Source organism: Haemaphysalis longicornis, unplaced genomic scaffold (genome assembly GCF_048455015.1).
Source record: "Haemaphysalis longicornis isolate Haplotype H1 unplaced genomic scaffold, Haemaphysalis longicornis Haplotype H1 scaffold_8, whole genome shotgun sequence".
Taxonomy (NCBI): domain Eukaryota; kingdom Metazoa; phylum Arthropoda; class Arachnida; order Ixodida; family Ixodidae; genus Haemaphysalis; species Haemaphysalis longicornis.
In genome coordinates, this window is record NW_027526445.1 from 185,671,021 (window position 1) to 185,738,255 (window position 67,235).

Here is a 67,235-nt window from a genome sequence, read left to right on the forward strand (position 1 = left end):
TTAATTCTGATTTCCAATATCTTGTTCATAAATGGTACAACGACCACTCTGCTTTTTCGCCTGTTACCCTCCTCATGCTGCTGTAAATTTCGAGCATCTTTCTTAATTTTTTTGTGAATGAATTCTGCAACTGACGTGATGAACTCTGCTGGATAACCAGCTGACCGCAGGCGCTGTGTTTGCTGGTGAAAGCTATCATTCCTAGCATGAACACACGATTTTGTAAAAGAGTTCAACAAGGAATTCTGTGAAATGCTCACTTTTGCCACCATTGAATGCGCCGAGGCCAACGGCAGTAGCGGTTTCTGGCTGCATGGATCATCCTTCCAACCGAGATAGCTTTCTCTGAGCTGAAGTCTCAGGTCAATAAACCTAATCTCACAGTTCTCTGGGACTACGTGGGTCAACAACAAGGGAGCCAATTTTTTAAGGTGGTCAGTGTGTGGTCGAAGTGTTTGCAGAAGCCTTCACCTGTGCATTGCAGCACAACAAGGTACTCGTCAACGAACCTGATGGGTCTCGTAACGCCACGATCACATCGCTGAGCGGCCACGAGCCGGTCAAAATGCGCCAGATACAGCTCACTCAGAACAGGCGCAATGAAAGAACCAATTCAGATGTCTTGTTTTTGAATAAGGGCCTGATTTTTTCATTCAACAGCAGTGGAGCTGAGATACAAGCGGAGAAGTTCCAAAAACAGAAATGCTGACACCAGTCTTCTTTTGAAATGGAATGGCTTCAAAGTTATCTATCGCCTGTTAAACACAACTAAGAACGGTGTCATGCGGGTTGAGCAGTGCAAATGTTTGATGTCTGTTGGAAAACACCAACAACTCCCAGTGCATTCGTCGCTCTAAAAATGAACGACAGCGTCACAATTTTTCACAAGAGGGTTATCCACTACAAGGAGCCCAAGGTCCTTCTGCAAAAACAGACCTAAAGTTTCTGGCAACGTGCTCCGTTCTGAAACTACCCTTCGTAACGGCATATTTGGCTTGTGAAAAGTTTGTCTGAGAGAAACGTTTTAAAAGAAAGCTTGTCATTCTTAATGATCTGCTTGTACAGCTTATCAAGTTGAACCTTCTTACACGGTTGTATGGCTTTTGCCCACTGCAAAGATTGTAAAGGTTTTGCTTGCGATCCGGTGTTTGACAAATGCATGGTGACCTTGAACTCGAGGGACCAGTGCGCTAGGGAGATATTAGAAGCAGCAAATAATCAGAGTGCGCATGACAGCTGCATCAGCGTGCCATCTTTGCACCTCCCGGCCAGAGAAATTGAGTTTCTTGGGTTTGCTAGCGCGCGGGTTGATGACGGTTGGGCCTGAGCCTTAAAATATCATCTCATGTGACCTCTCTTTTGCTCTTTCCATTTTCGTTGTTCTTTTTGTGTTTTTGTACGGTTTTATCTGTTCATAGCGTGTTTACAAAGGCAGCGTCTGTGTAATAAACTTAAGTTGTAGTAGTGCATTTGTGTCGTGTCCTTTTTCCAGTGCCTGTCTATTCTTGGAGCTTACCTGTTCAGAAACATGGAATAGCAACCAGGACAATCGATCGCGATGCGAGAACGTTTAAGGGCGACTCGCCTTATCACCCTCCATCATCATCAACAGCCTACTGAGGCCCACTGCAGGGCAAAGGACTCTTCCATTGACTTCCAACAGCTCCTGTCCTGCGCTACTCGAGTGCACTGTTGTCCACCGAATGTCCGTATTTCGTCCCTCCATTGTGTCATTGGCCCTCCCCTTCTTTTAGACCCATCTCTTGGTATCCACTCTGTTATTCTAATTGTCTACCCTCCATGGGACTTAATAAATTATGACCCACGGTATTAAAAATCGCCATGCACCAATAGGAGAAGTTTTACAGACCAGTCAAAATGTTCCTAGCGGCCAAGTTTGCTTATTTTTAGGATAAACCACTTCTGTTTCGAAATTTTGTCTAGTCTGCACTATACTGCGATCGCCGTCTCCCACGCGAGAGTTCAGTTTTTGTATTAAACAGATCATGTTTTTTTTTTTTTTACATAATCAAACTTGGCCGTTAGGAATATTTTCATTGGTCTGCAAAACTTTTCGCTTCATGCACAATTGTTTTTAAGCCCAAGGATCATGAAATACCGATTCTAATAGAAATTTGATCAGATGAGTGGGGGCATCTCTTGCACCCTGCTGGCGGAACACGGAGGCAGTTCACGGCTTGTCTGCAGGCCCGAATCAGCACATTGGAAATGTAGTTAGGCGCGGTTCCAGTGGGCTCATTCCTGGGGATTCCGACAGTGCGATAGACCTCATCTCCACATTCGCAATATGCACGCAGTATACCGCGTATATTGCAACGCAATATACACGGACATTTTTTGCACCGCCTATTAAAGGAAATTTGTTGTGTAGTGGGCAAGATTCATGTGTTCGAACCCTCTAGTCACTGGTTAGAATCTCAGTTCCGTCAATTTTCGTTCAGAGCTAGTAGTTGACCTCTGCAAATGTACGATTTATATAGGCAAAGCATTCCTATGCGGACTAAAAAGTGAAACACGTGTTTTGCTCGGTAACGCTTTCGATGCTCAAGAAAATGTTGTGTTAATAAGAATAACCTAATGTTTGTAGTCCAATAGCGTATATGATTTCAGGAAGCTCGCCAATGCGCATCTTGGAACCATTATGCCACTTGGGATTCCTGGCACTGCTTCTTAATTGCACAGCGCTCTTTGTTTTATCCATGTTTTTGTTTACCTTAAGTTTTTTGCGGGGAGTTAAGGTTATTTTTACATCATCACCACTTCTACATATTTTCGTTCCATTACACGAAAAGTTTGCTATGCTGGGTCGACACTGCGTCAACGCGACCATCTTAAGATTCCGATATTCCCGGCTTTCCCATGCTAACTTTTTTCCGAGGCTTGTGGTTCCCTCAGCACAAATATTTGATAGCAGTTGCCTATCTCCCGGTAAATCGGCTAAAAGAATAACCGCCCTGTGTAAGTAGCGTTACCGAAAATGATGACTATCAACTATCTTTACCGGGTGTGCGTTATTTGAACCCTTAACTCCTGGTTATTTCCTGCTCCGAACCGAAAATCAAAAGCTTTTTTTACAATGTGCAGTGTAATGGCTGACTCGTTGCTCAAATTGATTAATCCAGTGAAAAATGGGCTGGCGATTACGATACTCCCTAATGCGATATTTGGGCGCAGCAGCAGTGCGCTGAGGCAGCACTCACTCGTGGGTTCTCTCGACGGCAGTGATGCTGAGCCTCTGCGTCGGCGGCGCGAAGTGCGTCTCAGGAAGGGACCGCGTCCCGCGTCTTAGGCAGAACGCACACCATCGTCACGGGCACGCCCGCCTCTCGTTTTCGCCAGCGTCGCGCAAACAAGCGTCTCGTGCGAGCACAGAATACTGTTCCACCCCCTCCCCCACCGCACACTTTGGGAGAGCTCTCGCGCCGCCACAGCGAACCGCCCTCCCCTCACAATTTCGCGACTCTCCTCCTTTGCTTTCTTTCACTATTCGGTCTTGCCATCGTTCACTCAATTACGACGCCGACGCGGCTCAGCCCAGAGACGGCCGCCAAAGGGCTGCGCCCTAAAAAATGACACCTAAGAATTTGTGATGATATGTGGATGCGACAGTATTAATGCCGATTTGAACGTCGCTGAGTGCTCCTTCCGGTTTTGCGCTCTGAGTAATTTTGACTGTTGTGCCGCTGTGTGAGGTCATCGGATTAGTACTTTATATGACTTCCCGCAGCCACCGAACACCACAATCGCAGTCACGGCTGCACTCGCCCCTTTCCACATGGCATTACGCAGGCCCAGTCGTTGCTTACCAGCACAATCCCTTACTTGTGTTTTCACAGCGGAGCTGTATGGGGCTAAGCTTTCATACATTTTCACAGGTTCTCCAACGCCTCGCGGAACTGAAATTTTTTCCACGTTTCTGTCATGAAGTGAGAAGTTCGTTTGTCAGCGTTTGTTTATTGTTTTTTTCTATGTATGCTTTTGCTTGTTTATACGCCGCTAAAACTGCCGAGTTCCAAACGTGCATTTGAAGGGTGACACTTATTGCAGATCGGCGCTTTTCACAGTACGCGTTTCATTTTTTTTTTTTCACTTTCGTTTCGTTTACCGGACTCGACCCCGATATTTAAAGCCGCGTTTTTATGGCAATAATTCTATAGCTTTCGAAAAAATAACTCTTTAATATTTAAACGCAGCTAAAGTTTATGAATCTCTATCGGTTAGTTCTCTGGTATCCACCGCAATTATTCGTAGCTTTGGATTTGTTAAACCCTCTTATTAGTGGGACACCCGTATCGTTTGGGTTGCTGGTGATAACGGTTCATGGCTTAATGCAGTGACTGAATCCTTGTCGCGATCCTTGTTAGGTGGCATCCGGTTGACCTATGCCCTGGTTCATATATAATGGCGGGATCAAGGTACTACACGTGTCAACGTCTAGCAACAATGCTAGACGTTGAAAGAAAAGGTTATCAACTGTTTTGAAGACTATACACACATCTGAAACATGCTTGGCATTCACGCCTCTGGTAATCTCGTACATGCGAGGTTACTTTAACCAGCTTAAGGTGTAAAACTCCCCAGCTAAACATTCATACGGCGGCCGATGGTCTCCTCCCCCGGTCTTTGTGCTGTTTGCAGTGAATACGAAATAATATATCATTGTTCTTGTATTGCCGCGTTTTTCTTTTATCCGACGATAGTACCTTGCCGTTTCCATACAGCAACTTGAACTTGCTCGTTAGATGCCGGTCCTACTTTTCTTGGGGCCACGTTCCTGGTTGGGATTCTGTCACAGATGTGTGGTTGCAGCCATTCACCCATACCTTTCTGAGACGAGGCACGTAGCATGCCAGTGTTTACGCCTGAACATATTTTTACCTGTGAAAAAAATTGTTTTTTCTCTTGCAACCTCTGCTTTGTTTTTTTTTATCAATTCACCCTTGTGATTACGAGTTCTTTTTTTTTTCTTTTCTAATGTATGGTTTCCGGAAGACGGAACATTAGCCTCTAATCACGAAACCAACTCCCGATTCCTGGTGAATCATCGACGTAGATATGGGCCTCGTAGTAAAGAGCTGCAACCACCACCACAACACCAAATAACAGCTGTTTTAAGCGAAGCGATATTCGTTATGAGAGAGGAACAAACCACACAATTCTGATTGGATGCAGGAGGTAATTAAACGTGTTGATATGCCGCGGCCATCCCCCAAATCGACCTAAAAGATACCAGACACCCCGTATTTACAAAAAAAATGCCTTGAAATGAACCAAAAAACATCTTACAATAAAAAAATTACGGATCTCGCAAACATTTTGCCGTTGTTTGGCCTCGAACCCAAGTAGTTCGCGCCAAAAGGCGTAATTGTACTCATAGGCTGCTCAGGCTGAACAGTGGGGCGCTTTGAATAGTTGCTCAAAATAATAGAAGGAGTGTTCGAGGCAAACCAATAGAAGACGCTTGGTGCAAAGAGGAAGTGACAGGCTTTCACCCACAACGGAATGGAACATTGCTCAAGCGACAGAAAACGGGCAGCGGCGCAACGCGTTTGAGACAGAAAAAATCAGTTCAAAAGCGCACAACCGAAGCAGATCGCAACCAGTCTCAAGCGGCAAGACGACGAAGCCCTTCGAGAACGCTGGGCGGGAGAAAAGCGCCTCATATCTTCAAGTGGACAATACTGCTTCCGCATTCGGAATCCTTAGGAGGGCTTAGGCGCCCTCAGACTGTCCTAGAAAAGCAGTGTACGTAGTTGGAAGGGCACCATTCCTGAAGTCGCTGTCGGGGTGATTGTACACGTTTCCGGTTGGAGACATTTAGCCCTTTCAGTCACTAATTATTACATTCACTGCAGAAAAATTCCATACTTGGAGGTTTAGCAGTGTCAAGTGTCTAGAGGTAAGAAAAAAAAGTTCAGTCTCTCTAGAATACTTATTACGCAGATGGTGTCGCGTCCTCATACGGAGACACCATTACTCAATACTGCTTTTCCCTATAAAAAATAATAAATATCCTGAGGCAGTTTACAAACAAGGAGGTGAAATAATAATTTCTGTACATGAAACAGGTGTTTTCAGCCTTTATAAATGATTTAGGCCGCAGTAAAAGAGAACTTACGACGGCAACACACCGGAGCTCCCACAAAACTTGGTGGCGTCCATTTTGAAACGATGTTTATGAGTGCGGTTCCGCCGTTCCACATCACAAGGTGCTACCTTCCACTTTAGTAGAATTCGAACATCAACTGCACCGCTCTGCAGCATGAACGCTTTTCGTTTTCACGAGGAAAACTACGAAGAAAGTTGCGTCTCCATATGGAGACACGGTGACTGAAAGGGTTAGATTGCGATGCCACTACCATATGTCCCAACCGATCCTCCGGCTGCTTACGTGCATCTATTTGACATTATCCAAGAATGTGTGTGCAGTCGTGAGAATGCTTATCAACGTATATCATAGCGACAAGAGAACCACCGTGACCATCTTTAGTAAATTACAACGATTTTATGGCTACGCTGACCATCCACATTCTCAGGTCAAAATGGCCCTATTGCGAAACCCGTGCATTGTAACGCTTCGCAGTTGCGTAGTTGAAAGCCGTTGCTGGGCTTCACACGCCAACATTGACATCGGCATTTTCTCCCAGTGGGCGACTTATCTTTTTCATTAAAAACATTTATTGGATGTAATAATGCATGCTTTCTTAGTTCAGAAAGCCGTAAAGCTGAAAACAAAGCCAACGCATTTTGGAGATTTTTCTACTTATATAAGTAGGCAATCTTTGCAACTATTTTAGGATGGTTAGTCTCACTGGGGGCGGAATTCTCAGTCTTGTCCGCTTCATGTCCGTTTCAAAGTACCCGTTTAGAGCGTGCCCTGATTGGCTGAAATCAGTGCAACCACGTAAAGACTGAAACGGACTCAAAGTGGACATTTTGGGAAACGGTACACCTCACGGTTCCGCCCCAGGACTATTTCTCGTGTTTCGGGACGTAGCTCCGCGCTCGCGCTGTCTCGCTGGGAGCTAGTAGCGGCCATTGCTCTACCCGAATTTGATGTAGGGATATGAATATGGGTGAATAACACTTCAATTTTGTCAAAAAATGGGGTAAGGGATGGTGGGTTATTGGTTACAAGGGGTGGCACAAAGCCATGTTTCCCAGCGATTTCCGGTTCCCTTGCACGGCCAGACCTTGCCTCGACGGTAGGGGCAGGACATCCTGGCTACCCACTGCATGGAGTTAAACAATTTCAGATGTATAGGAGGATGATCCTCGGGCCAGCCAAACAATATTAAACCAAAGCTTTATTAAGCTCGTCGAGATGTTTGGCCGTCGCAGTAAAATTGACCTTCATTTCACCGCAGCTGCGCCGTATACCCTTAGCATTGCATCACGTGACTCGCCGGACCGAGCTCCACCCACAGCCGCGTCGCCCAATACAAAAGAAAAATGACCGCGTCCGCCACTGCCGCCGCCGCTCCCGGCTTGGCGCATGCGCTCTCTGTAGGTGGTTCACGCATGACGAAGTTTCGCGCCGCGCGCATGCGATCTTGGCCATAAGAGAGCGAGGCCGGGCCGTCCCTTCTTAGCGTTAATGCGGGAGCTGGAGGCTTTGAGCCGCCACGGCAAGCGGTGCCTCGCACTTCGGTTCGGAAAATGCAGGATGCGGGAACACAACCGCAGACAAAGGCAGGCTTTGAACCAATATTGAAATAATTCAAGCTACATCACAGGTTTCCCATTAAAACCAAGGTTTAACCACGATAAGTCAAGCTTACATGCCCTGCTCACACCCATTTCTTCTTAATTTCTACTAATATGTCCTTAACACGTGTTTGTTGCCTAACCCACTCCGCTCTCTTGTCACTTAACGTTACACCTATCATCTTCATGTCATAATACATTTTATGCGTTCCCTGGCCAATCTGAAGGAGAACAGCATGAGGGGTAAATTAAATGTTGCCTCCGCTTCCACGGGGTACGATTAGGCTATGGGGCTCCATCAGCCCGTGTATCGATCTGGAGCCTCAGGGATAGATTTTTCTGGCTCAGAGTCGCATTTCGTTGGATAAGGATAGTTCTTTGGATAAGGATAGTTTGGATAAGGATAAGGATAGTTTTTGACATTGTTGGGGGAGGGGCATAAGAAGCGGCGAGGTGGTTTTGATGAACTCGCATGAGGTGGTGCTCGAGTACCTCACCTCGTGCTCTGGGGCTGGTGTTATCCAAGCTTGCGTGTTTCCGCTCAAAATTTCGCTAGTGGAAGAGGAGTGGTGTGGGGTCTCCAGGGGTACCGCCCGCGCAGGTTAGGGGGCGTGGCTGCTTGACCATCGTTGATCGACCCTGACTCTGGGTATTTGGGGATTACCTGGGCGCATACGGGCGGTCATTTGTGGGTCGTTGGAAGCATCGGGAACATCCTAGGGGCCCGTAACGTGAGAGCCCTTGCGCACCATTCAATGGCCAATGCACTGGGGAAGTTCGGAAGTATCACGGGGCCGCAGCGGGAGCCCTGTTCTCTTCGTTGCGAAGACTGCGCACTGCAGAAAACTTCTATTTCTCAATTTACCTGTCCTTTTAGTTACATTTGCATGGCGCCTAATCATTTTAACAAATACTAACCATAAAGCCTTTATTTTGGGAATATCAAAGCATCAGAGCTTACATACACCTCTTGAAGCAACTTTGGCATAGAAGTGTCTGTTTTCGTTGCACATTTTTGTTTCAAATTTGCTTTACTATTTTTAAACGAAAAGTGTCTGCGCTCTTTCATCTAAATATGACCACTTTGGAATTTTGAAAGAAAGCACGGAAACTTTGTATGTGTTTATTTTTCTGGTATAACTGTATCGCTTTATATTTTCTCTTTCTTTTATAGGCGACTCCTCCTCTGGCGGGAAGAAAAAGAAGAAAAAGGGCCTTAAAAAAATTAAAAAGAAAGTTGTTTCTGCCTTTAAAAAGGAAAAGTAATGAAGGTGATGTCTTTGTCCGGGATAATAAATTGTGTAAAGATCTAAGCCCGTTCTGTTGCTGCGTGGCTTTGATGCAGATCTCTTGTTGCCAACTTTATTATGACGATTTTGCAGAAAGACGCACACCGGAGAGCAATGATGAGGCTAAACGAAAAGACAGCGGAGGATTTCATAAAGTACATAAACTGAATACGGCGAACTTTACGACCGTAATGAGAGAAATGTAGGCACTTCACAGCCCCATAAAAGCCGCACACTGTAGTTGCTTCATTTGGTACACAAGAGTCGCTCAGTGCTCAGTTTTTATTTCATGTCATCTGCGCAGAAATGCAAGACTTTTGTGCCCAAGAACTGGAAACGCATTACTTGCAATAATGCACTGCGAGTCACTTCAACGTTTATCATCTCAAGCATGACCTTGAACACCTGCACGGGGCTTAACTAGTTAAATATATAATGAGAAATTAAGCCGCTGGGTTGATAAAAGTTAGGTTTCTTGGCTAGCTTCGCTACCGAATAATGCAATTCTATAAAAGCGAGTCGTAGTTTTACTATCGAGCACAATTGTTTCTCTAGAGCTTGCTTTTCTACCAGAACGCACAAATGCGTAAAGTTCCTGACTACCGTTGGTGTGACAACTCTGCCAGGGTACGCCATCATGAGGTGAACTTCAGATACAACGGAACCTCCTGATAGAAGGTAGGTATAACCAGTGTATAACTGAGGTCATGGGAGGCGGCTTTGCGGTCAGTAAAGTCGCAGGTTTTAGCACCAACGACGCGACAATTTTAAGCCTAGCGTCTTACTTCCTGCACGGACGAGTACTGCCTATAGCTTCTGCTGCAGCAACTTTTAATCTGCTTAGAAATTAGGCGAATGGGCAACATTCTTAGAGAAACACAACAGAATCGCACATGGTACCGAGAAATTTTGGGAGAATTTGTTCCACACCCCCTTACATTTGTAATGGTTAAAACAAAAAAAATGCTACGTAATTCAGTTCCCGTGGGTGATGGTCAGGGCTTAGGGAGGGCGGAGGGGGGCTATGAGGCTTTAGCCACCCAACCCCCGAAATTTTATCGCGCTGTCATGTACGGTGACCAAGGAAACCACCTGCGCCGGAAACTACCCCAGGATTTTGTCTAGAACCACAGGAATCCTCAGCGGAAAGCGTACCTACCGCATTTACTCGCGTAACGAACGCACATTTTTTTCCCGTAAAACAGAAGCAAAGTTTGGGGTGCGTTCATTATGCGGGCTAATTTTCCGGAAACTTTGAGTGACGGAAGAAGGCCGCGACGCAAAAAATAGTGCATTAGATAACCTACCTTTTGCATTAAATATACGCGTACACAATTGGCAAACAAATAGCGTTTTTAATGAACCTCATTCGTATTCGTTTGTCACGGTTTCACTTCATAAATTCGGAAATGACTGCCGGTAGCACGATTCCCGTGCTCAACTGCGTACTCCACAGCCTTTAACCTAAATCTGGCCGTGTAACTGACATCTACTCGTCGCTGACTGCAAAGTGCAAGCCGAGCAGAAAAGCAAGCAACTAACAACACTACAACGGAAAAAAGTAGGGCTGGACGCTGAGCCGAATGAGCGTCATTGTGACTGGCTGTTGCACAAGTTCGTTTTTAGACCTAGAGATGGCTCTAGGTTGCATGCGCTATCATCATCAGCGGGAGCGAGTGAAGTGGGAAAGCTACAGTACGACCACTCGTGGGACTGCAGGGTGGATAAGTTGGGGGTGCGTTTATTACACAGGGAAAAAAAGAAACCTAATTTTGACGACTAAAGTTGGGGATGCGTTCATTATGCGAGTGCGTTCGTTACGCGTGTAAATACGGTACTCTTCCTTGGTGGCCTTTTTCTCTTCTGGCCTGACTAACTCCTGTGCAAGGCCTTTATGGGGGGTTGTTCTGCGAGCACATTGGTGTTATCACGTTTTCTTTTCAACATGGCGATGATAGGCCTCTCTGAGATCCTTAATAGAATTTAGAACCTCAACCACACCATATATGCGGATTATCTCACACTATTGGTGGCAGGAGGCAGCAAGGCGAACATACAGAGCAGAAGCAGATTACAAGAAGCCATAAACAAGGTTGTGGCGTTCTTATCTTCTAGAGGCCTGGAATGCTCCCCCGAGAAATGAAGCATACATAATATCAAAAAATTATCAAGCATACAAGCATACATAATATCAAAAAATGCGTACATGACTCCCTTTCTCAAACTGCAAATAGAAGAAAAACCAATGTAAACAACCTGAATAAAAGAGCGTATAAACGGGTCATAGGAATACCAATCAGCACCTCAAATGAGAAGCTGGAGGCCCTTGGGCTACACAATACGCTGGATGGGATAATCGAAGCACAACAACTAGCGCTGCACGAGAAACTCTCAAGGAGCAAATCAGGCAGATACATTCTAGAGAAACTAAACACCAGAACCAGAACACAGCAGGAGGGACCCAAACAAGAAGTGTACACAAGAATCAGAGAAACGTTCATCATAGCCAGCATCCCAAGGAACATACACCAAACTTACAACCAAAAAAGAAGAAAGGAGAAAGCGAAGGCTCTCCACAAGAAATATGGTAAACTGGAAGGCACCCTATACACAGATACGGCTCTACAACAAGAACCTAAAAGAAAATCGGTGATTTGTCTACTCGTGGGCAATACTGAATCTATTGTTACCAAATACCCGCACATCGGAGACGACGCGGCAACACCTCTTGCCATTACCACCAGAAAGCCAAAGAGAATAATTGGCGATTCGAAAACACCAATCTTGAACTTCTCACGAGGATCTCGACAACTGCATACAATATTATTGGAGACATAAAGTGAGACCCCAAAATGTCTGGCAATGGAGTCGCCCATGAGGCTGCTCGAGCTCTAGTCTACCGAGCCCCCCAACCCCACTGCTGGACACACTGCCAGGTGAAACAGCGGATGACAGAGACCCACTCACAACGTATAGAGAAATCTTATACAACTATAGATGCAGCAAGAAAACGTATCCAGAGGCACACGACAATCTGAATAGATCCCAGGCCATCGCTGGGCGACAAATACCGAGAGGACTTTTCCCTAACCCACTTCTGTATAGCTACTACTACCACGGGACAGTCAGCGATCTCTGAAAAACATGCGGCCAAAGGGCAGATCTCAAACACATAATCTGGGCATGCACAGAAAAGCAAAAAAGACACACAAATAATAAATATGCTTAATCAGGAGGCATGCGAGACGCGCTGCTCAGCTCTGAAGAACAACTACAGCAACTACTGATCCAAAAAGCTGAAGCCGCCAGAGGTCAAGGACTCCTGGCCGACGACTGAAAAGAAGAGCAGGGCAATCTCACTCCTTGCCCTTCTGGCTTTCTGGGATTTGTTTCTCTCTCTCTCTCTCTCTCTCTCTCTCTCTCTCTCTCTCTCTCTCTCTCTCTCTCTCTCTCTCTCTCTCTCTCTCTCTCTCTCTCTCTCTCTCTCTCTCTCTCTCTGTCTGCGAGCTCGCGCTCCACGACGCAACTGGGAGTCGCTGCTTAGAACAAGCTATAGCAGGGGAAATTCGCGGTCGAAACCGTAGGCCTGGCTGCTTCACCACCGCCGGAACCAGTGCGCTAAACTCTTCAGTCTTTGTCTCGCCCCTCCACCCTTGTCTGCATTGCAAATTTACCTGCGAATTCGCTGCAGCGGCACCGTTCGTGCGGTGAAACGATCTATTGTCACAGCTGCAACAATGGGTCGTTTTGCCGCAATGGCCACGACGCCACAGCGAAATGGCGGGTAACTTCGCACCAACAGAACGGGCTTTTTGTATGAATGTACACTTTGTTGCCAGTGACACGTTTGTTGCCCTGATCAAAATATATTCTCGCTTTTTTTCATCACAAGTGCACATTTTGACGTATTTTTTGTGTGAACTCCGGCGCAATTATCCGCAGTACGGAACGGTTGACAACCGTCACAAATATTTTCACACAGTATATTGGCATTAAAGACTGCGGTATTAGGATGTGTCGCTAACCAACGCGTGTGTGCAAAAATGAAAAAAAGACTCTTGGATGACAAAGCGACATTAAAATAAAACGCCCACCCACAAGTTGTTTGCTTCGTGCTTTCCACGTTTATAATATCAGCTCCCGCTTTGGTAGTTTTAAATGAAATAGTTCTTTACTTCCAAGATTTTTGCTTCCATGTTTGTTAAGCCTATATGTTTATTTTTGTTCTACATTTCCATATTTCTGGAAGCGTTTTTTCTTCTTATGTAGACAAAACCGAAAATTGGAAGTAGTGATAACGATTCTGCCAGAAGTTTCAGAACATGCGAATAATGCGAATATCAGTAGCTTCTTGGCGTAGTTTGAATGAGTCAAGGATATAAGGCGCGTTCGTAGCATTTGATTCTGTCTCGGTTTTGTGGCGCAGTGGGAAGAGCACCGTGTACCTCGCGTTCAGCCCACAGGGTCGTGGGATCGAAACCGGGCGCCGCTAACTATTATTTTTTTTATAGTGTAGGAGAAGGGGTGTGGACAGACAACGCCGTATGGAGGGACAAGGCGAGTGAATGAGATGCAGTCGCATCTAAAAGTGGAGTGGAGTGGATAAACTTTACGTAGGCGAGCTTCAGGCGCTGATGGTTGGACGCCCGCCCGGTGGGGGGCCTCCTCTAGTCCGGGGAGCCCTGGTCCGCGCTGGCTGCCCTGGCCCTCTCCACCAGGATACGCTGGACTGAGAGGTCGGAGCAGGCCAGCTGGCCCGCCCACTGCTGTACGTTGGGCGAGGATTTGGGGTAAGAGATGGGGTTTTCTGACACTCCCAAACCATGTGGTACAGGGTACCGGGACGGGGACAGAAATTACACGTAGAGTAGTAGAGGTTGGGGTACATGGCATGGAGGATAGTGGGGTGCGGATAAGAATTTGTCTGAAGTCGGCGAAAGGCAGTCGCCTCTGCTCTGGATAAATGGGGATGTGGTGGCGGGAAGCGTCGTCGTTCGTGGCGGTAATGGGCGAGGATGTCCGTGTATGAATTAAGAGTAGCAGGCTTGGGACAGCATTCATACACACCGGTTGTAAGAAATATATGCGCCCTTTGGAATCTACACGAGACAAAAAAAGAAACATCCCCCTCGCGAGGGGCACGATCAAATGCAGAGCATTTACGCGGGGGGCGCGCCTGCAAGTCGTATGGATTACGTATTGGTTGTTGTTGTAATTGTTGTCTTACAGCGTAGACATTGTCGATGAAGTCGATGGTGAAACGTGAAACGTGCCGTGAACCCCCTGCCGCGGCTATGACGCAACGTGGAGCGGCTATGACGCAACACAATCCAACACAATCCACTTTAATCCAATCCAATCCAAATCCAAACCAATCCAAGCCAAGCCAAGCCAAGCCAATTCAATCGAATCCAATTCAATGCCCCTCGCGAGAGAGTGTTATAGCGCCGAAATCGCGCCACCACACGAACGCGTGATGTTGACGTCACGATCACGCCACAGATGTTAGCGACCGGAGCGCGCGCAAACGAGATATGTGGTTTAAGCGCGAACCGACCACGGCGAGAGAGCGTGATGCGAGCGCCCCCACCTGTTCTTGCGCGCGAACCGGCTGTTGCTCAGCGCGAACCCAACGCGGCGAGAGAGGGTGTTGCACACGTCCCCACCTGTTGTGCGCCCGAACCGAACGCGGCGAAAGAGGGTGTTGCGAGCGGAGAGAAGGCGAGGAGGACGCGGGGGAGAGGGCGCACCTGTGGCCGACGGTTGAATGAGTCAAGGATATAAGGCGCGTTCGTAAGCTTACATTCTGTGTTTCTTCCATTAGTGTCTGGGGGTGCTGGGCTGATACATTTGTTTGTACACCAGCTTGTATCTCGGTTTTTCTTCTATAAGGTGACGCATCATCCACTTCTGCTCAACGTTATTCAACAGCGCATAAGTTTTCATTTACCGTTTTTGCTTGTCTCCACTGGTGAAGTCAGTACGAAGCCGCCATGGGGGTTTTTAAAGGAGGTGGTCGACACCTTCAATTTCCTTACTGCGAGGTTTTCCCTGCAATATCTGTTTACCCTTTCCAGGAAGGCTTTGACGAACACTTTATTAGAGAGTCTGTTCCCAGTGCCGGTTTATCGCCAGCCTTACATTGGCCACCATAAGGACAGTGTTTTCAAGCGGGTCACACGTATGTGTCTTCCTCCAAATGCAAAAACGTTTTTCTTTAAGCTGCATACATCAACACTCCCAGTGAAAACATGGTTGCGCGAGAAAGGAATGTCTATTCCTCGGTCTGACAATTGCCGTTTATGCAATCGACCTGAAACCATTGATCATTGTTTTGTTTTGTGCCGGGATGCGGTGTTTTTCTGGGATGTGTTGCAACGAACTCTTAAAAAGGACATGGACATTACCCCTTATACAAGTCGGTTCTTGCCTTTTAGAGATGTTACTGGAGTGCCCTATGATATGTTTGTTTTGATCGGATTGTATAGCTTGTGGAAGTGCCGCATGACGGACAGGCACGCGGAACCCCCTCACCCAACGAAGTTCATTTTTCGGGAGCAAACTGCGTTGGTGCGGAGCATTTATGCGGCGCAAAGTGACCCACCAGAATGGCTGCATCTGTTGGACGCGTGCGTCTGCTTGCCAGAGTTTTAACGGACGGCTTATTTTAGCTGCAGTGATGTGCATTTTCTTGGATGACTCCTAACTTTTGTAGGCTGTATTAAGGGCAGTTTTCCATGCAGTAAAGAAAAAAAAGTCGGCTTTGTGGCGCAGTGGGTAGAGAACCATGTACCTTGCTTTTTGCCCGCATAGTCGTGGGATCGAAACCTGGCGCCGGTAAGTATTATTTTTTTATATAGTGTAGGGGGAGCGATGCGGACTACGGACGTCAACGCGGGTGACATCGTGAGTTACTGAAATGCTCTGCATTTAAAAAAGTGGCTCCAATCCACGCTGTGAAGATGGTTGGAAAGCAACGCTTTAAACGACACTCTTAATTTCGCGCACCTCACTTAATTAATTAATACCGCCCAGCAACTAGGTATCTTTCGGTAGACAGAGCGTGTGTACCTGTATTGTGTTCGTTTTCCTCTCAGCCGAGCTGACTTGGGCGCGAGGGGCGTAAGGAGAAACCGCGGAGGCTTCTTTGTTATTCGCCACACTTTTGTGGCCACCCGACGAACGGGCCCGGAGATGACGCATACAAACGCGTCGGTCAACCCATAATAGTTCAAAGCGATGTCAGCTTTTGAAGGTGAATTTCTTTGCGTTTGTTTGGGAAACCAGCGGAGGGAAACCGCTGACGTTTTCCCGACCGCGATTACCGTGATGAGAATTCCCGAACCGGACAGGAGCTGGAGGTCAGTCAAGGGGTCAAACATAGGAAGAGGTCACCAGACGTTCTGTCTACGGCAGATGCACTGCTCAAAGCTACTGGGCGAAGTTCCCGTTCGTCACACGTCTAAACCTGGCGACTCGGCGGCTGGAAAGCGTCATTAGGTAGGCGACCAGGCTTTGTTAGGCGCTCCACGTGTCTACAAAGGACAGGAATTCTTGCGGTGCGGAGCACAAACATAGGAGTGCACGGCTCCGGTCTTTTCGGTACAGGTACAGGGCGTATCGGTAGGGTCTCTTCGGTGCACGGACCTTTCGGGACACGGGTGTTTCAGTGCAAAGACGAATTCTGGCGAACGGTTTAGGCAGCGCGCGTTATGTTCTTGTTCGCAGTTGTGCGTTATTGTAGGAAAGGGGATGGTTATACGGCCTTGCCAGAAAAAACGTCGGTTTATGTGTTAAATACTAGCTGATATATTTGTAGCATTTATAAAACCTTATTGTTCATTATTTTGTTTATCAGCGACTTATTATCATCAGTATTTTATATAACAAATCAGTGACAGTATCGTGTTTTTCACTCGTTTTTTTGACGACTTATTATCAATTGCTTTTTTTTGAAAATCACTGAGAGTAACTTTTCTTTTTGCACTTTGTGGAGTCCATACGATAACGGCTGCGTAAATGAGTGCTACCTCACCGGGAAAGGAACCTGTGATTTTATAAATGACGATTGTATAAATGACGAAGAGGTTGCAATTTCTTGACATTCTGCATTTGTGTGCATTGCTTTCTTCTGGTAGCGCAAGTACTTGAGGCGTTATCAGCAATGATTACGGAAGTTGCCTATTGTAACTTGCCGCACGCTTCCGTCCCGACTTATTTGTGGTTAGCAGACACTGCGGCGGGTTTATTGCATTTGTGAATCAAAAGTTGGAAATGATGTGTAACGACGTTGAAAGCACTCTGCAATGTTTTCTGCAAAATACTTAGAGTTATTCACCTTCGCAAGGACTGCTCATCTGTAATTCTTGGCGTTATGCCGTAGAGCATAATTCCCATAATATGGTCGTGATCTCAGACCAATGTCACCTGCTGCTTCCCATCACCAGTACTTTTTTGAGCCGCACACCAGTAAAATAATGCTCGCAGAAGCAGGTGTCGGCGCGACATTACACATGGTGTATAAAAAAAGTGCCTACTGCAACAGGCATGCTGCAGGTTAAAATGAGCCGCTGCAAGTCAAATCGCGTGGGATGATGTAAGTGAAAAATTCAGTGTAAAACTTTAGCGCTACTATTTCGACTGACAATTTGTTTCTGGCTTCCCTGTTAACTATTTTATTATTATATAAAATATAGGTGTTTACTTAGTTTAACATCACGGGAGAGCGCTTAGTGCGTTAGGAATGTTTTCCGCAGCAATCATGCCCATAAAAGCAGCGTCCCCGAATAGGACCGACGTTTGATCGCGGCTCATTGGCACCTCTAGAGTTCACATTCGGTACTTTTGTGAAAAAGAACTTCGCTGCTCCGAAAAAAATAAAGAATGTCTAAGTAATTAAATAATCAATTCAAAGAACATTTATGCGAAAAGTAAATCAATGAAAGGGGATCGAGGAACTATCCTCAATAAATATTTACAGGAGAAATCGCTTGAAACGTATGCGGATTCATAATCACAAATAAGAGCACAGATGCCGTCTTTAAAAAAATAGATCCTAAAGATTCTGTCTAAAGGCAAATCAAAACAAAAACAAATTGATACGTTCGCACACTGGAAACTCCTTAAAACGCGTGAATTGTTTATTCTGGACCGAGATTTTGAACCGAAGGGGCTGCTGAGTCCGGATGGACGTTCGCCCTGGGGGTCAGCCAGCTGTCTTTAATGAGCCCAAGCCACCTGGAGCGTTTAATGAGCCAAAGAAAGACTATCGTCTTTAAAAAAATACTGGCGGTGGGGAGCTGCAGGTGCCATGTATCTCTGATAGGAATAAAACGCGACCAAATTATCACAAGTATAATTTCGGGCAGAACCGTCTGAAAATCACAAGCGACCAGTCTTTTCAAGAAATATATCTATGTAGGTTGCAGAAAACATTGCAGATAGCTTTGAATATTATACAAGAGCCTTTTCAACTTCCAATTCACAAAAAAAAACAGTAAACCCAGTATATTAACTGCTAACGACGATAAGGCCGGGATGGAAGCTTGCGACAATGTACAACAGGTCCCTTCGGTAATGAATTGATAATGACTCGGTATGTGCATTGCGTTATCAGGAGAAAACAAAGCCAACAAATACGGAATGCCAATATCTTGTAAAATCTTCGTCATTACGTTGGAAAGATACAGGTTCTATTAGCCCTGCGGTGGAGCTTAATTACGCAGCTGTTATTGTAGTTTCTGGAAAGTGCAAAAAATAGTTACTGTCCCTGATTACTGATAAAATGAGCGAGAAAAAATACCTGATGATACTGTCGCTAAAGAGACGAAGTAATGAACGAGCTGTACGTTTTCTGGCTAGTGTTACGCAAATAGATAGGCATTTTTTCGCATGGCCACAAATTTTACTGGCCTAATTATGAGCAACAACCGTTTTACTGGCCTAAATATGAGCAACAACCGTTATAATACACAGGTTCGATTTGCGTGCTTGCAACTCCCATGTTAAAAACGCACGCGAATTTTGCTGCCTCAAACGCTCGCTCAAATTCGTTTTCATACAGAAACGCCCTGTACCGAACCACCCTGTACCGAAAAGACCTAGACCCAGGCGTGCAGGGTATGGACAATACATTAAGACGTGCCGCCCGAGAGCCGATTCCCGTCGTTAGGTCTGCTTTCAGTTGGTTTTCATTTCTGTTATATTTGTGTTTTGCGGAATACCTTTGGTTTCTGTATTAGAGTGAGGGAGGTGGGTCGCGTGACTATTTCGAACGCACCTAGCTTTGTTTGTCACGGTGGCCAATCAGTGGCCTAGTGTGGGCTAATCAATGAGCCATCCTCACTCTCAAGTTGTGACGTCCCTTTTGTGGGCGGGGTTCAGTTGGTAAAACCGAGGAGTTTGAGGTTCTTTGGGGGAGGACGGAACAGAGAGAATAGGAGAGCGGCGAGCACCGCTCGACGTGGGCCTTGGCCGACCTCTTGTATGCGATCATGAGCCTTCAAAGTTGTAAATACGTGATGTAAATAAAGTGTACTTATTGTACATTTTGAGTTTACTTGGAGTAGACCGTCGTCGGCTATATGCCATTGGCGAACGAGCCAACGAGTCGTCGCTTGACCGTTTCATCGGATCATCGCTTCGATCATCGACTTCGGCGACCGATCCACTTTGAATTTAACTGACACCCACAACAATTGCCCAAGAGACGTCACTTGAATTCACACACGTGGCTCTACAAAGACTGAAACCAGAGATTCTGCCAGCCGTTATCTGGAATTCACGGGGGCGGAGTCGCGAACGCAGCAGCAGCGTCGGCCACGGCCGGGCTAGAGCGGCGAATGCCGCCGTATAGCCCGGCCGTGAGTCTGGAGAAAGAAAACGTATGGGAGCGTCTTTCGAAGGGTGAGACAGCGAAACCTATCCATCCTTATGTGCTAGCTCGGGACTACACCACCGCGCGACACAAGCGCAGAAACCGAAACAGTTCGGCATGTGAGCTTAGTGATTCCCCTTTATACCGACTTAAACTAGTTAGTTTAGCAAGTTTGATAACTGCGAGAACGCTGAGGGAACTTTTATAATCGCTCCTTATCAGAACCAGTTTCTCCTTTCGCCTTTCTTAATACCTTTTAAAACACAACCGACTCGGTATTCACCAATTTAGAAAACGGAGTCCCATTCGTGGTAAGCATTGCGCAAAAGTTAGCGCTCCTATTGCGGCCAGATGTTGTTTCACCACCATAGACATTTGTTGTGCAAAGAGTAGGCTGCCCGGAGTACTTGGAAACTGATTGGATTTTTTTTTCTGTTTTTCGGGCAGCGCTGTTACCACTAGTCGCTGCGTGCTGATATGTGGTTTTATAATAAATTCTCTTCTCTGCATTTTGTTTTCCCGCCCAACAAACCAATTTTTAACGTATCTTTGCTGAACGACCACTTAACTCCTTTGACTGATTGTACGGTTTAACGCGCCGACGCAACGCAGGCGATGAGGCGCGCCGTGGTGGAGGGCTCAGGATTAATTTTGACCACCTGGGGATCTTTAACGTGCGCCGAAATCTCGTACACACGGGCGTTTTTGCTTTCGTCTCTTCCAGAAAAGCGGCCGCCGCGGCCGGTAATCGAACCCGCGTATTATCGTGCTCAGCAGCACAATGCCTTAGCCACTCAGCCACCACGGCGGGTCACTTAATTCCGTCGGGTTCCCCAGCAGCTACGGCCGAACAAGTTAATCAAGCCTTGCGAAGGAAGCGCGCAATGGACGCGAAGCTGCGCCAAAATAGGCCCAAAACAATCGTCGCTAAAGCGGCTAAAGCAGACGAGCAGCGCGCGGGGAACACTGGATAACTATTCGCCGCGCCATCTACACTGTTCTCCGTGAGTGAAAACCGCCCTCCCCCTCCCTAGCCGCTTTCGGAGTTTCTCGTGCCGCACGCCACGAAGGAACCGTTGGCTGGTAGAGGTAGAAAGTTTTGCCTTAATACAGAGGAAAAACAAAAATGTTCAGAGCACGTTTTGAAAGACGAAAAAGAAAAACCCGAAATAAGAGAAAAGTGTTAGGTTAGCTCTTGAATTAGTTCCTGGAATTTCGTGTTGTCTTTATGAGAGGCGATATGACATGGTAGATTATTTCATTCGACTATGGTACGTGGAATGAAAGACCGGGAAAACCAGATGAGTGGCAATTTATGCGTTTAACTTTGTAGGAGTGGTCGCGGCGAGGGAAAATGACAGGAGGTGGCTGGAAGAAATCATCGTAAAGTGACGCGTAGTGACAAAGCTTATTGGAATGGTGATAGGCTGGAAAGTTGGCGGCGACGTGCTAGATCAGGTATATATTGGTGACATTTGGTTAACCTTTTTTACCTGTAATTGCTATACTATTCGTCTAAAGCCTGCTTTTATCTATGGTCGTGGTCCCGCTTTCGCCGTTAATTTTCCGAGCCGAACGGCCCGTCGGGAAATATCCGCGGGGTTGTCAGTGTCACGTGAACGGATGGTGAGGTTGTCTTGACCAGCTCAGAGACATGGACGCAGGAAAGCCGTTGACATGTTTAACAAAACACACATTCAATACACACTCGAAAAACCCTATCGCAAGCCACTTAATAAATCAATTGCACAAACCCGATAACAAACAAACCTCAAACTAAATATCCCGAAATACAATTCAGAGCAAAACCCAAAAGTATCTACAATAAATTTTCTAGACCATGAGTTCATATACACTCATCAATAAACAATAAAACTGCCCTAAGTCAAGTCTCTACCACAATTACTTTCTGGTTGTGTCCTATGACAAGTGTCCCTGATGGACTGGCTTACCCCGGTCGTCGGCGCTGACGTGTCGCACCCTTGCGTTGCCGCGACTCGGTGGTAGCCGTCGTCTTCTCGTGTTGAAGCCGGCGTTCGATGCGCGCGGTAGTTCCTTGGACGGCGTGGGCTCCGCGCATCCTGAAGTTTCCTCGGTGGCTACCCCCGGTAGCCGCTGACGCTGGAGGTCCCAGGTAGTCTCAGCACGAACGTAGCCTTTCGGTGCCGTCGAAACGAAGGTCGACGGAGCGTAGACGTTGGCCGCAGGTGCCCGACCGCCGCCGCCGGGGCCACGAAGACACAGGTTCGTGGTGCGCATAGGATGACGGTGCCGATGCGAAGTCGGCCCGCTCCCGCCCAGGCTCGGATGGCAGGGTCGATGGCCTGGCCGCGTCCCCCTGGCTCGTTCCTTGAAGCTCACGTGCTCCTGCCGCCTCCCGGTTTCTTGCCTGCCCCTTCTCTTTGTGCGCTCGGCTTTTAACCCCGCTGGGCGGATCGCGGCGCACTCTCATTGGTTCTGAACTGCTCTTATTTTCTTCTCCCTATTATTCATTGTTGCTGCGTACTTCTTCCCCTCTGGTTTTGTTTTTTCGCCTCACTATGTTCACCCCCATCTGAAGTAGCAAGCTCTGCCGTTTGTGGAGCTATCCTCGTCAGTATCCATTAAAGCTCTCTCTCTCTCTCTCTCTCTCTCTCTCTCTCTCTCTCTCTCTCTCTCATTGGCTCTTTGCCTTTCCCATGTCCATACATGGCAATCACGCCACTGGTCTCCTGCGCGGCGTTCTCTGATCGACTGACCAACGCGCTCCCATATTTGACCATGAGGCCTCGGCGTTTAGGCGCTGGTGGTCGCTCATTAGTGCGCTCCTGGCGCACACTTCAAATGTCTGTTCTTTTTTTTCATTTCTTTCCCTTTTTGGGGGATTTTTGATGCATCCCCTCTCAAGGAGTCCCTTGACACATGACAGTCAGACGCCGACACCCACCGACGGCTCAGAGCCTCCAGCTACTGCACAACGCTCGGAAAAGACGGTCCGGCCTTGTGCCCGTCGCCTCCCTCTGTCCTCTGTCGTCTTTTTTTTTTTTGCGCTACACGAAGTCATATATTACCGCTACCAACTAGCCCTAACCCAAACTCTGTTCGGCCTCGCTCTCATTCGCGGGTCAGCTTGTGTTCACGCTGCAAGTCACGGGGTCAGTCGCTAACCAGCGGCGCGAAGAGCGCATGCGCCAAGCCAGCACTGGCAGCAGCAGCGCCGAACTCACTCTGCGGAGCTAGTGCCGGTGAGTCACATGATGCGCAGCTGCGGTCAAATGGAGGTCAAATCTACCGCGACGACGAAACAGAGCATTCAGAGCAGAGCCTTCAGAGCAGACTGGCAGCCGTCCCGGCACGACTGCTAATTCCTGCGTTTACGCATTGCAGGCACTGACAGGGTACCTCATCCAGGCCTGATATCACCACCGGATAGCAAGATACTACGCTCGGCTACGCGCAGTCGCACTGCGGCCGTCCCATCTGCACGTGCCGCATCGACTCACCGCCTCAACCGAATGTGGCGTCTGCTTTCCCGGCAACTCCGCTGGTGGCGTCCCCTTCATCTATAAATACGGCCTCAACTGGACTGACGGCATTCAGAGCAGACTGGCAGCCGTCCCGGCACGACTGCTAATTCCTGCGTTTACGCATTGCAGGTGGGTTATGGGAGCTTGTTGCGTTTTCTGCTTGCTTTGAAAATGGCTGTCTGTCTGCTCTGAGTGCCTACACGTTTGTGCATTGGCGCCCTTCACGGGCATCCTTCTCTGGTTTTTGTGGGTATTGGTCTGATTCTCTGTTTCACTGGCTTGCCTCGATGGATGCCCTTGCTGTCTTCACCAAAGCGCTGGGGGACAAAACGCCCAGTTCTATTAAAGAACTCACAAAGGTGCTAATAGATATGTTCAGCACCATCATGGCGGCCATGACAGAGGTTAAAACTAGCGTCAGTAGTTTTGAGGAGTCTCTGAAGTTCCATAGTCAGGGCTTTGACGAGTTCAGAGCTGAGCTAAAGGCTGTCCGGCAGGAGCTGAGTGAAGTTAAAAAGCGCAGTCTTGAAGACGAAAGGGAACGTCATCAACTGATGAAGGAACTCAGAGACGCAAAGAAAGCAATTGTAGACCTGAACCAGTACTCCCGGCGGACTAATCTAGAACTTAAAGGAGTACCGTTAACGGAAAAGGAAGACCTTGGTCAAACACTGCAAAAGGTGGCCACTTGCCTGAGTGTTCCGCTCTCGGATCATGACGTGGATGTGGTGCACCGCGTCCCCACAAAAGGGGGCGGGCCGCCCAACATAATCGTCAAATTCAACTCTCGAGCTACCCGTGACATGCTTCTGCTCGCCGCAAAAAAGAAGAGGCTGAACGCGTCCCTGCTGGGATATCAAGTTGATAGCCCAGTATACGTGAACGACCACTTGTGTCCTGAAAACAAAATCCTGCTCGGAAAAGCTATCCAGTGCAAACGGGAAAAAAATTGGAAATTCGCATGGGTTGCTGACGGCAAAATTCTAATGAGGAAGTCCGAGAGCTCGAGAGTTGTACACGTCACATGCGATGACGACCTGGTCAAAATAGTATAAATAGCTGTTTGCAGCTACTGGTACTCCTATACCTAACATCATGCCACTCTCAGTAATCACTCCTGACAGCGTATCTAAAACCAACAACGTCTCTGTTTTCTACACGAACATCCGCAGCTTAAACAAGAATTTGAACTTGCTCCTTGCGTTCCTTTCTACGCATGCTCAACCTGTCGATGTTATAGCGTTGACAGAAACATGGCTAAAAAAGGGCGAAAATGGCAACATCGATGGGTACTCATTCATATCTAATTCACGAGAGTCACGCACGCGCGGCGGTGGTGTGGCCCTCTTTGTTAAATCAGGATACTCGTTTTCGAAATTAGAATCTGTCACATGCAGCTGCGCAGATATCGAATCACTGTTCATCAACTTGGAATGTTCCCTTATCATAGGAGTTATTTACCGACCTCCGAACTCATCTTACGTTTCTTTTATAGGTATGCTTGAAAAGGCGCTATTTGCACTTGCGGCAAACTACACTGTTCCCATTGTCATTACGGGAGACTTTAATATTGATACGCGCAGTCCAACGTCTTCTGATTACGAGTTTTTACTTGCTTCTTTCAATCTTCGAAACTTGATTTCTACGCCCACACGTTTAACTAGCACCTCAGCGACGATCATAGACCACGTGTTGACAAACATATCCACCCCGATCAATGCAAGTGTGTATGGCGAACCAATCTCTGATCACCTACCTATTTTTATTTCAATTATGGACCTATCCAAGGCTGTACCTAAAAATCACTCTGCTGTTAGAAAAATCGATTATACCCTATTAAGGAATGAACTTTTAGCTCTCGTCCCAAGCAGTCTATACCATGATGATGTAAATACTGAGGTTGCCAATCTAATCGAAACTGTAAAGACTGCAATCAGTAACGCTAGCAGTACCATATCGTCTCGCTCGTATAACGCCCCGATCTGCCCTTGGATGACTCAAGAAATTCTTGCTATCTTGAAGAAAAAACAGTTCTGGTACAATAAATGGAAACAGCATAAACATAATAATTATTATTTAGGTCAGTATAAAAGGTTTCGGAATCAATCTGTGGCAATAACCCGCGTACGCAAGAAGAACTACTACTCCAGCTTGATTCAACGCGCGAATGGGGATTCAAAAAAAATATGGAAAATTATACAAGGAGTTGTAGGAAATTCTAGTGCGCATCGTATTCTCCCTTTAACAATAGACGAACAAACTGCAGAAAGCTTCAATTCATACTTCACTAGTATTGGCCCGTCCTTGGTGTCTAGTCATCCTGACTCTAATTACATGTGTTTAGCCAGCTCCATATCCAATACCTTCTTTACTCATGACATAGAGTTAGGCGAGCTGTTATCAACCGTGAAAAAATTGTGTAATAATAAAACCCCAGGGCTGGATGGAATCACAGTCCGCCTCATCAAGGATAACATAGACGTTTTAGGCCCCATCTTGTGCCACATTTTCAATCATTCCCTAGCCACCTCGTCCTACCCTGATCCTCTAAAAATCGCCAAAGTATTACCCGTATTCAAAGACGGTGATCGCTCTGACCCTTCGTGTTACCGCCCGATATCAGTTCTCAGTATAATTAACAACATCTTTGAAAAGCTACTTTCTTCACGAATCAACAAATTTCTGGAAAAATATCAAATACTATGTCCGCAACAGCATGGTTTCCGTCCGGGATATTCTACTTCCACTGCGGTTCTAACACTGACGCAAAATGTCAACACAGCTTTAAATAGCCATAAACTAGTTTCCATTGTATTTCTTGACCTTCAGAAGGCATTCGACACTATCGAGCACAGCATCCTTCAGAACAAATTAAATAACTATGGCTTTAGAAATGAAAGCTTTGAATTCTTCTCCAGCTACTTAACTCATCGTAGTCAGATTGTTACTCTAGGTGGCATCACTTCTTCGCAAAAACCGATACGCACAGGGGTCCCGCAGGGATCTGTCCTGGGCCCTTTGTTCTTTATATTATATGTAAATGGCCTACCACTGGTTATTAATTCGGCAGAGCTACTATTGTACGCGGATGATGCAGCTTTAATTGTTACGGGGCAAAATATGCAAGAAATCGAAACAAAGACAAATGCTGAACTATCAAATATATCAAATTGGTTCAAGGCAAATAAACTTACCCTCAACGCCAAAAAAACAAAGTACATGATAATTCATCCCCGACATAAGCCCATAAATCTAGACAGCATTCAAATAAAGATAAATAATTATGCACTCGAACGCACCAATTCATTTAAATACCTAGGTGTAGTTATTGACAACCATTTCCATTGGCAAGACAATATAAAATTAGTGTGCTCGAGGTTATCTTCGGGCTGTCATGCATTGTTGCAAGCGAGAAATTATTTCGACCTTGCAATTTTACGGATTCTGTACTTTTCTCTCGCCCACTGTCATTTATCCTACTGCATAGATTCATGGGGTTGGACTTACACTACATACCTTGAACCTTTACGAAAATTGCAGAAGCGCTCATTAAGAATAATAACGCACTCAAGCCATGATCATCCCAGCGCACCCCTGTTTAGTAAACTACAAATTTTACCAATGGACAGTTTGCGTCAACAGAAAACAGCCATTGCCATTAATCATATCATAAGGTATAACCGCCCTGTCCATTCGTCCATTCTTTGCTCCTCATCCCGCCCTACGAGGAATTCTGCTGCCGGTAATTTCAACCTTCCTCCTACCAATAACGTATATGGAGAAGGACGACTACAGTTCGTCGGTACCAAAATCTGGAATAGATTGCCCCAGGATATAAAATCGGCGGTTAACTTTCCTCTTAAAATAAAGAAACACTTCCTTGCAATCCTTAATGAGTCTCCGTCACCCTCCTAATAGCAACAAAACCGTTCAACTCTTGTGTACAAGTATCACACGTCCAGCGAAAGTTTACTGTGTAGTTGTTATTACTCGTTGCCTTTCTTTTGTTTGTGTATAAAAATTGCATATTTCTGTTATCTTACCCAAGTTTGAGTATGTGAATATATATGTCTGTACAATGCCCTAACCTTCTTTTCTATATTCGCAATGTTTAGCATCTTGTATTCTGTAACCTGTTAGAATGCCTTGTATCTCAACAATGGACCCTATACTAGCCTCCGGCTATGGGTCCAAGCAATCTTTTGAACTATCATGTTGGAATTGAAAATAAAGTGAAAATGAAATGAAACCGCTCGACGAGATTCGTAAAGCTTTGCTTTAATAAAGCTTTCATTATTGACTTTATTTGGACACAGCTGGGGTGATTTGGCCGGGCCCCTTTTGTGTGAGTGTCCGGTGCCGTCGGCCAAGCGGGACAGGTCGTGTACTTAGGGGTTCGCGTCACGCCCGGCGGCCTCACAGGGCTCCTCGCTGGTGGTGGTAAGCGGGATGTGATAAGGCCGTAGCCTGGGTAGTGGCAGGCTATCACAGAGCCATATAATGTGGGATGGCGGTGCATGATAAGCAGAGCAATGCGGACATGCGCCTATGTAGATGTCAGGAAAGATAGCGGACATTATAGCAGAGGCATTCTGAGCTGTAGACCCATTGTAGATATCCTCTAATATTATGTAAGAATATTGAGAATATCTACAATGGGTCTACAGCTACCATCATCCTCCATAGGGAGAGCAGTAAAATACCTATAAGGAAGGGTGTCAGACAAGGAAACACAATCTCTCCAATGTTATTCACAGCATGCTTACAAGAAATATTCAGAACGTTGGATTGGGAACAGGTGGGAGTAAGGGTTAATGGAGAATACCTCAGTAACCTCAGATTTGCTGATGACGTTGCCTTGCTAAGTAACTCGGGGGACGAATTGCAAAGCATGCTTTCCGCACTGGGCGAACAGAGTAGAACCGTGGGCCTGAAAATTAATATGCAGAAAACTAAAGTAATGATCAATAACCTCGGGACAGCACAGCAGTTTGAGATAGGTGGCGAGGCAGTGGAAGTGGTAAGCGAATATATCTACTTAGGCCAAGTTGTGACCCCAGATCCCAACCATGAGGCAGAGGTAATTATAAGGATCAGAATGGGGTGGGGTGCATATGGCAGACATTCTCAAATAATGAATAGCAGCCTACCATTGTCGCTGAAGAAGAAAGTGTATGACAGCTGCATCTTACCGGTACTCACCTACGGGGCAGTTGAACCCTCACTAAGAGGGTTCAACTTAAATTGAGAACGACTCAGCGGGCAATGGAGCGGAAAATGATAGGTGTAACATTAAGGGACAAGAAGAGAGCGGAGTGGGTCAGTGAGCAAACTGGTGTTAAAGACATATTGGTAGAAATTAAGAAGAAGAAATGGACGTGGGCAGGGCATGTAATGCGAAGGCAAGATAACCGCTGGTCATTAAGGGTAACAGAGTGGATCCCTAGAGAAGGCAAGCGTTGCAGGGGGCGGCAGAAAGTTAGATGGGCAGATGAGATCAAGAAGTTTGCGGGGATAAATTGGTCACAGTTGGCACAGGACCGAGGTAATTGGAGAATAATGGGAGAGGCCTTTGTCCTGCAGTGGGCGTAGATAGGCTGGTGATGATGATGATGATGATGATGATGATGATGATGATGATGATGATGATGATGATGATGATGATGATGATGATGATGATGATGATGATAGCAGAGGTGGGGAAGGAACGGGTTTGAAGCTGGCGAAGATAACCACCAAGGGTCGGTTTAGAGATTGGTGCGGAGGCGGAAAAGCGGTACGCTGCAAACGGGGATCGGCGCTGATGTTGCAGTCTGTCCCATAGAGTGAGTATATCACTGTCATTGGCGACGACATCGAGCCCTCAGAAGACCAAAGCTCGAGCAGCTTCGAGGGCCGCTGAGTTTCCAGGTAGCGCGGTATGCGTGAGAGCCACAACGAGAGCGAAAGAGCGGGATCGGATGTTCTGTGCTTTCAAAAGGGCATACAAACTTTCTGTGGAAACACTTGCGTAGAGGAAATTTAGGATGGCTGATTTAGAGTCACGGACATAACTGTTTTAAGGTAGGGACTGTGGGTCATAGCCAACGCGATGGCGGTCTCTTCTCCCGCCGTCTTTCTCGTTCCGAGCAAGTGTTGCCACGATTACGGCGAGCGCTGGAGTTATTTGTCTTTTTTTTTACCAATCTTGGCCAATACCCTAATTAAGTATGCTTGACTTGACAAACTGGGGCAGCTGACGCTGGGCGGTCGCCGCGAGGCCCGCGCTCCCGTGCGCGCGCTAAGCAGTTTCTTGGTATTTTAAACTACGGACACGAGAAATTACGATTTGCTAAATCGCTGTTAAAAAGGGAAACTACGCTGTGCCAGCTGCTTTCGAGCCGACGCTTTGTCTTATCGGTATACAGTGGCAAAATGGCGGAGACTAGCCAAGCCGCAAACACGTTTGGCCTCTTTGTCATCATAACAGTGTCTGCAGTCATCTTCGCGCAGGTACTACAGTACAGATTCCTATTCTCCTGTTGTGACGAGTTGCAACTTGTTTGAAAAATAATTAACAAAAGCTTTTGGCGTCTTAACGCGTATTAGGCAAATTTAGGTTTGAACTTGTTTGTCAAGCCGTCCCGGTTCAATCCAATCCAGTAGCTTGCCTTGTGGGCGTGGCGCGCGTGCATTGCAGACCACGCGTGCACCGAGCCAGTTCGGGCTGCTTGGGTCTTGGTCGCTGCGGGATTCCTGGCGTCGGACCTATCGCGGTTCGTGCGGGGCTCTCCGGAGGAAGGGGCAGGAGGACAGAACCGCGGCACAGCCCCGCTGCGCCCTCACGGCCTTCGGCTGCCCTGCGGTCACGAGGAGGCGCCGTATCCGCCAGGACCTTCGTGAGGGACCTTCGCGCGGGCATCCCTGCGACGAGTCCCTTCTTCGCTTCCTATCCGCTCTGCCGACTGCCTATCCAGAGAACCGCTCGCACCTGGGGAGAGCGACATGGCTTCGGGCCAAGCGGTCGACACCAACGTGATGACCCTGACCCGCTTCGTGCTGGCCGAACAGAGAAAGGTGCCCGGCGCCACGGGCGACCTGACGCAGCTTCTCACCAGCATCCAGTGCGCCATCAAGGGGGTCGCGGCGGCGGTGCGGCGAGCGGGCATCGCCAACCTGTGAGTGGCAAACACTTCTCCGTCAGTTTCGTGATGGCTGCGTCTAATCTCACGGCAGCCGTGAGAATTACCTTTGGGAAATTCTCATCGCAGTTTCCATAAAAGCTGGCTGGCCTAAAATTCGCTGAATACCATTACTTCAAAACGTAACCTAACATAACATAACCTCACCGAACCAAGCGTAACCTAACCGAACGCGTCATAACCTGCCCAAATCCAGCCCAACTGCAACAAACCTAATGGTAGTGTCTATTATCCCGGCTACCGTGAGAATTACCGTCAGAAATTTCTCACGGCACTCACCTGTCATTGGCTAAGCGGAGATTCTATGGGATAAGTTTTCCCTAAAAAGCCGTGTTTGCAGCTGCCCCTGTAGCGCTGTTGTATTATACTTGGTTTTAAACCAGAAGGCTCGGGTTAGTGGGAGAAATATTCCCTAGAAACTCCTAGGTCTTGTGGCATTAAACGAGGAGGATCAGGTTCGAGTCCGACATTGCGGAAGATTTTTTTTAACTTTCCGAATGTTTACAGTCATCGTGATTTTGTTAATGCTTTTTGTAGCGAAAGCTACAGTACGCTACCTGGGGCATTCTTCGCGGGTGACCAGTTTTGACCTTGAGAGCCTGAGGTCAAGCCACACCCCTTTCTGCAAGCGCTCGGATTAGAGCAGCGCCCGATGGCGGGTAGATATATGCGAGGAGGTAGCGGGCTGTAGCACGGGTCCCGTCCCGCCACCTGCCGGAGGGAGGCGAGGACGCCGCCGCAGCGACAAGTGCGCGCGACGAAGTAAGGCCCGTTCCAACTGGCGATTCGCCTCGTCGCGCGACAGCGCGTGACGTCGCAAAGCGATGAGCCAGCCGTCGCTTTCCGTCGCTTTGCGACGGTGGAACAGATCGCTCTCGGACCGAATTTTCTCGGCGCGCGACGTCCCCGCAAAACCGGATAGCCAATCATGGCCGCGGAGTAGGCTGACGTAGACGGAAACGAAACGTTTGTTTACATCCAGCAATGCAAACGGCGGCGAGCGAGCCGCCGCCGCCGCTGGGCTTGCTATCGCTGGACCCGTCGGGGCGGGCCGACAAGCAATTTCCCGTGCGCTTCGGTTCTTTGGTCACTGGCTTCAGCGTACGCGTGTACTAATCAACGAACAGCGTGGAACTCATCGGTACACAGAGGAACGTGTATGGATTGTAAAAGCAAGTAATCATCGTATATAGCTCCGTCGATAGCGATACAGTAGGTTGACTTGCAGCCTCTCCGTACTTCTATCGGTGACTGGTAAACACGCCTAGAGTTCGGAGGCGTCAGAACTTCGCGCCTGTGAAAAGAAGCGAAATTTGTGGGCCGTGATGCGATTGTTGTGGCGTGAAAGCAAGCGTGTTTATTTCTTCGTGCAATAATGTGTTAAAAAGAGCCTTCTTGAGTTTGTTATTTTCTGCTCCTCCTGCAACCCGCAATGCTTTCGGCATTGTTCCACGTTAGTAGCATGTGTTTCAGTTTGATTTCTACCTGCTTTTGTCGCGCACGTGTAACATATATACTTTGACTGCGTATGGTCGACGCACCAAGTCGTACAAGTCGGGTAACCCGTTCACACTTGCGACAGGAGCGACAAAAGCGACAAGAGCGACGTGATTTCTGTCGCTCCAGTCGCTCGGCATCGCACTTGTCGCGGCGACGAGAGCGATCGGTCTCGACCAAATTTTGTCGCCGCCGTCGCTGCTGCGACGGAAGAAGAAGGCTACATTTCCTGACGTCATATCCTGCCAAAGCACCCTTCTCCCTCCTCCGCGAACGGCGTGAGGAGGACGAAAAAAAAAACGGCGGGCAAATCGACATCGCATACATCGGAACATCCTCCCTGTTCTGTGGGAACACCGCGCTATGCCACCGCCGCGCGTTGCAGTTCTGCCCGAAGGCGAGATGTCGTTCTCGACTGAAATGATGATTGATATGATCAAAGAGCACCCAATTCTGTTCGATAAAGGGCACCTACAATATAAAAATACCCAGTACAAAGACCGACTGTTTGAACAGATCGGAAAGGACCTCGGCGGACTGAGTGGTACGTACACGTGTTTGCATTTTTTGAGCGCCCGGCAGCTATTCTGTGGGGGTGGCTTTGCGCCAGCAGGGCATAGTTAGTTCCGCGCACAGAAATAACATTTCAGACACCTTGTTTCGAAATTCTAGCACTAGATCCGCGAGGCCAAGCTGCCGTGGAAAATTGTTTACTAGTGTGTAATGAAAAATTGTGTGCACGTGCTAAGCTTGGCGTCTGTACACGGAAAACAATTGTACTGCTAAAGAAGTGCCGCGCGAAACTGAAATTCAGGACTGGTAAAGTAAGAACAAATATGTACAAAGTACACCACCATATAGGTTGTGAATTCGTGATGGCTTCCTGCATGTCTGCACTGGGGAAGCAATTTATTTTAGCACATTTTCCCGCAGGAGCAGCGGTGCAAAAGAAGTTTAAATATTTGAAGGACACATACGGCAGAATCAAAATGCAACTGATAAAAGGCATGAAGAGTGGAAACGGCGCAAAGGACATCAAGGACGTCAAGTGGAAGTATTTCACGCAGATGACTCAACTTATGGAGCCGTCTTCCGAAGAGCCAGTGTAAGCTTCTGATTGATTTTTTTTTCAGCTGCTGTTGAAACTACATTTGCTTATCAAAGGAGTGTGTCCAAAATTTAAAAAAAAAACTAGTGCCCAAGAAATTATCTCTGCGGCAGCAAAGTATTTGAGGAGGAGGGGTGGATGTTTATTAGAGTGGAAAACAAAGCAAGAGTGGTAAATGATACTCCATGCATTTCACGTGCACTGAGCATGCATCAAAATGTTGTTTTCCAAAACATAATTAATTGCATTCTTTTTCTGTTGTGTGCATGCTGCTATAGAAAAAGTTACCCTGCAACTTTTTAACTGAAACTTCAAAACTTCTTTTGCAGTGTATGCTCCAATATCACATTCACAAACTCTCAGCGGTAAGTAACAAGACGTATGCACATTTAAAGATCAAAGGAAGGTTGTTTGCTCCAAAGCAACACGTGGTTTATGAGGAGTGTTGCAGTGGTGTGCTACTCATTGCTTGTTTTGTTAAGGTTGTGTAAATTATAACACAGGAAATTGTAGCAGGTTTTTGATGAACTTGTGGCCATGGCGGGGGCACGATATTTTATTCCAGATAACATTCACCATTTTAGTGTATATACACGAATATCAAAGCACTAACATGGTGAGTTAAACCGAAAAAGATCATGAGAAGAAAAAGAGACTCTATAAAGTATCACAACACAGATAGCACACAATAAATGTGTACATGCTGAGCACAATGAAGGCAGCAGGGGAAAAAAAAAAGACCCCCCCTCCAAAAAAAAGCATTGACCATAGAAATTCATATCTCCTACAGATTGCACATGTTCCGCAATTCTTCACGTACCATACAACCATTTAGTGTTTGTACACGACTATCGAAGCACCCACAAGGTCATTCAGAGTATGCGGTATTGCACAAAGCACAGTGGGCAACCCAAAAAGGTCATGAGAAGAAAAACAGAGTGTATAAAATATGACAACAAGCACACAAGTGTGTACATCTTGAGCACGACAAAGGCAACAGAACCCCCCCCCCTCCAAAAAAAAGCATTGACCATAGAAATTGATATCTCCTACAGATTGCACATGTTCAGCAATTCCTCACGTACCGTACAACCATTTAGTGTTTGTACACGACTATCAAAGCACCCACAAGGTCATTCAGAGTATGCGGTATTGCACAAAGCACACTGGGCAACCCAAAAAGGTCATGAGAAGAAAAAACACTATAAAATATGACCGGAATATTGTGTCCCCATCTGTACATCCCAAGCACAGTCGGCACATGTGCTAGTCAGCCAACTGGATTGATTACGTTACTTTGTGTACCACTGCAGACAACCAGCTGAAATGGAAGAAGGAGTGCTCGCTGCTTTCGAAGTAGTGTCAGAAAATGACAGCGACGGCTTCATGGATGACATTGAGGGCACGCGGAGTGGCCTCCTGCAATGTGGGAGCCCAGAAGGACAAGTTGATGGGTAACTACAGTCGCTAGAAATTACCACTAACAAGTTGTACCTCCAGTGGACAAATGACAGGGAAAAAATGTCTCTTTTTATTTAGCTATGAAAGCCCAGGGCCAGTGCAAATGAGCACCGGGCTACAGCTACGCCCATCCCCTGCTGCTGAAAGGTAAGCTTATTTTGTAACAATATGTCTAGTAGTATTGTGGAGTATTTATATACACAGTTCACGTTAAAACGTGGAATACATTTGCCTTTTGTTTATGCACAGCTCGAATGGTTGGCACAAGTATTTATTAGAGCTTATTTTCATTTGCTTTACACAAGGGTTGCCAGGCCAAGAAAGGTCCCAAGGCTGTCCAAGAAGGCACAGAGGTAAGATAACAATTATTCATACGGAAACTATTACCAGTAACATATATTTCAATGCTTCAGTTGCCCAGAGACAGCAGAGAAGACGCTGCCTTCAACAGTGGCAGCTGCCTGCCTGACCCACCTCCACACCCTCCGCAACGAAACGCTGCAGCGGAATGACCATGTACACTACTCGTGCATGGCGCTTGCGGAACAAATCCGGACTTTGCCACCAATTAAAAGACAGGAAGTAATTTTTCAAATGCAAAGTCTAGTACACAACAAAGTCATGGAGGCTCTCACAGAAGGAGGCGTGTGAACTACAATGCTAAAAGAAATCAGTCTCGTATTACTATTTCTTTTTCTGGTATTCCATTATTTTTCTTGCACACTCTTGTCTTTTGCTTTCGATAGTTCCTTGTACTTTAACTTAATGTCTTCATGCTTATATTGCAACTAATTTTTCTACTTTGCCTTTTTTTACGTGTTCCTGTCACAAACCATTTTGTACTATTACCATGCGTGCAATGTTTATGTTCAATTTTTCAAATAAACTTCCATTAAAAACAACTTGCCTCTTTATGCCTTGCTGCTTCTTATCATGGCCTCTTGCCAAGGAACTTGCCCTTCATTGACCAAATACTTGCACAGCTTGTCCCTCATGTTGTAAGCAGCCCTGGATCAAATGAAACAAAAAGAAAGATCGTAATTGTAATTTTACGATTCCCTTGTTCAGCACAAACCAAACTTTTCACAGCGGCACTATTAGCATTCGTCACAACAAAACTGTACTTGAAGATCATACCTTGTAGAGCGGTGGGAGGTGGTCGGGGGATCCTGCAAGGCACCATTATTATTGTCCTCATTGCGCCAATTGCCTTCAACTAGTCGTCCCTGCCAGTCCTCATGGTCAGTCAAGCCTGATTGGCAGTATACCGTGCGGAAGGCAGCAGGCTCCGACATCAGGAAGTTGTGGAGTGTGACGCAGGCTCCTATGATTCTCGTGATGTTTTTTTCGTTGGCTTTGAACGGCCGTCGAAGAATGCGCCACCTTTGCGCCAAAATTCCGAATGTGTTTTCAATGATCCGGCGTGCCCTACTCAACCTATAATTGAAAATTCTCTTCTTTTCGACTTCTGTGAGCTGTTGGCTGCTGCCAACGTCACCAGCGACTGAGTGCAGGCGTAGAAAACAACAAAGGCAGAATTTTACGAAATAATCAGGTGGAGGTGGCTGGTACCACGCTGATATTTGGAGTACACTGCATGCTTCTTCTAGCAGCCACTATCCTGGACACAGTAAATTCCCGTCCGACAGCAAATTAACTGTAGATTAGCTGCACACATGGCAGCAAACCTGTAATCAGGAAAGCAGCGCATGCAACAATTGTGAGGCCTTCTACATACTTGTGTATTGTAGCATACATTACATTTAATTGTCCTTATGGTTTCACCACGCTGACTGCACGCTTTATAGCCATATTTCATTAGATACTTGTACACGTTTACATGGGAACGTTGAAGCATTCTACTATACCAGAACAGACGTGAGAACTTACTCTTCCTTGAGTATGGCCTCATCAGGTACGTTTTGAGGGGGAAGGCCTCATCCCCCACAAAGAAATACGGCGTGTTGCCAATGCCACAGAGTGGTGTGTCAGCTGGGAGTCCTTGCTCTCCTCTTTCCAGAGCTATATGGAACTCACTGCGGCCAAAAATACCGCCGTCCGACTCACTGCCGTGGTGCCCGAACTCCACGTATAGGAACCTGGTGCATGAAAGTAGACATATGAATGGTAAAAATTATCTGTCCAACATGAGGACTCGCTTCTCTCGACTGTTTACGATCTCTGGTTGTGGTTTATATACCTGCTTTTTATTTATTTACTACCCACCTCTGGTTTATTTAGGTGGTAGATAAGTGCGATCAATGTTGAGTTAAGAGACTATTCAGGCAGGCACACTTCTTTTTTTGCCAATTTTGGGCTTGAAAAGTGCACACATCAGCTCATACATGGCATGATTGACTTGTAGGCTTTCTGCCAGTATAAGTTAGAGGTATGCTTTTATTATTGCTTTGCTGGAAGCGGCAGCTGGTAACCAACAAAAAACTGAATGAGTTAGATAACAGTAAGATGTGAAATATCTGGGTCTTTGCAACACTCTCTACTTTTTACGGGCATGTTTTTACTTCTAAATTCTTCCCCCCACCCAACTGTGCACGCAAGGCACTGTAATAGTAGCACTACTGAGAAACCGGTACCTGTAATGTGCGTCGCTAATAGCCAGCATGGACTTGCTAAAAACTTTCTTGTAGTTGTGGTCCAAGCTGCCCGAGTTGTCCGTGCACTCAATGTTAATGTGCTTGCCATCCATTGCCCCTAGGCAATGGGGCATGTTCCAGAACTCCTCGAAGTCTTCAGCAACCTGAAGAAAACAATTATGCACATTGTGCAGTTATTTCACATATACTATGTAGAAAATTTACAAAAATGCATCTCAAGGTGTGGTTGTGCATAACGCAAGTACGGCTACTAACTTACCTTCTTCCACTCAGCCGGTGATGAAGGCAGCACAACATACAGGGGACCGACGATATCCCAGATGGCCTGGCATACCTCTGAAATTAGCTGGCAGGAGGTCGATCGGCCGGTCAAGAAATTGAACGAAGACGACCGCAGCGTCTCTCCTGCAGCTAAAAATCTGTGCAGAAAAGAATTCAATGCAAAGCATTACAGTAAATCTCAGGGTAGCTTTTGTAGTAATATAAACAGCTTTAATAAACAGGATTAATTTCGACCACCTGGGGATTTTTAACGTGCGCCGAAATCTCGACACACGCCGAAATCTCGTCGCACCTGTGCAGTTCTATAAATTTTACAAATTTCGTCAGACCATGGACGTTACCTGATGGTTTGCGCCAAGCGGTGCTCTGCGGCTATCGCTTTTCGAAACCGCGTGTCCCGCTTTGTAATGCGGGGGCTCACAAGCTTGAGCAGCGAGTCAAACGTTTGCGGGGCCATCCGCAAGTAGCTGGAAAGAGGGCATGAAACCATAGAGGAGACTTTTAAGTTTGTCACATAGCAAGTAATAACCAGAAAACGAAATCTGTGATAAGAACTTACTCTCTGTACCACTCTACGTCACGGGAACGAAGGAGCGGCAAAAGGTTGTTCCCTTGGCCCAACCTATCGCGCTCTTGGAGGCAGGGACGCACCCAGTAGCGTCGTTTTTTTTTTTTTTTTTCGGCGGTTCCTGCATAACTTCATGTAGCTCCATCATGCAGGTGGAAAGTAAGATCAGCGTGATCTGCTCTTCTTCCGCCAAATCCATTCTGGCGAAATGATGGGCCAGAAGAGACAGAAACAGCGTTCCGCTGGGCCAGCAAACGACGACCAAAACGCAAGAAGCGCGCCGCTTCAAAACGCCGCTTTGGCGCCGACACACCTACGAACTCTCGCGAAATTCGCGATACTCCGAGACCTTGAAACCGAAACTCCCGTGAAGTCTCGTTCTAAGCGAGAAACAATAACAAGAAAAGCAAAAATACGGTCGTCGTCGTCGCCCGTGTCGCTGGCAAGTGTGAACACCGAGAGTGGCGGTCGCTCCAGTCGCGTCGCTGCGCGACGTCGCTCTTGTCGCAAGTGTGAACGGGCCTCAACAGCTGCGCTGCCCGCAGTCGCATCATCGCTCATCGCAAGTGCGAACACCGCCTCATCGCGCGACGCGCGTTGCGCGACGTCGCGCGACGAGGCAAATCGGAAAGGCGACGTGCGCGCAGAGCCGCGTGCGATGGAGTAGGACGAACATCCAGCTGTGGTCGCTGGTACAGCGGCGGCGCTCAAATTTAACAACGCCTTGAGGCTAAAAAGAGGAAACGCGCTATAGTTGCGTCCAGCTTCGCTATCTTCAAGTCTTGCGCGCTACTGTGAGCTTCCTACATTTTTTTTAGATTCTGGTTTTTACTGTACCAACAGATCGACGCACCATACTTACAGAATGGGTTGGATTAGGTTTGATATAGGCTTTGTTCCTCGTTGGGCTGGGTTAGTTTAGGTTTGTTGCGATTGGCCTGGATTTGGGTAGATTATAATACGTTCGGTTTGGTTAGGTTAGGTTAGGTTAGGTTAGGTTAGGTTAGGTTAGGTTAGGTTAGGTTACGTTGGGAGGGAGGAGAATTTTCCGGGGGTAATTCTCACGGTTGCCGTGAGATTAGACGCGGCCTCATTCATTCGTCCCGCCAAGTGATGAATCGTTAAATAACTTTTTTCGCTAACACATGCGTTGTTTTTAGGCGATTTAGCTGTCTCCCCGCGAATGAGGGGGCGAGAGAAACAACACCCGTGGGATGCACGTGTAAGCTATTCCAAAACAGTTGATCCGGAGCTAGTACAGTGCCAAAATTTAGGTATCTACCCAGCCTGCCATGAGAAAGGCCAAATTCCTGATAGGTCGGATTTTATGACGGAAGTGTGATTTGGCCGACAGGAAATATCAGCGAGAGGCGGCTAGAGTTGGTAGAAAGAGCATGCGGGAAGAAGCGTCGACAGCTTTTACAGCTAAAGAACCAATCAAATAAAAAAAAACTGTGGTTGATTCCTTTGTCATAGGAATCAGTATTACATGAAAGTGAAATGTGCAGCGAAATCTGCAGCTGAGAATTATTTGCGGGTCGGTGGTTGTCATGTGAGTGTGCTTGGCGAGCGACGTCCTGATGGCGGGTCGCTTCGGCAAAGGTGCACTGGCGTCATTTCCGTGACGGATATGACGTCAGTGAAATCTTGGGGTATCGCGGCATAAAACACTTTAGTGTTAAAAATAAAACACGCAACATTAAGTATAACGTACTCTTTAGTACTAAAGGTTACTCCCCCGCAAGAAGATCATGTATGCATGGGTGCCCCCTTTACAGGCCGCTTGCTTCGTTGTACTAGCGTCGCTTCCGTGACGGATATGACGTCAGCGAAATCTTGGTGTATACGGGAATAAAACGTTTTCGTGTTAAAATATGAATCGTGCATTCAAATATGATTAAATACGAACAACGAAAAAATTCGGTCACCTTGGCAATTGCGACGCGAAGACTGAGGAAACAGCGGAGCGTGGTGGCGTCATTCCGTTTCCTGGTGGTTACAGGCGAGGCACTTCCTGCACGCACCCAGCGACATGTACTGGTTTGTTTCGAACAATTCCTGTATTCTTTTGAACAACTGCTATAACGAACTCCGCTGTTTGGCTTTAGTAGCCCAGGAATAGGCCCTCGTGTTTTGGTTCGAACTGCCTGGGTTCGAGCACCAGCATTAGTGATTTTTTTCTTAAGAACTTCCGCGATTTTTGTCTCTGTAAAATGTTCTCTTAGCTCAATTCTACGTCTTCTTTTCGTCAGGGTGGTTTGGTTTGTTTCAAGTACTTTAGGGGAAAGTCTCTGGGTGTCCCTGGGTTTAGAATGCCAAGCCGTTTGAAGATCTGTCTGCCTGTTGGGCTCTGTGTGAGTCGCTCCCGCTGTGCCAGCCTTTGAGCTTCTGTAAGCTCGCTCAGGGTAGTGTGGAGCCCGAGTGCCTCGAATAGTTCTGTTGGGGCTGTTAACGGGGTCTCTACGGCCTGCTGATAAGCCCGCCTAATCACTGCATTTATCTTAGCTTCTTCGCCGCATTTGAAGTTAAGGAAGGGGGTGACATAATTTACTCTACTGAGAACGAAAGCTTGCACCAGGCTCACGAGGTCCTGTTCTTTCATGCCGTGGTGGCGATTCGTGAGAGTTGCACTGTCTCTGTCGTGAGAGCGCATCTGTCTCGTCGTTCTTCGTTTTTTTCTGTCCTCGTTTGTAGCGCTCGATTTTCTTTAAGCAATGAACCAACTAGCCCAACAGCATATTTTACTGAAGAGTTGCACTATTCGTGAGGCGAGTTGCTTGCGTACGCTCTTTTCCGGAACAAGTATGGTTCCAGAGTTGTGCCCGTTAGACCGGATGGCGACACAACTTTTTTAACACAAAGCTTTACTAACCCAGTCGGGCCGAGTTTTGTCGTCACCAGCAATTTGACCTTCATTTGAGCGTCGCTGCACCGTAGCCTTGGCAGAGCGTCACGTGACTTCCTCGCCGAGCTCCACCTTCGCTGCCGGCTTGGCGCGTGCGCTCTCCGCAGCCTGACCGCGTGAACCGCCTCGCGCCTGGCTGATAAGAGCGCTGCGCTCGCCTAGTCAGTGCGAGCTTGGTCATGGATGAGAGCGAGGCCCGGCCGTCTTTTCTGAGCGTTGCGCGGGAGCGGGAGATTAGAGAGTTTCAGCATAGCGTGTAGCGTACGCTATAGCGCTACGGCGGCGGGTACTGGGGCTTGACTGGGCGCTTGCTGGTTTGTTCTGGTAGGGTGCATTAGTTCTGCAGGCCGGCCCTCGCGATGCCCGCGCATTCTTTCCACTGAGAGGCGACCTCCCCGCGCGCGCATGCGCAGTCGGGTCCCGGTATAACCTACCGCCGCAGCGTCAGCCTCGGCTAGCCGCCATACTAAAACTGTCTGTTGAGCCGTCGTCGGCATGCGGCGTCTGACCACCCCGCGGATGTCGCCAGGCGAGCTGCTTCGCTGGAAAAGGTCTGGAAAGCAAGGCGCGGGAAACTAGCATCGGAGTCTGAGTTAGAGCGAGCCGTTCACTTTGCTTTCCATACCCTAGGTTAGCTGACCTAAGCCGCAGCCCTTTTTTTTTTCTTCCCCATTGGCTGCACATGTTATTCTTCCCCGCCGCTGCTAACCACATATCCCTCGGGCCTCTGGGGTGGCCCAGTACTCAGGTGGCCGGTTTCGCGACGTAATGGTCCCAGGTTCGTTTCTCGGGACCTCCCTAAGCACATTTTTTTTTCTTGAGGCGCTCACTCCCAACACCTGCTCGTGGGCTGCTCGCGTCCTCGCCATTTTCCCTCAGACTTCTTGGCCTAGCGTTTTCCCCCTCTCCCCTTCGCCGAAGATGGTAGTTTTCTGTTAACGATCCGCACGGACAAAGCTCAAGTTGTTAAAAACTTGCGCGGGCTACAAGCAATGTTGGTTTTAAGGGGAGGCCTGTCGCATAATTTGTCGCTGAAACCCTGGGTGTGTCGCTAAAACGGCTGCATTCTTCAGAGCAAGCATGAGGTGACCCGCAATCAAGCTGACTGAACGTCCGTATCAAACATTTTCTCAGTGCGATAAAATTCACGCATCGGTGTTTCTCAAAGTTAAGACAATCTTTATTAGTTTTTTGGAATTCAGCTATTTTATTCCATGTCGATACCTTCAGAAAGCGCAACACTGAAAAACCGCGACGCGAACAAAAGGAACGCAGGACGAGCGCTTATGTTAGCGCTCGTACTGTGTTCCTCTCGTTTGCGCAGCGTTTTTTTTTTTTTTTTCCCGTGGTGTGCTTTCTGAAGGTTTCGACATGCAATTTCACAAACTAGCACAACTCGCCATTCTGCCGCAGCAGATTATATTCCATTCACACAATTCTCATCTCTACGAATCGAAAGACAAACGCGGCCCTCATAAAATATGATAAATGTGCGTTTCTACGCGGTTCCTCAGCGCGGTACCAAAGCAAGTGCACGAAAATGAGCCACCCTGCACCAACCTAGTGAGATCGCATTGCTGCACCCATGCAAGAGTCTCATCAGTGTCCTCATGGCACAGTAATTAATTTCCGAGTCATCTCAAGGCTGTGGGGAAACGCGACTGCAAGAGTTGGCGAATACAGTCTGGTGGGCGCAGGTACGGCATGGTGGGCCACACGAACGTTCAGGGCGAGGAGCAGAAGACCCTGGACGTAATAGCCAACGACCTCTTCATCAACCTGCTCAAGGCTTCGTACACCACCTGCCTTTTGATCTCCGAGGAGAACGACACTGTCGTCGAGGTAGAGGCTGACCGCCAGGGCAAGTACATTGTCTGCTTCGATCCGCTGGACGGCTCCTCCAACATCGACTGCCTCGGGGCCATCGGCTCCATCTTCGCCATATTCCGCAAGGTAGTCATTCTCTCCCTCGGGGGTACCGCACACTTTGAGGTGCCTCACGAGCAGGCTGTTCTTTTTTTTTTTTTGTAGACAAGCACAGATAAACCAAGCCCGAAAGATGCACTGCAGACCGGACGGAACGTTGTCTGCGCGGGATACGCTCTGTATGGGAGCGCGACCATGGTTGTCCTGGGCTTGGGCAAGGGAGTGAACGGATTCATGCTTGACCCTGTGAGTAAGCCTTTGTTCGCTCCTCATACTCCGTTCCTCAGAGCTTCCTTTAGGTAAAGTGAGCTCAAACTCAAACAAAAGTTGTCATATAAGTGCTTACGGCCGGCTACAGAAAACGGCAAGTAAAAAGAAGATTTGTCTGAATTGCACGTACCATGCAGGTAGTAAATTTTATCTGTCGCCAATCGCCAGTGGCTAAGGCTGCAGCCTCTAAGCACATTGCCGTGGGCAATGCTTCAGGCGGCCGCGGGTGTTTTTGGTATTGAAGTGAGAGCTCTTTATGAGATGCCGGAGATCCTCAATATCCCGTTAACCCCGGAACCGTACAGCACTACAATTATGTCATAGGTGTACCTTTGATTCGTAAACGCTGGATTTCGTTTTTGAAGTTTTGTTTACCCAGTGTTCCAGGCATCGGTAAACTGTTTATCAACAATTTAACGTCTCCCTTATGGTACATCTTATGAAATAACCTCTCTTTTTAGAACAATGGGTATCCTGCATAAACAACAATCTTTGGGTTAATAGAAACGGGCACAACACTCTTTAGGGAATTGCGTAGCCTGAATTGTAGAAATGATGGTAGCTCTGTCAGTTCTGTATGCCACACTAACCCCTATTGTCCCACCGCGCCACATCGCAGTCTACTTGGAATCGAGCTAAGCAGTAGACCCTAGCGTAAGCAAAGCGCAAAGCGCAGTCACGATCACTTGCACGGACAGAAATTCGGACACCAGCTGCAATGAATCGTCGTTTTGGGCAAAGTACTGCACGCTTTACACTGCAATACACAATTGCTACCACACCTCCTGTCAGGCCGCTTGGCCTAGTGGTAGCGTATTCGCTTTTGTGAGTATGGCTGAGGTAGTCGGTGGTTCGATCCTTGCTGATGCTGTTTTTTTTCTCCTGCGACTCCCTCCCAGCAGTTGGTCATCGGGGAGTATCGGAACGGGCCAATCGGGTGGCAGACTAACCGTTTGTCCGCTCACATTTAGTCCCCAAAGGGAGTAATGATAGTGACACAGTCGCTTAGTCCCCCAGAAGACGAACTTGTGGTCCTTTTACACGAAAGTGTTTTTTCCCGGATTCCCAACCATTTGAGTGACGTCATACCTGTCACGGAATTGACGCCAGTACAGCGAAGCAAGAGCCTGTAAAGGGTGCACCCTTGCACAAAGGGTCTCCTTGCGAGGAAGCCACCTTCAGAAATATATAGCACGAAATGTTTGTGTTAGGGTTTTTTATTTTAGCACGAAAGTGTTTTCTGCCGGTTACACCAAGATTTCACTAATGTCATATCCCTCGCGGAAATGACGCCAGTACATCTTTGCCGAAGCAACCTGCCAGCAGGACGTCGCTCGCTAAGCACACCCACAAGACAGCCATTGACCCGCAAATCATGCTCAGCTGTAGATTTCGCTACACATTTCACCTTCGCGTTTCATGGATTCCTCTGACAGAGGAATCAACCACATTTTTTTTTTTGTTACGTGTTGGTTCGCAACTTTCACTGCGTACCCACCCATCTTTCTTCTAATAAAGGAACGTTCACTAAATTTAAGCGCAAGCAGATTGTTCTGCAAGCTTATAATCCGTGCTTCATTTGCGTTGGATTTCGTCGGCTTCAGCCAATCGCAATGAGTCACCTATAATACGTCATCAATTCAGTCCAGAAAAGTACCTAGGGTGTCACATGCCCATTCTCTGTTTTCCTCATTATACAGATTATTTGACTACAGTTTGGGTTAAAAGAGGTGTCGGTGTTATTTTAACGAGCAAATCTTTCAAGTGGGTCACATTTACGTCCCCCTTTGAGGCGAATCGAGAAGCAAAGCGTCTCAAACGGCAAGGCTGCGCCCACGCGAGGCGGAAGCAACCCGTCTCAGACATTCAACTGGGCATTCAAGCTTTCGCATGAACAAACCATAATCGTTCCTGGGACTATTCTTCCCCCAGTGCTGGAGAACGTGCTTTACGTGAGCATTCTGCGCATGCGCTCTGTGTTGCCCCCGCTGCACCTTGTGTGTAGAGTCGCGTTTCGCGCGTGCCGCCTGCAGGCCTTGGGCGAATTCATCCTGACGGAGCGTGACATGAAGATCAAGCCTCGTGGCAGCATCTACAGCATCAACGAAGGATACGCCGCTGCATGGGACCCCGCGGTCACCGAGTACGTCCACTCGAAGAAGTTCCCCCCGGTAAGAGCTGCTCTCTCGTTGTATGCGGGCGCGGTAGTCGCTGCCGGACTTGTGGCAAGCCTGTACGACATTCAGTGCTTCCTGCACCAACCCTGCGACAGAGCGATCTATGTTCCACAATAATAGCGTAAGTGGAGGCAATTGGTCGAACGAAGTCTTGAAAAACTAGAAAAATAAGAAAAATATAAAATAATTACGGAAAATGGCGAGCCGTGTAACACCCTGCATTTCCGCAATAATGCAGATTTCCCAAAAGTTCCAAATGTAATCGTAATAATAACGTAAATGGAGGTAATTGGTCGGACGAAATTTTGAAACACTAAAAAAATAAGAAAAATATGAAATAATTACGGAAAATGGCGAACCGTGTAACACCCTGCATTTCCGCAATGATGCAGATTTCCCAAACGTTCCAAATGTAATCGTTATAATAACGTAAATGGAGATAATTTGTCGGACAGGATTTATAAAAACAAAAAAATTGTCTGTAAAACACTCCCACTTAAGACAAGCGGCGTAACAACGCTACGCATTAGTAGATAATTCTCTGAACTTCTGATGATTTTTTCTTTTTCAATTACGCGGCCACTATAGTGTGTTGACACGGTATTTGCTCATAACGTGCGCATCGCATGCAGAATCGTGCATCTTGGTGTACCAGCCGCAGGTGGTTGTGTCGGAGCTTCCCACTCACGCGTGTGTTGAACCAATGTATTGCATGGTTTAGCCTCACCTGCGCTAAGGCCGCAAAAGGCAGCCGAATTTCTCTGATCCGCGCCGCGTTTCATGGGCCTTGAACTTTGAATCATTATATCGTTCTCGCGAAGTCGCGATATGTGCTCGCGTCTCGCTGAATTCCGTTCTGTCGAAGTGTGAAGCCTCGCAATCAAAAGAAAGAACGCCGCGCGGGCAAGATAGAACGCTGCCAAGCAACGTCCAGGGGCGTCCGGTATGCTAGGAACAGTTGTATGCGACAGTGGAGAGCGCAGTCTGAGATGCGCAGGACGCACACAGGAGGGTATCGAATATATAGCCAGGTGCCCGCCTAACATGTCTACAATGGGTATTTCTGAAGCTAAATGGGGGAAATCAGTTCTGCGAACGCATGGAAAACACTCGAGCCCTCTAAGGTATTCAGATGACACAGCCTTGCTGCATTCGGTCCGGTATGAATTTAGAGAACATGCTTCATCAACTGTTCTTGGAAAGTTTCGTTGCAGAATTTAACGCGAAGAAATGAAAAGTTGTGTCTAATAAACATGCGAAGAGACGTGCCATCAGGATATGTAGCGAAATGATTGAAAAGAAAGTGATTGTATCTATATATTGGGCAAGTAATATTACGGCTAATACAAACTATGCATAAGGAAAAGAAAATAAACGCGTAATAAGTGTGGGGTGGACGGCATTCGATAAATATTTCGAAATCCTAAGCCACAGGCTGCCTTAGTCGCTGAAAGTATGGTACCGTATTTTCGCACGTACAACTCGCACCCCACTTTCATCACGCCGGAAAAGAAAAAAAAAATCAAAGCAATCTGACGGGCTAGTTGATCTGACATGGTGCAAATAAAATTCGCAAGTTTATTTCCATCAATAAAAAATTCTCGCGTATTTCCCACACATTTGATACAGGAAAGGCTGCACGAAAGCTATTGTATATTTAGCTACTGTATATTTAGAAAACGTATATTTACCCAGGAGAATACACTGACTGCAAGACAAAAGTAACAATTTACTCAGTTTCGCTGCTCTCGCGAGAGCTATCGCTTGAGCCACAGTCCTCACAATGTGGATGATGATGATTGCTATTGGTTTCCCCTTTCAGGCGGGGTGATGTCATGTCATCTTACCAAAAAGTACTAATATACCCATGTTTTACACTCTTGTTTTAATACTAGCGCTGCTTAGGGCAGGCACAAAAAGCCTATTAGGCACAAAATACTTTTTTTTTTCTGTTACAGGTGGTAACTGTCCTAGGCAATATTCCCCTCTCTGCTTTTCGTCCACCAGCATTCTAATCTTCTTTTCGTCCCCTCCACAGCCTTGAAGTTAACTTCCTCTGTGATACCCTTAAATCCTAGGGCTTCTGGAAGCCCAATATTCCCTTTATGTAGATTTGGATGGATACCCTCACATTCTAACACTATGTGCCGCATAGTTTCTGTTTCTTTTTCGCAGACCACGCATACCCATGATTTTGTGAATACTTCCCCACAAAACTCTTAGTTCGCAGGCAACCTGCTCTAGCCTAAAAAGGCAAAGCACTGCCCTGGGAATTATCGTGGAAATTTTCCTTTGTGATGTTCAATTTCTCAGCCCTGTACATCTCTAACGACGTTTTAGCTTCCATTTTTTCCCTCCATTTATTCGTTTCAATCTGTCTTGCCTCTTTTTTTGGTTACCTTGGCTGTTTTGGATTAGCCACTGTTCTCTCCGTATTTCATCGTTAGCCTTCTAGTCTTTCTTAACTGTTGTACACAAGGTCGTCTTCACAGCACAACGCGCAGTGCAGCTTCACTGCACAGCGCGCATTGCCGTGAAGCTGCACGAAAGAAAAACTTCGCGTATTATCCGCACCGTACTTTGCCGCTGAAATTTTCGCATATTTGGTGCGGGTTATACGCGCACAAATACGGTATATGCTAGTGTTTCTCAAGTGGGGGTTTCCAAGGGCATTTCAGGGGTCCGCGAAGCCCTCTGCGAAGCTCTCTCTCTCTCTCCGCCCATTCTTTTCTCCTTTTGCCAAACCTTGTTGGCAATGCAAAAGGCTGGCTTCGCTACGTGACCTGTACATTTAGCTTATCCGCTGAGCCAAGTTTTTATGGTGGCTTTTAACACAGTACGACAGATGCGCGCAAAAGCCAGCCGCACAAACGGCAGTGTATAGGTGTTTGGGTAACTTTAATCTGCATGAGCAAATTGTTTAGCTATATGACACGCTTCAGCATAAGTCAGACACGAAATTCGGGCGGCGAAGAAGTATACGGCCGGATTTAGCTCAAAATTTTGTCAAAAATTTTGACGTTATGACGCGGAGTAACATAAATCATCGCGGGGTCCCTCGTCACTTTTCCAAGCCCGAGAGGAGTCCCCGGCACACCTATTGGTTGTACTCATAGGTTTCAAAACCAGTGGCATATGCAATCAATAGGTGACCGGTAAAAAGTGCAAAGGCTCATGGGTACGTCGTCTGCTCCAGCCACTTCCGGTTCGAGACCTCGCCTGGCCTCCCGTACGCCTGCGTACGTCGGCGGCTTTCAGGCGCGTGTGTGCGTGTTGTTTATTTGTCACAGGGTGCTTACCTGTCAGATAAACCCCTGGTAGGGTCAATAGTTGTTATTCATTGGATGTGCGATGCATGAGCGTTTGTTTTTTCGGTAGAAACAGATAAACAACATGAGCACGCACGCATGAAAGCCTCCGGCCTACGGGAGGCGAGGAGAGCTCTCAAACCGGAAGTGGCTGGGCTCTGCAGGAGCAGACAATGCAACCATGAGCCTTCGCGCTTTCTACAGGTCACCTATGTGGGCTTCCGGTACGGACTCACGCGTCGCTGCCCGGCTGGTCGGCATGGCCACCTCGGGCGGCGGCGGAGGAAGAGGAGGAGGAAAAACTTTATTGTGAGCCTGGTGATGTGGGAGTGGCTCCTCAGTCCAGGAGACCATGGAACGACCTTGCTGTCTCAGCCCTGGACACCAGGAGTTGCTGTGCATCCAAGCCGGCGCTGGTCGTCAGGTTCTCCCACAGCTCAGGAAGGGGAAGGGAAGTGGGTAAAGGTTGACCAGGGCCTCCATGGATTGCGGTGCTCGTTTGATGCAAGTCGGTTCACCCGTGATCGTTGCAGTCGACGTGGCTGGCGGGGATGTCTCATGCCCCGGTGCCCCGGTACCAACTAGCCCAACACCTTTTGTTACGCCGACTGCATTTACTCAAAAAACATTTAAAGACGCCAAGTAAGACCATGCCCAGTGATTCGTATTTGTGTTCGAAATTAAACCGGCTTGATAAACTCACGCCTTCTCCAACGCCCGTGGACGGCCACATTTTCAGTGGCAACAAGCCTCCACGCCTGCAACCTTTGGACATACCCTCATTCGTTGATTACAAACTTGTCCGAAAACGCACGTATGCTCTAGAAATGCCATGAAGACAAAATAAAGGCTCGGTTCAATAATAAGACTGCTTTATTCCTATAAGAATAATAGCAATTCTATCGCGAACTTTAAGCAAATAATGGAAGCATTAAGAAAAGCAGAGGAAGCAGTGGTGACTTCCTGGCCACTTTGTGGCGAACACTGTATGACGTCACAGAACCTTGTTTGTGCGACTGGCCGCCCCCAACCTAAGTAACAGCAAAAAAAAAAAACGTGACTGTGTGGTTGTAGAGGTGCTAAGGTTCCGTTTGATCGCATCACCTGAATGCCACTTGAATGCTAACGTGCGGTTCACAAACTAATACCTATGTTTGGGGTGTCCCCTCTTTGTATCATTGCTAACATTTGTGTAGCGCGAACTTCAAAGATTTGAATGTTTCGCATTTTATCGGTTAAAAAATGAAGGAAGCTCACACTAACGCGCAAGACTTGAAGTTAGCGAACTGCCGCCGTGACCTTTATTTATTTATTTATTTATTTATTTATTTATTTATTTATTTATTTATTTATTTATTTATTTATTTATTTATTTATTTATTTATTCACAATATCCCTAAAGGCCCCCGTGAGGGGGTATTACATAGGGGGTTTACATAGCACACGTGTTGTATTAGCGCAGTAAAGCGGAAAAAATAAACAAAAGGGAGCAGGAATGTTCACTCTGCAAACGCAAATAAATACACATTGTAAACTTGAAAAAATTCACGTCATATCCACGGAATGAATGATGATAAGTGGGGCGAAGCTCGACATGGGGAGATCATCGGTAACCGTAACTCTCCCGTGAAAGTTCTCCCATTACATCATTAAGAAAGACGTAAGACTGTGTGCATGCATTGTACAAATCAACTTTTATTTTCGGAGTCAATGCTCCCAGGCCCAGACCTGGTGAAAGACCCCGCGCCATCAAAGACTACCCCGCACCTCCACCACAATTTGTCACGTAGGATGGGACACAACGGTAAAGAAAGAACTTTTATTTAGGGCGAACTTGTGCCCGAACAAGACGAGAGGAAACGAGCAAAGGTCCTTGCGTCTCGTTCGATCTCCGAGAACGACTGCCTGCGTTCGTGGCGTGATCTCTTGCGTGATCTCCCCCTCGCAGTGCACGTGCGCTCGCGCCTCCGTTGGCGAACACAGACAAGCTCACGCTCCCGGTGCCGAGTTTGCGCTGCCGGTTGCAGCCGGTTCTTGCGCGTGCAACGCGGCCCACTTTGCGACATCTCCGAAAGCATGCGGCGGTCACGTACCACGAGACACAAGGGATGGACAGACCCATGACTTAAGGAGCTTCGCCCCTAAAAAGTGATAACGCAGTAATCAAAAAATGGTCGTTGCCGAGTGGGTTAGAGGACTGACTATAACTTCGTTGATTTACCAGACACAGGTTCGAATCCTGCCGCTGCCGGTTATTTCTTTTCTTCATACTGTTATACAAAGTTTTGTGAAACGCCTGAATCAACGAACTGCTAACAGCTTCGATGTTAAAAGACGTCTTCCGTGTCCAAAGAGTGGAGCTTAGTAAGTTATAAAAGGCTTGATCTTTTAAATTGAGCAAGCTCTGCAGGGCCCCTTTAAGCGATGATACTCGGCGGAGAACCCTGTATACGTATAATCCCCATGCAGTGCCTGTTGTGACGGAAACCATGCGTGTTCTCAATTTTCCGCACGACACGATGTACAACCAATCATAACAACAACAAAAAAAACTAAAGCGTGGCAAACTGTTCGCATGGCGACGCAGTAAAACATCCCCCTCGCGAGGGGCACGATCAAATGCAGAGCATTTCCGGGGGCGCACGACGTTAAGTAGTTTGCGTTACGTTAATGTTGTTGCACTTTTGGCAACTGCTGACGAGAGAGCGCGGCGATGAGTGCGTTCCAGCCTCGCCGACACCCGCCTTTATCACGCCACGATCGCGCCACGCGCGCGCGATGCTGACGTCACGATCACGCCACAGATGTTGATCCCGCGACGCGCGCGCCCCCACCTGGTGGGCGCGAACCGACCGCGGAGAGAGCGCGCGATGCGAGCGGAGAGTAGGCGAAGAGGAGCAAGGGAGAGGGCGCACCTGTGAGCGATGCGGACTACTACGGACGCCTAGAACGGGTTAAAGAAATGCTCCGCATTTAAAATAAAATACAGAGCAAAAATAAAAATGTTCAGTGCACATTTTGAAGGACGGAAAAGAAAAACCCAAAAAGAAGAGGAAAGTGGTAGGTTAGCTGTTTAATTATTTCCTGGAATTTCGTGTTGTTGTTTTTTTTTAGAAGCGATATGAGATGGTAGATTATTCCATTCGACTATGGTACGTGGAATGAAAGGCCGGGCAAAGGCAGATGAGTGGCAATTTGCGCGTTTAACTTTGTAGGAGTGGTCTCGGCGAGGGAAAATGACTGGATGTGGCTCGAAAAAATCATCGTGAAGTGACGCGTGGTGATACAGCTTATGTAACAGTGATAGGCGGGAAAGTTGGCGGTGATGTGCTAGATCAGGTAGTTCGGCGCGACGTTTTAGTGGTGTCACGCTAGAATGAAGGGAGTAGTCTGAATATATGAAGCGAGCAGCCCAGTTTTCCAGAGATTCAATATCAGTTACGATGTATACCTGATGGGAATCCCAAATGGCTGATGCATAATCAATTTTAGGACGTATTAGTGTAGTAAAGGCAAGTTTGCGAATTTCAGAAGGAGCATATTTAAAGTCACGCTTTAGAAAATCGAAAGAGCGATTAGCGGAAGCCAGGGTGTGTTTTATGTGATAATGCCATGACAGATCGGGTTGTAGGTGAATTCCCAGATATTTATAAGTGGATACGAGGTCAATTTCACGGTTATTGAGCACGTAGCAGGTAGGAAAGCGGGAGGCGCGATTAGTGAAGGACATATACTTAGTTTTAGAATGGTTTAGGGTCATTAGCCAAGATGAGCACCATGCACTGATAGCGTTAATATCAGTTTGCAAAGCTTCACAGTCATTATCGCAAGAAATTATTCGGTAAATCATACGTCATCCGCAAAAATTATTATTCGGGAAGAGACACAGGATGGTAAGTCATTAATATAGATTAAAAACAGTAGTGGTCCTAGTACGCTGCTCTGGGGGACTCCGGAAGTAACACGTTTGAAAGAAGAGGTACAAGTGTTATTGACGTGAACCGTAGGCGTGATGAAAGGAAATCTTTTACCAATGATAAAATCTTAGAGTGAATGTTAAGCCGAGAAAGTTTTGTGATGAGCCTGTGATGAGGAACACGGTCGAAAGCGTTTGAAAAGTCAAGAAAAATGGCGTCAACTTGGGAACCATCGTCGAGAGATGAATGAATGTCATGAATGAAACCTTCGAGCTGTGTGTCACAAGAATATCCTCTGCGAAATCCGTGTTGGTACTTATGTATGATGTTATGATCCTCCAGGTAGCTGATAATTTGTGTGTTGCTACATCTTTGTTGCTACAACGGTGAACAAGAAGCAAATCGAAGAAGCAGCATGAACGAACGAAGCGCGCATACTTAAAAACAAGGCGCCCGCGGGTGCGACGTGTGCCCTATCACGTGTTCTGTATCGAACAGGTGGCGTGGTTCCTCTCCCCACAGTCACAGCAGAGTGAGTGAACCGTTTCACTCTCGGGTACTAACTCACGGTCGTAAAGAGTCAAAAGAATGCCTGTTCCAGCGGGGGGCAAAGTCTTTCTTTTTTTAAGTTGCATACCGAGACACTTACAGTTAAAACGTGGCTCAACAAGGGGTCAGAGGTATTGTGGGGCACGGATTGCACTGTATGTAAGCACTGCAGAAACCATTGATCGTGTGTTCATACACTGCTGGATTGCGGTCCACTTCTGAGATGTGCTATACAGCGAACTCTGCATAACGACTTTCCATTAGGCCCACACGGCATTCGTTACCTCCTTATTTAACAAGAGAATGGAGTACCGTACGATTTACTGATGCTCCTGGGCCTCCATAGTATGTGGAGAGCGCACACGGCCTGGCTCCATGGCGACGTGAAAGCTAGGCCGGCGAGGCAGGCGTTCCGCGAGTGTGTTGCGCTGTTTATTGAGGGGATTAAAATTCAAGGCTCGGTACCTGATTGGGTGGCACGTGTTGAACCATTGGCAATGATGAAATAATGTTATAACAAAGCCAGCCGGGGGAACCACATGGTGGCACTGTACTTTCTTCCGTCCTGTCCTCAGTGAGGAAGCCATCCAGCTTCCGGAGGCCCTTGGCTTTAAGGTTAGCCGAAAAGTGAATTGGACAGCAGTAGAGGTTAGTAAAAGAAGGTTAGAATGTTGGTGGGAAAAGAGCAGACAGCAATCTGGGAAAACATGCAAACAAAGAAGTCAGACTAACACAAAAATTTCGTAAAAGTATTTTCTTTGTATTTGTATATTATTTTTGTTTATTTTGTTTGTTTGTATTTTTTGCGAGGTGATTGTACAGTGGCGTTGCGACTAAGGCCGCTGTACAACGCCACCCCGTTACAAAGGGGAAGCCGCTAAGCATCATCATCATCATCATTTTTTCTGTTCCACTGCTTAGCGTTGTTGCTTTTGTTCCTATGCCAAAGTCCGGCAACATATCCGCATGCTGGCGCTGTACGCGTGTCGGTTTGCCCTGCATTGTAATGTTGCTGAGTATGTAAAAAACGGCAATATTTAAAAAAATGGTCGCAGCCGAGTGGGTTAGAGGACTGACTATAACTTCGTTGATTTACCAGACACAGGTTCGAATCCTGCCGCTGCCGGTGATTTCTTTCCTTCATACTGTTATACTAAGTTTTGTGAAACGCCTGAATCAACGAACTGCTAAACAGCTTCGATGTTAAAAGACATTTTCCGCGTCTAAAGAGTGGAGCTTAGTAAGTTATAAAAGGCTCGATCTTTCAAATTGAGCAAGCTTGTATATGTCTGCAGGGCCCCTTTAAGCGATGATAGTCGGCGGAGAACCCTGTATATAATCCCCATGCAGTGCCTGCTGTGACGGAAACCGTGCGTGTTCTCAATTTTCCGCAGTCTGGGAAGCCGTACGCTGCCCGCTACACTGGTGCCATGGTTGCCGACGTCCACCGGACGCTCAAGAACGGCGGCATATTCTTGTACCCTGCCACCAAGAACGCCCCCACCGGGAAGGTAGGACGCCTGCGCCTTCAGGGTTGTGGTGTGCGCGAAGGCACTCCTTTGCGTCTGGCATTCCCTCGGGCGCCTATTCCGGGTGTTCGTATAGACCAGTGGTTCTCAAAGGGAGTCCGGGGAGGTCCCCGAGGCCATTTCAGGGAACCGTATTTATTTATTTATTTATTTATTTATTTATTTATTTATTTATTTATTTATTTATTTACTCTCAAGGCAATGCATTACAGAGAGGAGTGGTGGAAAACGTTTTACAAATAATAGAACAAAATGGAGCATCATAGAAACGGGTACGCGTGTAAGGTCATCTTGAAGTTAGTAGTGTCGGTGATTGTTGCGACGGAAGCAGGGAGGTGGTTCCAATCCGAGCTTGTAGTGGGCACGAATGAGTTAAAATGAAGATTTGTCCGGCTGCTTGGAATTCCAACTTTGAAGTGGTGATCGCTGCGGGATGAAATATAGGATGGCGGCGAAAATAGCGAGTTACTTAGCGAAGGCATAGAATGATAAATCTTGTAGAAGAAGCACAGGCGTGAAATTTTGCGGCGATGTGATAAGCTGGGTAAATTCAAAGTTGATTTCATGTGAGTTACGCTTGCCATACGCGAGTGATTTGACAAAATGAAGCGTGCGGCTCGATTTTGAATGGATTCTAAGCTTATGACATGAATGTTAACCTGTGGATCCCATACAGATGACGAATATTCGAGCTTAGGCCTCACTAACGTTTTATAAAGAAGAAGTTTCAACTGCATCGGTGCAAGAGAGAAGTTACGTCGTAAGTAGCCGAGCGTACGGTTAGCATTATTTTTAATATTGTCAATGTGAGTCTGCCAGGAAAGGTCGTCAGAAATTGTAACACCAAGATATTTGTAAGACGTAACTTTGCTGAGAGAAGAATTGTTCAGTACATAGTCAGAGGAACCGTAACGCCCTCTCCGAACCTCTCCCCCATCCATTTATCGTGTTTTACAAACCTCTTACTGGCAATGCAAAAGCGGTGGCTTCGCTGCAAGTCGTGCAGCATTGGCTTTTTGCACAGCACTCGAGGTTTGCGAAAAAGCCAGACATACAAAGGGCAGTATATAGGTGTTTCGGTAGCTTTTGGCTGCAAAAGCAACTTTTGTGACAATATGACATGCCTCACCATGAAAGTCCTACACAAAAGTCGCGCAACAAATGTGCATGTAGGCGACGTTATCTGCAAGTGAAAATTGTTTGACATTGTGACACGAATGAACACAAATCATCGTGGGGTACCTCATCACTCTTACAAGCCCTAGCTCACGGTTAAAAACGACTAGTGACTTCTGATAAGAGCACGTCATGTTGTTGCCTGTGTTGCACATGCGCAGCTAAATTCTTTCCGTCAACTCTGCCAGTTACAGCGCTGCTAGCACAGCCCACTGATACAATGGATGTGCCAGGGAGGAAGAAGTTTTGAAGGTGAATAGGAGGCAGAGAAAAGAGCAAACACTTCTTTCTCGCCATTGTGACCACGTTTTCTTCTTGGTATGCTTATCTGGAGTGGTCGAGAAGACAGGTAAAGATTGAAAAAGCTGTCAAGTCAGAATTGTCGGATAAATTCTTAATCTTGTCTGCTGTACACCGAGCACCCACAGTAGACTTCGCTTCTAAGCGCAACCGCATTGATGGAAGAAATTTTTGTAGAGTCAGTATCAGAAGCATGGGAACAGGCTATGGTCACCTGAACGGCTTTTATTAAACACGTACCTTCATGAAGGTATGAAGCGCAATACACCGAGTCCCCACAATGCCAGCGTCACAACTTTACACAAATATGAATTCCTAAGAAGACGTTTTTTAAGTATAAGTGACCATAGGAAAGCGCTAAGGCCCTGAGCTGTTTTTAAAATATATCTCTGTAACAGCCATCCTTCCGTAATTGATGAAGCTCATAACTCTAAAGCTATCTGGCAATACAAATAGAAAACAAAACTCCTTCTGCTAGATACACCCGGTCTTAACAGACTTTTCTGCGTGTTAAACATTGTTAAAATAACCAACTTATTGTGTCTAGGGTGCTCTGTACACCAATTTCCTCTAAAGTCGGCCTTACTTCTATGCCCAAATAGGTTGGCCCTAAGGCACTTTCTAGGGGCGACGTAAGTGCCTTTTCTTAACAAGAAGGCCATTAGGCCCTTCTTTATTGAGTCCACATTACATGTTGCACATTCAAACACAGGAACCCCACTTACCTACTCGCAAATACAGGTATTTAGACAGAGCGAGAAGGCGTCGTCGTCTTGTTTGGTGCACGCTAGCGTGAATTACGCTGCTGCCGAGTGCTTACCCCGCGCCAGCCACAATTGAGACAGCCGGCAGTGTAACTGTGCTGCTTAAGTGGACATGAACAGAAAATGTTACATTGTTTAACAAAAGTGTTCTTTCGTAACTGTTCGTAAGTGTTCTTTCGCCGTGCAGAACTACGCTGCTTTAAAAAAAAAAGACAAGAAAAAAAATTAGAATCTTGCAAATTTCGCGCTACAAAAAATCAGCGGTGGTGTCACAAGGTTGATACCCAAAACAGGCTTTACAGTGAGCTAGCTCACTGTTTGTGTTCAAGTGGTGCAATCGATGCACAATCCTTACTTGGCGCGGACTTTGACGGAAGCCGTAGAGGCAGCGAAAGAATGAGGCCAATCAGTTACCGCTACTTCTTACGTTTTTTTCTTTTGATAAATGCGCGGACAACGTGGGCAAAATTTTCGCGACGGTCCCTCAGCAGACACGCGTCGATCCGCCTGGAGGCGGGAGAGACCAATCGAGAGACGGCATAGAACGCGTATAAAAGGCTGGCTACGAGATGGCTGCCTTGGAAACGCCCCTGGCGTTGCCATGGTAACGTCAAGTCGAAGCGCGGCTCGCCCCCTGCCCCTGCTCCGTCTGGACAAACCCCGCGACTCCCGCCACTGCTTGCAGGCGTTGTAGAGCGGAGGCCGCAGCCAGTGCAGGGAGGCAGCCAGTGCCGCTGATATATACGCGAGCCAGCCTAACCACTGAGTAGACGGCGAGAGCGACAGCTGGGCACGCTCAACACTGTGTATGGAGGGGCGTGCGAGAAGCGCCGCGGTAAAGAAAGCCGCTGGAAGCAGTGCGCACCGGGCCGATCAAGGGAGGGGGAAGAGGAGGGGCGGCTCACGCATTCTTAATAACTTACTGATTCATTCTTCAAAGCCCCCGTTAAAAATCGTCACGATCGTTATTTGGACTGCGCAATGTTTTCCATAAACTAAACTTGTAATTTGCCTCATTAGTGGTCCCTTTAAGAGCGGCGCCATTAATCCCGCTCATTGTGCGTTCAAAGTTCTTTTCTGCTGGCAATAGTGACCACTCAAGAGTCTCGCTACTGGAATCCCGCGTTGCAAGTAGGGTGACTTGGACCTAGTGAGTGTACCGATGGAAAATAGACGCATTTCGGAGGCGATATCCTCCGTCAGGCTGCCAAAACACGAAAATGTTTGTTTGAGGTCGTCTTTCACTCCATCAAACCGCCCAACCTTAAAAAATAGGTATGCGATGCTTGAAGACGTAGTATGTGTAGGAAAGAACCGTTCAAAAATACTAAAGCTGTGTACACGGGTTATGCATTCCCACTTTATTCAGCGCCAAGAAAACCTGAGACGTATTTGGGGCGCGGTATAACTACATAGCCGACAGTACCAGACTAATTACGACTACCCGTTGAATTAAGAAACAACGCATTAAAAATGTCGACGAGAAAAGCGAAATAAAATGAGACACTGAAACAAAACATCTCGGCTGTAGCGGCTTCGAGCACAACAGAAAGAAAATTTATATATAGGTTTCAACAGACGACCCACAAGCCTTGCGAAAGTGGGAAGATTGCATCGAATCGATTTGATTGGTTGTACGGTTGAACGCGCCGACGCAAGCAGGCGATGAGGCGGGCCTTAGTGAAGGGCTCCGGGTTAATCTTGACCACCTGGGGGTGCACATGGGCGTTTTTGCTTTTCGCCTCCATCAGAAAAGCGGCCGCCGCGGCCGGGAATCGAACTCGCGCCCTCGTGTTCAGTAGCACAACGCCTTAGCCATGCACTGAGCCACCGAATCGGGCAAAGCCTAGATAAATTGAATTTGACAAGCCTTCATCGCGTTCATCATAAGACCACGCATTGCATTTTTTTTTACCGCGGTAGGTGCAGGAACAGCGCGTTGGACAACCGCGTCGAGCAGAGGCGAGATAAAAGAAAGCACAGTACGAAAGAAACGGTAGGTACCAGCACATGGTGCGCGAGCACTGCGAACGCGGGAGGATTCAACTGAACTGAGAAGACTGCATTGTATTTATCATAGATGGTTCAAGAGGGGAATGGAAGAGCGGGAGAAATGCAGAGAGGAATGGCCGCACGGAGAAATGTTTGAGATGACTCCATTGGAACGGGCGGTGTTAAACTTGCATGGGTTTATCACGCGCAAATGTGTATGCATTCTATTTTTTTTTATTTTCTCAAATCTTTTCCGTAGGTATTTTTTTCTTTTCAACAAATTTACTTGGGTGCCGGTGCCGCTGTTCATTTATTTTAAATCAGAATGCCCGCGATAGCTTGCTGGTGCGCGGGCTTTTCCCCAACTTTGGTTTAGGTTTTCTTTGACCTGCAGCCGCTCTTTTAGCGGGGAGGGCATTCCTGGTCTGGCAACCATGGTAGCCCCGCAAAAAAAAAAAAATGGCGGGAAAATTTGCGGGTACGCCAGCCGAAATGCTACCGAACCGTACCATAGGGCTAGTGAGCACAAAGTGCTCCGTAGTAACGGTGGCAAAAGGCGATCATTTTCGACGGAATTGGCGGATTTTTTAAGGGGGAATCGTTAAAGCGAAGCTTTCTGCGCCTCAGTGGTGCCATCGATCGTTACGCCCAAAACGCAACGCAGGAAAACCCACTTACACAGTGGGTTTCCACAAAGGCTTATCAAGCGACTCAAAATTTAAAAAAAACGCATCCCGTGGTGGGAATCGAAGCCGACGTCTTCCCGGTTGCGCCATTTCGATAGGGTCGAAGAAGTGGGCATTTCGGACTTTGACTGCGATTGCGCGAGAGCAAGCTTCGAGTTTTAACCACTTTTCTCTCAATAAACTTCGGGATGATTAACGGGGCGAGTGCTTCGGGAACGGTCGCTGCATGCAGCTGCGGCTGCTGTACGAGGGCATCCCGATGGCGTTCCTGTGCGAGCGCGCGGGCGGCATGGCGCACACGGGCAAGCAGCCCGTGCTGGACGTGCAGCCGGAGTCCCTGCACTGCCGCTGCCCCATCTTCCTCGGCTCCCGGGACGACGTGGCCGAGGTGGTCGAGCTCTACAAGAAGCACCACCTGGCCTGATCCATCACTGCTGCTGCTGGCATGCTGCGCTAAATTGCGGCCTGCATCTGTGGGCTGTCTCTATTTCTGATTACATTTTCGCACGTTGAGTACTTCACGATCTTGTCACTTCCTTTGGCGTTGTCCTTATCTCAGTGCGTAAGGTGTCTTGCGGGGATCAGATGTGGAGCCAATCTGATTCATTGGTAAAATGCGGTCCAGAAATGTGGTGCTGACGAGTACGTAACAAGTACGTTCCGAAATTTCCACCATACGTTTGTGCCGCGCCCTAAGGGGCATGGCCCTTACTTATTAACACGCAGAAGCCATTTCTTCTCCTTGCTCGGCTAACACGGGAGACATTGCGGGCCTTCCGAAGAAGGATTCATTTCTTGCGTGATTGCATTTGATCATCATTAGAGGGGGGAGGGGGGGGTGTCCTCTGAGTAAATTTCTTCTTTTAACACGAAAGTGTTTTATTCCGGTATACACAAAGATTTTCATGGCGTGGCGCCATGAAGTGACGCCAGTGCAACAAAGCAAGCGGCTTGTAAAGGGTGCACCCCTGCACACAGGGTCTTCTTGTGGGGAAGCAACCTTTAGTTCTAAAGAGAACTTTATACGTAGGGTTCATTTTCTGGTGTTATATTTTAACACGAAAATGTTTTATGCCAGGATATATCAAGATTTCACTGACGTCATATCCATCACGGAAATGACGCCAGTACACCTTTTCCGAAGCGGCCCGACAGCAAGACGTCGCTCGCCAAGCACACCCACAAGACATCCGCCGACCCGCAAATCATGCTGATTTCGCTGCAGATTTCGTTGCACATTTCACTTTCGTGCTTTACCGATTCTTATGAGAGAGGAATCAACCACAGCTTTTCTTCTTTTTTTTGGTACCCACAGCTCCTGTTGTCATTACAGTGGGGTGGGGGGGGGGATAACATAAAGAGATACATCAACTAGTTGCATTGATAACCAAAAAAAAAAGAACATCCGTTCACACAAGGAGCGGAAAAAAAGAAAATGGAAAAACACATGCGTCATGCTCTTCGAATTTCACAACTCACGGTTGTCAGTCGCAGCGCAAAGTGGTACAGAATATCAGCGAGTTTCAAATGCTATACAAAGAAAAGGCTGCGCCGCTTCCCTCGCTTGCTTTCCACTCAGTTGCTGTCGCACATAAAAGATAACACAGTTCATCGACAACACGAGCAAGAAATTACGAAAAGTAAAAGTACAACGCTGTCCTTCCTTATCAGGATACAACGCAGTTCGAATGTTTCCCTCTCTCTCTCTCTATCTCTCTCTCTCACACACACACACACACACACGCACGCTTTTAGATGCGGAGCATCGCATGCTCGGGGCTGTGTCCCTCCCTCCCTTGTCCGTCGTCCGCACTCTACTGCGCATGCGGCCAACCAAAGGATCCACCGCGGGAAAGCTTCGTCTTAAACTACCATCGTCGTTAGACGGAGGGGTGCATGATTTTGCTTTTTTCCGAGTACAGATCACTGCCGCTCATGTGCATTTTATTTAAAAAAAAAAAAACTGGTAACCGGCGCTACCCGCTCGTGCCACGACTACACATTATCTTATTGTTGGATGCATATAGACTGCTTGCGCCATGAAATCACTGCGATGGAAATGAGGAAGGGAAATTCTTTGATTTATTAGCGTTGTCTCAGCAATCAAAGCACCTTTGGGCCCTGAGTCAACGTCAAAATGGCTATGGGAAGGTCGCACTTTGAAACTAACTGGCATTGGGCCTCTTCGATTTTCCACTTCTGGCTCCCCGCGGGCTGCCCGCGGGTAGTCCGAGGATTCCCCGAAGCCATAGGAATACACGGGAAAATCGAATGTTGGACTGCTTCTCGGGGAGTCCGCGGTGAGCCCGAGACTGTAAATCGAAGAGGCCCATTCTGTCGTCAGTGTCCTTCAAGCAACAGGTGATTCGAGCGCGGGGAGAGAAGGAAGACCGACTGTCCGACTGCGGCAGACGTTTTGTTTTATTGTTTTTCTTCCTTGTTAGCGCGGCTATAAAAGCGCGTCCCTGGGGATACCAAGTAGTCGCATGGGGATGCCGTGATGCCATGATTTTAAAGCGAAGCTTTCTTAGTCTCATTCATGGCGGTGCCGTCATCTAAAACGCACTGCAGGTAAGTCAACTTTACACAATGGGATGATATGACGCAAGAAATAACACTTCTCGTAGTGAGAACTGAATCTGGGTCCCCCGCAAATATGGAGCCGACGTCTATCCCAATGCGCCATTCCGGCATGATCAATGATGCTTTCGTCTGACTTGCAGGTGGTTTCTACTTCGATCGTTGACGCTTTGAGGTTTGATTGCAGCAGCTTTGACTTCGCACTTCCCCATTTGATTATCGCACGCAAGAAAGCTTCGTGTTTCAACTATCTTCGTCATTAGGTGGAGGGGATTTGATTTTTTGTTTATATGTGATCATGGGTCGGCCTTAACTGTCCGCTTCAGTATGGGCTTCAACGTGCTGCTGGGTTCCTGAATTGCTGCATTTTCACCTTTTGTGGAAGAAACCCTTGGAAGGTGGCCACTTTCACCACCAAGATGGCGACCCCTTACTGGCGCAGTTGGTAAATATTGGGAGACATCTTACATATGCATTGCACTGTTTTGGTTCTGGTTAACTTTTTTTTACTTTGTAACATCCGCTTTGTTAACTCTCCTAGCTTGTATACTACTTCTGTATCGTTTGCCTTGCTCATATTTGACGTAGTTTGAGTTACCTTTCGCATACGTTCATGTCCTCGTGCTTGTACGAGGCCTTGTTCTTTTTAAATATAAACCTCTCTCTGCTTTTGGATTCAGGGCTCTATTCTGAGGCCCTCCTCCACTCCATTTGATCCCTCCGGTCAGGCGAGGGAAGGATTCTGCTATGCTTATGCATGGGGAAACTGGAGACTCCAGGGGAGGAACGATTCAGAATACCAGGGTCTGTCTCGTTCTCCCCGCTGCTGCCGACGCCAGCCGCACACCAGACGGCTGCCCTCACATCACTGATGATCTGTAGAGTCAATGGATTTGTCTTCTCGGCACACTCGACAACTCTTCTTCTCGGCAGCACCCCTCAAAACTGTGACACCGCTGCATTACTTCTTAGAAAGTTTTAGCATAGCGCCTAGCGCATGCTACGTTAGCGACGTTGAGAACCGGGACCGGACTGGGCATGTGCGCATTAGTTCCGGTGACGGGCGGCCCTAGTTGCTGTGCCGCGCGCCCCCGAGCAGTCGGGTCCCTGTACCGAAAGTCGCTAGTACAGCGTGTGCTAGCCGGTATGCCAAAGCTCTCTAAAGAACCCCGTAAAAGAACCCCGTAGCACACTTTCAGCAGTGCAAATAAACCTGTGCGAAGTTTGAATTACACTGCCAGGAATACCTGAACCAAACATTACATGCGCACGTGAAGCGGCAAGCTTCCAAATCTCTGAAAGATGCGGGAAAACCAACCACGCTCTCTTCAACTTACCTCATTATGCACTGCTTTAATTGCGTCATTACAGCAGTGGCTGTCCTATTGGCTGTTGCTCATCACTGCCACTGTTTAGTTCTCGCGTTTCCGGTGACGATCCGGCGTCATCAGTGCTGCGCACCAACCTCTTCCATGCCTGAACCTGTACCTAGTTTTCGTATTTTGAGTGCGCCAAAGGAGTTGGAGTGACAAACTCAGTACTTTCCCTTTCAACCAGACAACTCGACAACAAGTGTTTATTGCTTCAAAAACGCCCTACCAGCTTGAGCACACTTGCTTGTGAGCAGGCACCAATGCCTGCATTGTACTGCGCCACACCGGACATAAACTACTCCACGCTGAGGAGAAAAAGAGTAAACTCCCCAGTTTACTCCTGAGTCACCCCTTTCTCCGACATAGTGCGCAGCCTTCATCACATAGTCCAAGGTAAAGTTGAGAGAAAAGATTATGAGCGATTTTTTATGTCGCATAGCTCCATGATATACTGAATGTATTGTTCTTGCGGGAGGAGGAGATTACCATAGGCTTCATCTCAAAATGCACTCCGAATAGTTGTTGGTAAGTGCTGCGGGGACCCCTTTAAGTGTTTTTTGAAAATTTCCCCATCACAAGTCCCTATTTCCGTAGTGCTAATTTCGACACCTATTGTAGCACAAAAACAACTATTCAATGTTAAAAAATATCAGGGTGTCTAGCAAATTGCCTAATTCAAGTTCCCTGACTTTTCCATGTTTTCCATGACCATTTTAAACGAAATTCCCTGACCTATACAACAGGCGCCGTTCTGTGGAAATGGTCCGTGAAGCATATAAAAAGCATATACAAAACACATTCTATCATAAGGAAAAACACATTTGTTGCAAGTGCCCTAATTCTCAAAATGCACTGTGATTAACTTCAGTTTGTTTGTTCAGTTTTTGGGGTTTGCTTGCCTCTGTTACGGCTTCAGAGAGTTTATTTCATCTTGCGGGATAGAAGCTTCAAGTTGTGCTTCAGCGAGCACCTTTTGCTTTTTTTTTTTTTTTTATTGTCCTGGCTCTACATGCAACGTGAACCGCATGGTGGGTTTTTGCACGCGATTCGGGCGCGTCGGCGTTGCGCGTGCGATTTTTTGACGCCCACGTCGACGATTCGCGCGCGCGGCAGCTTCTGCCTCGCTCAGAAAATGACGCGCGTCGCGCAAGCCAGTGGGAGGAGCCTGCCGACTTGCGCCAATGGAGAGCCGCACGCCTCACGGCGGCAGTTTCGAAGCTCTCGAGACAGCCGGATGGCTCCGCCAGAGATGTTTAGGCTTACCACCCCGGCAGGTATTGCATGAGCGCTTTCAGTAGCGGCGCGGATGATGTTATATAGCACCGTTTTCACCCACATTATAAGCACCTTTACCTCACAAGCAACTTCGTGCGTGCCTTGTGTGGCATATTTTAGAGAGCTCTTAGAAGCGGTCGATCGAGCTCCCGTCACCACTTCGCGGTCGAACCGCCGCCATGTTTCTGTTGCCGGCAGCACCGCGCGCAGCGTGCAGGCGGTTCCGCGGCAGCGACAGCGCGTCTGTGACGTGCGCGGCGCATTTTCGCGAGCAGAAAACGCCCCAGGCGGTTCACGCTAAACCATGACATGTTCCTTTCAAGATTAGCTCCCAAAAAGCGCCAACTTTTAAAATTCGCTGGAAAAAAAAGCGCGTTGTGCGTGCGATTTGGACCAATTTGGACACCACCTACATCGCCCCTCTGCGCAAGTGCAACCAGGGTCATTTCAGATAAGATCGAACAAAGCATGGCTGGTCGACCTCTTCAATTTACTTGAAATTTTTTTACCTCATTCCCGCATGTATGTAATGTGTGGATTCACAAATATTTTCGGCAGAAAAAAGTTTGGCCAGCTGAAAAAAAATTTGGAACCCACCCGCGGGGACCCCGGCCGCTACCTGCCCATGCGCCGCGGCCAAATTTAGCGGTGTCTACCAAGAAATATACTCATCAGGCGAGAATGGTAATTTTTATGCCTAATCTACGCCTGGTGTACATTGCGTGCCCGAAATATCGTCGGCTAGAAAAACATATTTTTTTAAATAAATTTCCAAATCTTGCTCGGAGCGCATTTTGTTGTGTACTTTGCGAGCCAGTATTATCGTAAGTAATGGAGCTAGAGCGTTCGAATTTGAGTGAGGGCTGCTCCTGGCAAGCACAAATAAGGGCCGTAAATATCGTGTCTGTGCACACTACGGTTAATAAGTAAATGGCGCACAAGTGTGACAAAAAAACTAAAACACTCCGAGTTCAGAGGCTTATTAAAAAAAAAACACTTCTTCGATTTTGCTGAAATTCTCCCCAGATGTTCACCTGTGCATGTACTTCAATGATCATTAAAAACATGTTGCATCATTTTGTTCCTGACGCGCCTACAGCGCGAGAAAAAAGCCTGGTTGGCCAGGTCTTCACAACATCCTGAGACATGAAACAGTGAGCAACTTCCAGTGAATGTGCAGACATTTGATAATTGTTTTTGTGCCAAAGGCAAACTATTACTTATATATAGCATTACAGAGAATTCAGCAGTGAAACAGAAATTTTTATGTGAATTTTGGAAAGAAAATAAACAATCTGCGCACCGCTAAACGTGTACTCTTCGAAGAAAAAACGGAGGAACTCCAGATTCACGCGCAGTAAAAAAAAAAACGCTTCTTCGAGTTTTATGAAGCTTTCCACGGATATTTTCCTATAAACGCACTTGTGTGAGCCATAGAAATATCCTGCGTCATCCTAAGCACAGCGCGGATACAGTCATGCGGTGGCAAAACCGCTGCAATGTATGGTGGTAAAACTCGCAATTTCAAGGTCTTCGGGTCTATTTTTATAGCTTCCTCTAGATTTCCCCAACCGCGGTCACTCTTTGTCTTACATTATCAACGCTCTTTTTTTGTGCGCACTGCTGCCGTGATGCGGTATATTTGGTTCATAAGATCAGCTATTTGACAAGGTGCACGCAGTCTTGTTTTTTAACTCGCCCGGAAGTAACTTTCGTTCGCCTGAAATCAAAGGTTCAACGGAAGCCCGTCCGGTCGGCAGCACACATGGCAAGTATTAAAAACGGATCGCGCCCCTCTTCGGTCCTTCTCCGGACACACTGGTTCAGTTACCGAATTAGCGACCAAACAGGAAGGCAAACGCCCTTGAGCCCGGTGGGGTCCGGGAAGACATATGTGGGATCTTAATTTTTGTGTTTGAGTCGAGTATTTTTTTGGCTTTTTCAACCGTATGCGGGGGCGGGGACTTGGCTGACAGAAAGAGCGAAAGAGGGGACTGGAAGAAAAGGTGCTGCATGCGTTCGAACGGTTACAAGTTTTCAGTTCTGTCACAATGGGAGAGTGCATTGTGCTGCCTCTCCGCTATTTGACTACGGTCGCATCTTAATCTTCATTTCATCACTTTTTATTATTCCTTTTAAGTATTCTGATTTTATTATTCTTTTTGTATATATTTAGCTTGTTACTCAGTCTCTTTCGTCATAGTTTTGTGGTTGCAAGCGATGATGTCTGCCATGACTGTCCGCATGCCTGCTTGGGTTTAGAAAAAATCAGGGTGTGGGTCGACAATCTCCCACTGTACTCCAAGGTGACTTATGTGAGTGACGGAGCTGCCAGTCACTTCAAAAACAGGTACCAGCTTCATGAGTTGCGAAAGAGCGATGTGCCTGAAACGCAAT

The 67,235-nt window shown here is 47.2% G+C and overlaps 3 protein-coding genes across 3 annotated transcripts in view; all 3 read left to right on the forward strand.

Moving 5' to 3' along the window:
* The window catches only part of LOC144148723 (uncharacterized), a 204,859-nt gene extending 195,818 nt beyond the window's left edge, over positions 1 to 9,041 (forward strand). The window contains exon 10 of the mRNA XM_077680246.1: positions 8,903 to 9,041. Coding sequence (XP_077536372.1) covers positions 8,903 to 8,994 — 92 coding nt within the window. The 3' untranslated portion in view covers positions 8,995 to 9,041. The remainder of the gene's footprint in view (positions 1 to 8,902) is intronic.
* A 14,145-nt stretch (positions 9,042 to 23,186) lies between these two features.
* LOC144149457 (fructose-1,6-bisphosphatase 1-like) lies at positions 23,187 to 60,110 on the forward strand. The gene is made up of 7 exons (XM_077681029.1): positions 23,187 to 23,528; positions 30,079 to 30,556; positions 42,714 to 42,969; positions 43,048 to 43,188; positions 45,246 to 45,383; positions 54,558 to 54,674; positions 59,843 to 60,110. The coding sequence occupies exons 2-7, from the start codon at positions 30,384 to 30,386 to the stop codon at positions 60,032 to 60,034; spliced, it is 1,017 nt and encodes a 338-aa protein (XP_077537155.1). The 5' UTR covers positions 23,187 to 23,528; positions 30,079 to 30,383; the 3' UTR covers positions 60,035 to 60,110.
* Positions 32,780 to 35,650, forward strand: LOC144149459 (uncharacterized). The gene is made up of 6 exons (XM_077681030.1): positions 32,780 to 33,182; positions 33,515 to 33,550; positions 34,499 to 34,639; positions 34,725 to 34,793; positions 34,952 to 34,999; positions 35,060 to 35,650. The coding sequence occupies exons 1-6, from the start codon at positions 32,914 to 32,916 to the stop codon at positions 35,295 to 35,297; spliced, it is 801 nt and encodes a 266-aa protein (XP_077537156.1). The 5' UTR covers positions 32,780 to 32,913; the 3' UTR covers positions 35,298 to 35,650.
* Positions 60,111 to 67,235: the final 7,125 nt, after the last annotated feature.

Bases quoted from the DNA above. Each gene is read 5' to 3' on its own strand.
- LOC144149459 (XM_077681030.1), top strand. From the start codon at position 32,914: ATGTACAAAGTACACCACCATATAGGTTGTGAATTCGTGATGGCTTCC. The intron at 33,183-33,514 runs GTAAGCTTCTGA...CTTCTTTTGCAG, and splicing joins CCGTCTTCCGAAGAGCCAGT to TGTATGCTCCAATATCACAT. The intron at 35,000-35,059 runs GTAAGATAACAA...TCAATGCTTCAG, and splicing joins CTGTCCAAGAAGGCACAGAG to TTGCCCAGAGACAGCAGAGA.
- LOC144149457 (XM_077681029.1), top strand. From the start codon at position 30,384: ATGGCTTCGGGCCAAGCGGTCGACACCAACGTGATGACCCTGACCCGC. The intron at 30,557-42,713 runs GTGAGTGGCAAA...TGGTGGGCGCAG, and splicing joins CGAGCGGGCATCGCCAACCT to GTACGGCATGGTGGGCCACA. The intron at 42,970-43,047 runs GTAGTCATTCTC...TTTTTTTTGTAG, and splicing joins TCTTCGCCATATTCCGCAAG to ACAAGCACAGATAAACCAAG.